The 69,444-nt window shown below is 53.8% G+C and overlaps 1 protein-coding gene and 1 long non-coding RNA gene across 4 annotated transcripts; both read left to right on the plus strand.

The window, feature by feature from the left end:
• Positions 1 to 5,855: 5,855 nt before the first annotated feature.
• KCNH2 (potassium voltage-gated channel subfamily H member 2) lies at positions 5,856 to 38,554 on the plus strand. Of its 3 annotated transcripts, XM_004594428.2 has the most exons (15): positions 5,865 to 6,362; positions 9,020 to 9,250; positions 24,818 to 24,982; positions 25,927 to 26,388; positions 26,939 to 27,150; positions 31,704 to 32,132; positions 32,637 to 33,024; positions 33,356 to 33,555; positions 34,035 to 34,287; positions 35,296 to 35,489; positions 35,689 to 35,788; positions 36,295 to 36,567; positions 36,658 to 36,844; positions 37,074 to 37,251; positions 38,253 to 38,554. In XM_004594428.2, the coding sequence occupies exons 1-15, from the start codon at positions 6,287 to 6,289 to the stop codon at positions 38,400 to 38,402; spliced, it is 3,498 nt and encodes a 1,165-aa protein (XP_004594485.2). In that variant the 5' UTR covers positions 5,865 to 6,286; the 3' UTR covers positions 38,403 to 38,554. The 3 variants fall into 3 exon arrangements, with proteins under 3 accessions (XP_058537389.1, XP_004594485.2, XP_004594486.2); XM_058681406.1 differs by lacking the exons at positions 37,074 to 37,251; positions 38,253 to 38,554 and having other exon boundaries at positions 5,856 to 6,362; positions 36,482 to 36,567; positions 36,658 to 36,795; XM_004594429.2 differs by lacking the exons at positions 5,865 to 6,362; positions 9,020 to 9,250; positions 24,818 to 24,982; positions 25,927 to 26,388; positions 26,939 to 27,150 and adding an exon at positions 28,538 to 28,940.
• Positions 38,555 to 55,196: 16,642 nt separating this feature from the next.
• Positions 55,197 to 61,428, plus strand: LOC131483395 (uncharacterized). Its single transcript, XR_009247635.1, has 3 exons — positions 55,197 to 55,216; positions 59,837 to 60,147; positions 61,329 to 61,428. It is a non-coding gene; the product is annotated as an uncharacterized LOC131483395 (long non-coding RNA).
• Positions 61,429 to 69,444: the final 8,016 nt, after the last annotated feature.

Here is a 69,444-nt window from a genome sequence, read left to right on the forward strand (position 1 = left end):
CAGCTTCCCTGGTGGGGTAGCTCAACACATGGCATGTGCCTTAATATTTTTTTTAGTACTCCCAAATAAACTCTTACAATTTTCAAAACACTGCACTTGTTCTACAAACTCTGAGGGCATTCTGAAACAACAAAAACAAACCTATTTCTCAGTACACTGATAGGCACCTATTATGTGCTTAGTCAATTTATTTTGAAAGGCATACATGTGGATTTAGCCATAAGATAAGTGTCCTAACCTCTTTTTAACCAGATTCTTTCTTCCTGCCAGCTTCTCCTATATGATCGCTCTAGATCTTCTATCGTGCTCTAAGCTTGGAAGTGTCACTTGAAGCAGCCACTTACGCCTGAGGGCCAAATCCTAAATCAAAGGCACAGATGACTCTTCAGTTCTCAGGCAGGGGAAGCTTAAACTGGTTTCCTCTCTCACTTGGTTGTCAGTTTGGGTTGGCGGGAGCACCCACACCTAACTCCTATATTGGAATATTGATTTATGCAGCTGTTCCTCCCTCTCTGCCTGGAAAATCCCTTACCACACAGGAAGGCCCCCCTATTCCCCCTGGGAAACCTCAGCACACTCAGAGTGTGTCCTCCCTTTGAACTCGCCTGCGTGTGTCATCAGCGGTACTAGATGGTGTTCATGATTGTGTGCCCATTTGTTCTCTCTCTCCAGTTAGCTCATGAACTCTGGTGGGTGGAGGCCATGCCATGTTTATTCCCAGCGGACCCTGCAGTGACAAGTGCACAGCAGGTGGGCTGGGACACTGATCTGTCTTAGGGTTCCCTTGTCTGTCCTTAAGAGTCTCCCACTTTACTTATTTTTAGTCTGAAATAAGTATGTAGGGTGGGCCATGGTGCTATTTGTGGAGTAACCATTGGCCCCAAAGGCAGCTGGAATGAGAGATCAGAGGCAGCAGGTGGAGACTGAGGGGGAAATGGAGGAACTGCATGTGGGTGGGGACTGTGGTGGCGCAGAATTAAAAAACACCTGAAGTGGAAAGGATGTCAGAGGCCAGCTTGTATGATCTCATTTTCAAGGTAAAAAATTATATTTAATGATATTCTACATATCACTAAACACTCACAATATTGTACATTAATACATAATAAATGTCTGGTCCCTCTATTGATTCTGATGTGGTTCAAAACTTTGACATCTCTCTCATACTGTTATTTGTCTTCATGTGACAGGTTATGTTTTCTAATGTGGTCACACAAATATATCCTACTACACATGTGCTTTTCTTCAAATATGGTCATTCACTGACAGATGGGGTCTATATCTTTTTAGGAGGGAGGAGAGAGAGAGAGAGAGAGAGAGAGAGAGAGAGAGAGAGAGAGAGAGAGAGAGAGAAATTCCCATACACCAATTCATTCCCCAAATGCCTGCATGAGGTGTGACTGGGCCAGGCTGAAGCTGGGGTCAGGAACTCCATCCAGATTCCCCACATGGGAGGGGGGCAGAAATGAAATTACTTGAGCTATCACCTTTGCCTCCCAGGGTCCACATTAACAGGAAGCTGGAGTCAGAAGTTAGAGCTTGGTCTTGAACCCCAATTATATCTTAAGTCTTAGCCGCTAGGCTAAATGCATGGCTCTTAAATTTTTTTATGAGACAGAGAGAGAACAGGATAGCAAGGTTGAGTTACTAGAATGGATACAGCTGCTCCCTCCCGGCCCTCTCTTGGGGCACTCACCCTTGGAACTCAGCCATCCCAGTGTGGGGAAACCAGGCATCCACAAAGAAAAGCTTCATGGAGAGGTCTGGTCCAGCCCTAGTGGAGGTTGCAGTTAACGGCATCAAATGTGAGTGAATGAGCTTTCCTAATGTGCAGTGAGGCATAGAGAAGCAGGCCGGAGTGAACCTGCCTGAATTTCAGGCTTGTGAACAAAATAGATGACATCATTGATTTAAGCCATTGGGTTTGAGAATGGCTGTTATCCAGCAGGAGTTGACTAGACCACTTCCTATGGGCTTCAGCTTCTCCTAAGTACTCATACATGTTTCATTATTTCAAGAAGCTGTTGTAAGACTCCCATCATATGCTAAGACCTGGATGCAATTTCTACACTGATGCCGAGTACATTCCAGCGGTCACCACTCTTCCTGCAGTGTGTCTCCCTTGTGGACTCCCCAGCCTTCTGAGAATGGCACCAGCCTGCTGCCCCACTTCCCCAGATCAAACCTCCACTCTCTAGTCTGTGTGTATACCTTTGCTCATGGTGCCCCTTTTGCTTGCAGTGCCTCTGCCTTGTCCCATCTTGACCTTCAAGGACCTGTTCTGAACTCTCCTGCTCTAGCAAGGCCCTCTTGGGCTCATCCTGGTGAAATGAACCAACACCTCCTTATAATCCCACAGTGTAGTTTCTGCCCACCCACAACCTCTTTCCATTCTTGCCAGGCTGTGAATCCCTTGGAGGAGGGATCCTGGTTTTTCTCCCAGCACCCCCAAGCATTTGGCACATGGAGCAGTCCATAAAAGGTTCCCAGGAAACATCTGTAGACACGACTCATAATAGAGCTAGCATTAGGCTAGAGTTAGGGTTTCTGGGCCCAGTGCAATGGCTCAATTGGCTAACTGTCCCCTTGCAAGCACTGGGATCTCATATGGGTACTGGTTTGTTTCCTGACTGCTCCACTTCCCATCCAGCTCCCTGCTTATGGACTGGGAAAGAAATAGACTGGCCCAAAGCCTTGGGACTCTGCACCCAAGTGGGAGACCTGCAAGAAGCTCCTGGCTCTTGGCTTTGGATCGGCTCAGCTCCAGCCACTTGGGGAGTGAACCAGCAGGTGGAGATCTTTCTCTCTGTGTCGCCTTCTCTTTGCATGTCCAATAAAAATAAATCGATCTTCAGCAGTTAGGGCTCCAGAGCCCTGGTCTCCAGTACCTTGCTCATGTCCTCTGGCCCCACCAAGGCAGGGATCATGTCTCACTGGTGATGAGGGAAGGCCGTGAAGCAGGTCAGTAGCAGATAGAACGGCTGCATGTTGAGTTACAGATGGCAGTGGGTGAAGGGAAGCCTGGCTGTCAATTTGAGATGAGTCTGTCTCTTCTTCCAGTAAGCCCTGGGCACCCATCTGGAAGGGAACCCCTCCCTCCCCTGTATTCTCACGGCCCTCTCCAGCTCACGGTGGAGGTCATTTCTGTTCCGATGTCCCAGCTGCATGGAAAAGCAAAGCCCCACGGCACAGTCTGAGCATCTCCGTAGGCCCCTGGGGCCACTCCAGAAGTCCTTCCCAGCAGTTCTTCCACAAGCTGTCTCCCCTGTGCCATCTGGTTGCAACTGCTACCCGGTTCCCTGTGAGTGTCACCTGCTGTCCTGGGCTCCCTTTGGGCTGTCTGGCTGGCCTGCTCTTTGGAACCTACCAGCAGGGGCAGGTTACGTATGCTCTGGCTCAGACCCCCCTTGGGCTGGGCAGAAGCAGAAGTGGGGTGGGGAAGAAGCATGTTTTTTGTAGATTCTTCTCCCTAAATGATCTCTTTCTGGGAGTTATGTGTTTCCTCTGCCCTCAGTCACTGGCAGGGTTGAGGACAACTCTTCTGAGGAATTGTCCCTGAAAATGGCTCCTGTATCCGGAGATGAAGTTGATCGATTCCTTTGGGATGCTCAATGATTTTCCGTCAGAATCGAGGTTGGGGATTTTTCTTTTTGTCCCAGATTTGGGGGTGGCAGAGATGGGATATTGGTGGCTGGGGAAGGAGGCTTGTCTCTTCAGCGCATCTGCTGTCCCTCTTGGTGCCTGGCACCTGCAGCCCCAGGATGGAGGCCAGCAGAAAGCTTGTCCCGTGTCTCTCAATCCTTGACTGTTGGGCTGGGGACTGCCTTCTTGCCTTCTCTGGACCCCCCCCCCCAGGAAGTCTGAGATCTGGACTTGGCTTTGACTTCTGAGTGTGTGCGTGTGTGTATGCACAGAGCTCTCCCCTTCCTCAGCTCAAAGACTCTGCGCCTTCTCTTTCTCCAGGGGACAACTCCTTCCTTCCAGTAAGCCCTGGGCACTTCCCAGCCAACTGGAAGGAGGGACAGGACCACAGTTTGGTAGTGGCATGGAAGAACCATGGGCCAGGGTTCTTCCTGGACCAGGAGAGCTCTGGCCAGCCAGGGTCTGACGCTCCCCCCCTTGGTCCTGCAGAGAAATTCTTGCCTGTTCTCTTTAACCCCAGCCTGGAGGGGAAAGTTATTGCGAGTGTACATGAATCCCCCTGGTCTTAGGGCAGCAACCCAGCAGCCAGGGGGTGGCTGTGAGGAGGGAGTGGGCCTGTTGTAAACCCAGATCTGTGTCTCTAAGGAGGGGAAGCCCTGGTCCCGAGGGCCCTGGGCAACCTGGGGCCAAGGAAGGGAGCTGCTGGACTGGTGAGGGCCTGAGGGATGATTGTTCAGGCAGGAGCCGCTGGACTTTTTTAGCATCAGCTGGTGGAGCTCCTTCTCTCCCACCGGCTGCCTCCCTGAGTCACTGCCCACCCACCAGCAAATAAAAGAGTATCATCTGCTGTCCAGCGGCCCCGTCTGGCCTCTGGGTGTGCAACCCCTCGCTCCCCAGTGGAAGGTGAGAATCTGGGGAGGGTGGATCCCCCTCAACCCCCCCTTTTTTCCCCCTCTGCGTGTCCTGCTCCTTCCAGACTCCTTCCTTCCCTGCCTTTGTTCCTCCCCTCCCCCACTTCCCATGATGGCTGTCCTGGTGACAAGCCCCAGTCCCTGGCTCTGGGGACAGAGGCAGCTGCAAGCCCTCAGGAGCCCCCACATGGCCCCATCCATCTAGACAGGCCTCTGATCCGAGCTGCAGGGGAGGGAACCCAGGCCGGGCTAAGCTGCTCAGCTGTCAACACTCACTTCCTTCTGTACCCTGCGCCTTCCACGGCCCTGCCAGGCTCGCTCACACCCCCTGAGACCCTCACTCAGACCCAGGCAGGCGGTGGGCAGACACCCTGCCTGCCCTTGAGCATCCTCAGGCCTCCTTGCCTAAATAAGGGAGCTGCAGCTGGAGCGAGCCAGCTGGCCGGGGGGAGGGGCCTGCGGCTAGGCCAGGGTTTTCCGAGGGGCTGGGCCGAGGCCTCCGCCACCGCCGCCGCCGCCGCGCCGCAGGGCCCCGCGCCCTCGGATTGGGCCGGCGAGACTGACCGCGCGCTGCAAGGGGAGGGCGGGCTTCTCGCACTCGGGGATACCCTGGTTGGAACCTCGCGCTCCGAGGCCTCTCTTTGATCCCGGCAGCTAGGAGGCTGTCAGAATGTCCCTGGCTGTGCGCGCCCCCCACAGAGAGCCCCAGTAGCTCCACAAAGCACTATGTGTGTGTGTGTGTGTGTGTTGGGGGGGCGTGCCCCTACTGTCACCCACCCTTTTCTCAAATCTCTGCTGGCCTGGGGCCTCCCGATTGCCTTCTGTTCTCTTCCCAGGTCCCCCCACCCCGACCTTGGCTCATCTTCTTGGGGCCTAGGCCTCGCCCCGGGCACCCAACGCGGGGACTGAGCTCATGGCGAGTGTTCCAAGCCGGTGCTTGGCATGGCGAGGAACCAAGGCACGAGGGGCTGTCCCTCTCTCTTCAAATCGGGTATCTCAGCCCCGAGTCTGCAGTGGGGGCGGAATCCGCATCCCCTGGTCTCTGGGTCCCTCCAAGCCCACCGTGGCACCTGTCCTCACGGTTCCCCTACTTCAGGGTCCCTTCCCCCTCTCCGGGGCGATCCAGTCCCGGGGGCTCCCGGGCAGAGCGAGGGGCTGGGGTTGGGGGAGCTCTGGAGCGGCTCAGCCAATGGGAAGGGCGGGCGCGCGCGAGGATCGGGGGGTGGCGGAGAGGGCGGCGCTGCGGGCGCGCGGCTGGCGGGAGGGGGACCGGGAGGCGGGGGCCGGAGCCGGAGGGGCGCGCGCCGCATTAACCCCTCCGCGGCCGGGCCGAGCCGCAGGCGCTGCCCGAGCCGCGGGCGCCGGAGCGGCTGTCGGCGCGGCGGCGGGCAGGCGGGCGGGCCCCGGGAGCCGGGCGCTCGGACGGGCACAGAGCGCAGCGCGTGGACGCGGCGGAGCCGGGGCCCGCGGCTCGGTTGTGGCCGACAGACAGGTGTGCGGGCGGCCCGAGCTCAGGCGGCTCCAGGCCGGGCCTGCGGTCCGGAGCCGGGAGCCAGGAGCCGGGCACCGAGCGGAGACCCCGCGCCCGCAGTCCAGCCCCGGCCCCGCCCGTGTTCAGCTTGGCCCTGTTGGGGTGCGGAGACCACGGCCGGGCCGGGTCACCCGAAGACTAGTGCTGGGCCGGGCCGGGCTGGGGTGGGTGGGGGCCCGCCCGGCCCGCCCATGGGCTCAGGATGCCGGTGCGGAGGGGCCACGTCGCGCCGCAGAACACCTTCCTGGACACCATCATTCGCAAGTTTGAGGGCCAGAGTGAGTGGGGGAGGGGGCATAGCAGGGAGGGGGCTCCGAGGGTGGGCCGAGCTCTTTGCGAGTGTGGTTGGGGGGGGCGTGCCTGGGCCGTGTGCACTGCTCAGTGCGAGTCGGTGGGGGCTGGTGGGCCCCGGGGACTGGTCAGGGGCTGCCAGGGCAAGGTTTGGTGCTGGTTGCTTGTGGTGGGGGGGCGGTGGGGGCTGGGGGCCGGGGCATCTGGTATTGGGGCCGGGAGTGGGAGGCTCGGCTCCGATTTTGGGGATGGGGAGGGGGTGGGTTGGGAATGTGCAGCTCTGGGTGCTTGGATGTGGCTGGGGCTGTTTGTGTGTGTTTGAGAAGGTCTGGGACCCCCAGCTGAAGGAGTCTAAGAGTACAGTGAGGTTCTGATCCCCACCTGATTGCATGGGAGTGACGGAAAGCCAAGGATGGGGGGGGGTGTCAGTGCCTAATCTCCTGAGCATGTGTGAGTGTGTATGTGTGTGTGTGTGTGGCATATATTTGACCCTCAACCCATATGTCACTCCTGATTGTCACCCTGTCTGGACAGTGGGGAGGTGTCTTTGATGAGGTTACAAGACTGTGGGGCCCTGAGCTGGGAGAGTGGCCTGTGGTTGAGGGAGACAGGTGCACCCATGTGGAGACTACAGCACCCCTCCTGCTGGCCCTGCAGGAGAGGCGTCCAGAAGTGCCCCAGGCTAGGTGAACCTTCTGGGTATTTATGAACCTGCCCCCCCCCCAGCCCCGTGGCATGTGCCACGGTGGCCGTGACTGCCAAAGGCCATGGGAGTGGAGAAAGGGTGACATTCCTTGCCCATGACCCTGTGAGCACAGGACAATGTGTGCTTGTAGCTGTGGTGGTGGGAGGGCTGGGTCACAGCGCTGTGTGAGGAACAGGATGATCCAGACCGGGTGGAGACACAGACAGACCTGGGAGTGGGCAGACCCCAGGCGGGGGTGGGGGGGTGCTTTCCTTCCTGAAGGCTGTGTAGGCACAGGGAAGAACCAGGGCTGGGGTTCAGGGGGTCTGCCTTCTCATACCACCCACGCCAGTGGCTGCCCTGTGACCTTGGTGAGCTCTCCTCTCTGCGTCTCAGTTTACATATCTGAAGGAAGAGGAGGGCCCCAGAGCCCTTTAAGGTCCCTTCTGCTTTGGGGTCTCAGGGAAGGGGGTGTTGGGGGTGGGGTGGGGCCGGGCTTGCATTCCAGAAAACTTGCTCCTTTCTCCCTGGGCTGGGAGTGGGGACCAGGGCTAGTTTTTCCATCTCTGAATCTGGGGTGTATGGCTGGTATTCTGGACCGCCTAAGGCTGAGTCAGAGATGGAGGCAGAATTAGGGGCTCTTTCTGGGACGGGAAGCCAACTCTCAGGGTTGATGATTACATGGGAATTTGTGGGGGAGGCTTCGGAACAGACCCCAAATGACCACATCCCCAAAGGTAACTTTCTTGAGGCCAGGGGAATGGAGGAGGAGGCTAAACCGGGATGGTGGATCCTCTCTTGGGATGTCCCTGCTGCAGCAGCCTGGTCCCTGTCCATGGGACTGCCCACGGCTGCAGCCTATGGCAACTGAGGAGCTCCAACTGCCATCGGAAGCCCCAGCATTAGAGGCCAGAGTGGCCGGAAACTTGTGTTTATAGAAAGCTCTTCTCCCTGGCGCATCTTGTCTGGCAGAGCTGAGGCTGTTGCCCGTCTGGTGCTCACCTGCCAACCTGGCTCTGGGGGCAGGCGAGCGAGCAGTGGCTGAGCCAAATCCAACCAAAGTGGGTCCTTGTCCTGGATGAGGCACACGGAGGAAGGCTTCCCATCCCATGCAGAGGCCCCTCTGCCGGCCTGTTTTCTCCTGAGAGGGCCAGTGACCCAGTCTCCAGGTATTTTCAGGGTGGGAGTTCCAGATTCCAGGCCTGACTCCCTGTGACCTTGGGTTTCTGTGACCCTCAGCTATTATTCCTCTGCCTGGCTAAGTTCAGAAGCTGGTTCTGGCATGTGTAAGCTTCGGGACATATGCACGGTGAACTTTAGTTTCAGTTTGTTCATCTATGACATGAGGAAAATGTCACCTATCTCATGGGGCTGTCAGTGTATCAAGTGAGTGAAAGCAGGTGCTCATTCTGTCCCTCATCCTCTTGGCCGGCTTCATTGCCCTGCCCCTGACTGCCCCTGGAGCAGGTGCCCAAGTCCCAGCAGGCTCCGAGAACATACAGGGGGTGGGGAGTGATTTCCTAGGTCGGTTCGGGGCGGCGGATGTGGGGGCCTAAGGAATGACCCAGGAAGTGCCCGGGTCTAGAGAGAGGGGTCAATGTAAAGGGAAGGCTAGCCGCCATCTCTGCCCTCCCTCTCCAGGCCCAGTGTTTATCCCTCCTCCGCGGCTGCTGACACGCGTTGCCTACACCCGCCCGGGCTGGCCTGGGCCTGGGCGTGGAGGGGGACGACGGGCTGCTGGCAGCCTGCCGGGGTGGGGGAAGGTGGGGGAATCGAGGGGGCCAGGCACCTGTGTCGGGCACACTGCATTCGCCCCCTACTGGGGACCCCGTGTGCTCCCCGCAGCCAGGGAGTTCCAGGACGGATGGAGTTGGTGAAGAGGGAACTCGGGAAAGGGCAGGGAGCGCCCGGTGGCTCGGGCCCGGGTTCACGTGCCGGTTCGTCCCCGCCCCCCCTCAGGCCGCAAGTTCATCATCGCGAACGCTCGGGTGGAGAACTGCGCTGTCATCTACTGCAACGACGGCTTCTGCGAGCTGTGCGGCTACTCGCGAGCCGAGGTGATGCAGAGGCCCTGCACCTGCGACTTCCTGCACGGGCCGCGCACGCAGCGCCGCGCCGCCGCGCAGATCGCGCAGGCCCTGCTGGGCGCCGAGGAGCGCAAAGTGGAGATCGCCTTTTACCGGAAGGATGGTAGGCGGGGTCGGGGCGGGGCCACGCCGGGGGCGGGGCCTCGGGAGGCAGGTGGGGCTGGGAGCAGGGGGCTCGGGCTCGGGTCGGGGCAGGTGGAGAACCGTAGGTTCAGGGGTGGCAGGAACCCAGTCGGAAAGTTGCCGTTTGCCGAGGGAGAGGCGCGATCTGGGTCTCTACCTCATTCACTTTTGGTGGAGTAGTTTCAGGGTAGCTCATGGGGTGCTTGAGCCAATGGTTCTTTCCTCCCTGGGTAGGTGTGTGCACGTAGAGCTGGTAGGCTGAAGTTTGATCAGGCTGGAGGGACCAGGTTGGGGGATGGGCTCTGACCTCCGGACAGAGGACTTTATCTACCCTAGGGCGAGTCCCTGGCGGAGTCTGGCTCGCCGACTGGAACTGCACCTGCGAGGGGTATATTCCTCTCCGCACAATCTCTGTTCCCTTTGTCTCGTCTATTGGGACTCCCCCCGCCCCCATATCCTACGCCAGGTGTCTCTGCTCAGCCACCGCCTCCCAGCCCAGCTGCTCTGGGCTTCCGGAGAGCGGATAAACACAACGTGGGCGGGGTTGCTTCCACACCCCGCCTGCCCTGTTGGGGTGGGTCCTGCTCCGCGAGAGCCTAGAATCCCGGCCCTGAGACTGTCCCTACAGGCAACACACGGTTGGAGAGGAGGCTGGGACTGTCCCAAACCTGCTACCCCCTAGTGTGGGTCCAGCGAGCATTTGCCCAGCTTCCCGTGAGCCACGCATGGAGATGAAGCCTCTGCAGGACAGATGAGGATCCTGCCCTCAGGGAGCATGGTGGCTTCATACTAGCTTCCTGCTGGACAAGACCAGCGGCGAGTCCCCAGGGATCCCTGCCATATTTGCTCGGGGGTGGCTGAGGCCACCCTGTAAAGGCTCCCACCCTCCCTAGAGCTGCTGCCCTTGCATCCCTGGACAGTGCTAGGGGCATGTTAGCTGTGGCCCCGACACTGAGGGTCTGCTGAGACCACCCCGTAAAGGCTCCTGCCCTCCCTAGGCCTGCTGCTGCAAGTGTGCTGCCTATGGCATCCCTGGACAGTGCAAGGGGGTATGGTCGCTGTGGCCGAGGCTGAGGGTCTTCTGAGGCCACCCTGTAAAGGCTCCTGCCCTCCCTAGGCTTGTTGCCCTGGCATCCCTGGACAGTGCTAGGGGCGTGGTCACTGTGGCCCTGAGGCTGAGGGTCTGCTCTAACACATCAGGACTACGCCTGGCAGGGGCTGTGTGACCAGATGCAGAAGGTAGCAGGCAGTTTCCAGGTACTGGATGCTGGGCTGAATGTTTTGCTCACCTTATCTCCTGCATCTTCACAGCACTCTGAGGTGGACACTATTTTTGTCTCCCTTTTTAAGGAGGAGGAGACTGAAGTTCAGAGAAATTAAGCAACTTCGCCCAAGGTGCACAGTTAGCAAGTGGCAGAGCTAGGAATGGAAATCGTGCATGTCACTCCTGCTTTATTCTCCTGTCATATTGAACATGTCGTCTGAGAGTTGTAGACAGGTCTATCTGTGTGTTCTTTAGGGCGAAATTTTATTTTAATTTAGAGATCTATTTATTTGAATGGAGAGTTGAGAGAGAGAGAGAGAGAGAGAGAGAGAGAGAGAGAGAGAGACTGAGAGATATCTTCCATCTGCTGGTTCATTCCCTAACTGGCTGCAGTGGTGGGGCTGAGGAGTTGCAACCAGGTTTCCCATGTCCGAGTCCTGTTGAAGGTCCGAGTCCTTAAGCCATCTTCTGCTGCCTTCCAAGGCACATTGGTAGGGAGCTGGACAGGAAGTAGACAGCTGAGACTTGAACCAGTGCCCATATGGGATGATGATATTGCAGGTGCTGACTTAACCCATGACACCACAACACCAACCCTTGAAGTCTTTATTTTAAAATCTTGCAAACCCCTGGCACAGTGTAAAGAATGAACCCGTGAATCGTGGGTTCAAGTTTTAATGCTGGAAGTGGTACAGGAATGGGTGGTTGACTTCCCTGAGCCAAGTCTCCTGAGGTAGTGTGCTTCCCTTGGGAGCCGCACTGGACGCTGGCCTTTTCAGCAAGTGCTCACAGCTCACAGCAGGCTCTTCCTTGGCCAGCTTGGTGCGTGCAGGCCTGCTGTGACCAGGCAGCACGAGGGCCTGAGTGCTGCTGTCTGTGGCTGCAGTGTGCGAGTGTCCTCCCTGGTAAAGCAAGCCCATCCCTCCAGGCACAGCCTGATTCCTTTGGGAGTCGTTGGCGACAGACTGCTTCTGCAGAGCTGCTATCTAGCCCCCTTGAGTTACAGTTGGAGAAACTGGGTGACTGCGGTCTGGTTACTAGCAAACCAGTGGAGGGAGTGGGACTAGAACCTAGGTCCTTGACCCAAGTTCAAGTTCTTTCCTCTGTCCAGGTGAGTCTTTCAAATGGGGCTGTGACCCAGAAAACCCTATGCCAGCCACGTCTACCTACTGCCTTTACTTTCCCCTAGTTTCCATGGAGTCAGGTATCTCCTGTTGGCCAGCAAGCTGGCCCTGGCCCTAGGTGACCAGGGGCCCATTTGTCCTGGCACTTAGGCTTGGGCTGATGCTGGCAAACTTTTCCTGCTGCCCCCCAACCCACCCCAACATGAGTCAAAGACGGCAGCTTCTACCTTGCTTTGTTTTGAAACGTTCAGTCCCTTATATGCCCTATGGTCTGACCTGGGCAGTGTGCACATGCTTGTAGAGGGGCCAAGCAGGGAGGCAGAGAGGGGAGGAATGTGGGTGCCACCTCTTGTTTTTGTCTAGGCCTTCCTCAGGTTCTTTGCTTGGGCCAACCCCCTGAGAGTGGGTCTCTGGACTGCCGCCCCAGGGAGATGGGGGGCTGGGCAGGAGAAGTCAGGGCTTTTTGCTGGCAGGCACGGCAGAAGACAGCTGTGCTGTGTCGGGGCCTCTAGCCCGGCTCTGTGCAGTCTCAGGGCCTGGAGCCAGACAGCCCTGTTACTTAGCTAGTTGCTGGGACTGCTGGGAGCTGGAGTGGCTAGACCGGGAGAGTGTGGCTGGAGAGCCACATGCTATGTTGGAGTTCACCAGCTTGTGCTGTTGGCCCTGAAGTAGACCCAGGATTCAGATGAAGCCAGGAGGACGACCCCTGTGGGGAGGGGCCAACAGGAGGTGGCGTCCCGGGAGAGCTCCTCCTACAGCTGGTTCAGGCTTGGTACATACCCTTGCTGCCAGAGCTGGAGGGGTTGCTGCCCCTCTTCTAGTGGCAAGTCGGTGCCCACCTGGCTGAGCAGTGGACACATTACTCAGTTGGCTGTCTCTGTGGGAGACGGGACTGGAGGGGGCTTTTGTGGTGCCCGTGGCCCAGCCCTTTCCACAGGAGCTGTGGGAGCTGTGAGTCCCGGCCCAGAATTGGGGCACCATGGAGGTGCCCTCTCACCATGCCTTGATTGCTTTGTTCTGTGCTCCCTACTTGTCTGCCCCTGCCCCACCCCCGAGGCTCTTCTGCCTCCCCACATCTCGGCTTCCCTGCCTGTATGGCTCTCCTTGTGCCTATGAGCTCCTTCTCTCCACGTTGGTGTCTCTTCAGGACCCCGGGGCCTTCCTCCTGCCTCGCTTGCTGTCCGGCTCCCCATGCATCTGACAGTCCTGGCCGGAGTCCCTGGGAGCTGTGTGTGGGTGGGGAGGGGGGGTGTCTCTGGAGGAGTCTGTTGGCTTCTCCACTCCAGCTGCAGGCCAGTTGTCATGGTAATGGGGTCAGAGGGTCCTACAGCAACAGCTGATGCTGTCTGGGTGAGGGTGGGGAGAGGGGCAGGGGTGCAGACCTGTGGTTCAGGCAGGCCTGCCGCCTTAAGTGTTGGGTTGCCTGGCCTTGACCCTAGCCTCCCAGGTGCTCAGCATGGCCACCAGCAGCCTCACTGCTGGAGCCTCCTTGCAGTACACCTGCAGCCGTCTCTCAGGGCCCTCCTCCTCACCTTCCCCAGCTCTCTTTGGGCCCTTAAGTCAGAGGAGTGTTCTATTGCTGTGTGTCCTTCCTGCATCAAGACTGCTCCTCTTGGACCTGCCCCTTCCCTTCTCTCAGGTTCCCTCTCTGTCTGAGTTGGTGATAAATGAAACTTTTCTTCAAGTGGACACCTTGAGGCTGGGAAGGCAGAGGGGCGGAGGGAGGGCAGGGATTGGTGCCTAGGGGTGCTTTGTGTCCTTGATATGGGAACAGACTTGAGTGGGCCCAGTGTAGGGACGGAAAGAGTTTTGCTCCACAGGGAATTCAGAGCTTGGGCCAGCCCCAGGAGGGCTGGGGGCAGGGGTGGTGTCTCAAGGCCGTAAGGCTGGCCTCAGGGTAGCAGACTCTCCCAGCCAGCAGAATCCCTCTTGAGGCTTCAGGTCCCCAGCTGTATCCCAGGCATTGAGGGGGCATTCCTAATCTGGGGCAGGGTGCCCTGGTTTGCATGGGGATGGGGATGGGGTCTTCCTGCCCCAGTCCCACCCCAGGAAGAAGGCCAGCCTCAGCCACCCGGGTCTGGAGAGTGTCGGAGGGCGGCTCCTCCACAGCGCGTCCTCTGCAGCCCCCGGAGAGGAGCTATGTAAATATTTGCGCAGTGCTGTCTGGGATGGGAGCGGAGTTTGACGGTGGCCTTGGGCCCTGGGGAAGGGGGGTCTGGGGCGGCAGCAGGACTGGTGCTTGGGTGTGAGGTGGGGTAAGCCCATACCTCTTTTTCTCTGTAGAGGTGGCTTCCTGGATGGTGTGAGCTAAGCTGTTCTAAGAAAACCTCGATATTTCCCCAGGATGCTGAAGTGCTGCTCTCCCGAGCAGTCCACCGCGCTGTCATCCTTTTTCTTTCACAATGAGCTCGCTGCTGCTGCCCTCTCCCTGGTGTGGGGATGGCATTTAGCATTCAGCATGAAGGAGCTTAACAGGCCTGGCTGGAAAGCTGTGAGGGCTGGGGCCAGCAGAGCTGTTGGGGGAGGGGAGAGGGCTCTGTGAGCTGTTGGCCTCTGCAGTCTCCTCTTGGTCCTCAGACCAGAGATCCTTATGGTCTGCACACTGTGAGCTATGCTTGACCTCAAACAGGCCGCTCTCTGTTTGGCTGTGTCTCCCATCCACCGGGCTACAAATGCCTAAAGGGTTGCAGTGTCTTCCCCTGGGCCTGGTGCCTCTTTGGACACAATATGGATAAACCTGTCCATGTCCCTCTTCCCCTGTTAGGCCACAAGGTGCACTAGGGCTGAGGGCAGCCTGTCTGCTTGTTGTGTTGTCTGTGGGACATCTGTGCCTTGCATGTGGGAGCTTGCGGTGCCTTTGCTGAGTGGCTGAGTGCTGGGGGCAGTGTGTTGTGTTGCAGAAGCTCTCTGCTGGAAGTCAGGTGACTTGGGACCAATTTCTACTGGATGACAGACTTGTGAGGTAGCCTTGAGAAAGTCGCTTCCCATCTCTGGTCCTTGGTCTGCCACTCTGTGCACAGCTGGGGTCGGGGACAGAGGGTTACAAAGGACAATGAGGAGGCTGTCAGAAAGGTTGGACTGGACCAGGGAATAATTAATGGCCTCCGTGAGAGGGCTGTGGGAGGGTGGGGGAGAGTGTGGGGCACAGGGAAGGTTGCTGGAGGAGGGGTCATAGTCTCCCCCACATCGGTGAACTGAGGAGGCCTGATTTGGGGAGCGAAGTCTTAGAGCCGCCCAAAACAGCTAGCTGGGTGGGAGCTGCGGAGCGCAGTTGCCCCTGTCAGTGTAGCTGGCTCACGCGCAGCTGTGCCTGCACTGCACAGCCTGCCAGTGCAGGGGTTGCCTGCTTCCTCACAGGCGGCCTCGTGGCGCTCTGAAGGTGGGATTCCCCTGTCATTTTGCAGGAGGGAGCGTCTTGTTTAGGAACTGCCTTAGTGGAAAATCTCCAGCCCCACGGTCTTCCTTCCACCCCCGGTGCCCCATGCAGTGTGGCTGTCCTGCCCCACAGTGCCCTTTTGCGATGCAAAGGGCTCGGGGTTCAGGAAACTTGGGTGTTAGCTTGGATCTGAGAGGCTCCATTCCTCATTTGCTAAGTGGGCTCATGTTACGTGTCACCCATGTGCTCTCAGGATGGGACACCTGGCACCAACCAAGCTGCAGAGCCAGGGCTTGCTCTGCTGGCCTTGGGTCCTGGACTGAGCTGTTGTCACTGTGGGGAGTGAGCCCTGAGTCCCTGCTGTGCACCCTGCCCAGCACTTCCCACCCCTAGACTTTGCTGACCCCATCTCCTTTTCCCTCCTAAAGAACTGAAACCACAGTACTCCTGTTAGTGTTTTTTTCCTTTCTCTTGCATTTTATTTTATTTTTTCCTTTTCCCTTTTATCGCACTCCCCAGAGGCAACCATTCAGATATACTCACTGTGAATGTGTTGCTTGCATATGTTCTTGCAAATGTGTATTTTGTCTGGATGTATGCGTGTAGATCTAATTTATGCAAATCAAACTGTGCTGTATATTGTATTCTGGTGTTCACTTTTCTTACACAGGAATATGCCTTTGGCTCTCTCCGGGCGGCTAGCTTCACGTGCTCGGGTGTGGCTACCACACTTCCCTGCCCACTCCTCCGGGGAGGGACCCCAGATTGTCAGCAGTGAACATCCTCATGCATGGTCCCTCTGTGGGATGAATGTCTGGGAGGGGAACTGTAGGGGAATGGAATACTGGGACACCCAACAGTCCTGCTGGGCTGTGTAGCCAAGTGGCTGTGCCCAACTTCGCCCTCGTAAGTGGAGCAGGAGATCCCTGCAGCCTGGTATTGCTGCCATGTTTGACGTGATCTGCCTTTCTAATTTTTGCCAATCTGTGGGAGAAAGCAGTATCTTGGTGCTTTTGTTTGCATGTCTTTGATTTCTGTTGAGTATATTTTAGGCTGGAGGGCCCTCTGGACCTACTTAGAAAAGTAGAAGTGAATTGCCTGCTTATGGTCATTGCTTATTATTATTTTTTTAAGATTTATTTACGGGGCCCAGCGCAGAGGCTTAACAGCTAAAGTCCTCACCTTGATCTCACCGGGATCCCATATGGGTGCCGATTCTAAACTCGGCAGCTCCGCTTCCCATCCAACTCCCTGCCTGTGGCCTGGGAAAGCAGTCGAGGACGGCCCAGTGCCTTGGGACCTTGCACCCATGTGGGAGACCTGGAAGAAGTTTCTGGCTCCCGGATTCAGGTCGGCACAGCTCCGGCAGTTGTGGTCACTTGGGGAGTGAGTCATCAGACGGAAGATCTTCCTTTCTTTCCTCCTCTCTGTATATCTGAGTTAGTGATAAAAATAAAATAAATCTTAAAAAAGATTTATTTACTTTTATTGGAAAAGCAGATTTACAGAGAGAAGGAGAGACACAGAGAAAGATCCTCCATCTGCTGGTTCACTCCCCAAGTGGCTGCAACAGCCAGAGCTGAGCTGATCCAAAGTCAGGAGCCAGGAGCTTCTTGCAGGTCTCCCACTTGGGTGCGAGGTCCCAAGGCTTTGGTTATCTTCCTCTGCTTTTCCACCCCCAAAGCAGGGAGCTGAATGGGAAGTGGAGCATCCGGGACACAAACTGGCATCCAGATGGGATCCTGGTGCATGCAAGGCAAGGATTTAGCCACTAAGGTACTGTGCTAGGCCCCATTGCTTTTTTTTTTTTTTAAGATTTATTTTTTATTATTATTATTTTTTTATTGGGGAGGCAGATTTATAGAGATAGACAGGGAGAAAGATCTTCCATCTTCTGGTTCACTCCCCAACCGGCTGCAACAGTCAGAGCTGAGCTGACCTGAAGCCAAGACCCAGGAGCTTCTTCCGGGTTTCCCACATGGGTTCAGAGTCCCAAGGCTTTGGGCCATTCTCTATTGGTTTCCCAGGCACATAATCAGGGAGCTGGATGGAAAGTGGAGCACTGGGGCACGAACTGGTGCCTATATGAGATCCTAGCACTTGTGAGGGGAAGATTAACCAATTGAATCACCACACCAGACTCCCATTGCTATTTTTTAAAAAAGATTTATTTTTATTGGAAAGTTAGATATATAGAGAAGAGGAGAGACAGAGAGGAAGATCTTCCATCTGATGATTCACTCCCCAAGTGCCTGCAACTGCCAGAGCTGTGCCTACCTGAAGCCAGGAGCCCGGAGCCTCTTCTGGGTCTCCCACGCAGGTGCAGTGTCCCAAGGCTTTGGGCCATCCTCGACTGCTTTCCCAGACCACAGGCAGGGAGTTGGAAGGGAAGCGGGGCTGCTGGGATTAGATCCTGTGCCCATATGGGATCCTGGTGCTTGCAAGTCAAGGTCTTCAGCTGCTAGGCTACTGTGCTGGGCCCCCATTGCTAATTTTTTTAAAGAAAGTTTTTATTTATTTTATTTTATTTCAGAGACATAGAAACACAAACACAGCCACACAAACACACCCACACAAACACCCCCCCCACACATACCTCATCTGGTAGTTCATACCCTAAAGGCTCGCTGCAGCTGGACCTGGGACCAGGAACTTAACCTGGATCTTGCAGGTGGATGGTAAGGCCCCAGATATTTGAGTCTGTTGCTTCTCTGGGTGCACATTAGCAGGAAGCTGGAATTGGGTGTCGAGCCGGGACTTGAACCCAGTCACTCTGACCCCAAGTGGAGTCTTGGCTGCTGTGCCAAATGCCCACTGATGTTGCTCATTGTTCCATTGAGGTTGTGGCTTTTGTTCTTACTGATTTTCAAGAGTTTCTTATGTGTTCCAGAAATGCAAATGCATACATTGATCCTTCAGTATATACTCCAGATGTGAATTCCTTCTGGAATCGAAATATTGCAAACATCTTGCATTCAGTCTCTGCTCAGTTTATCCAAAAAAGACAATTTCAATAGCAAAGAATTCATGATTTTTTCCCCCTTGTTTGTGTTTTTGAATTCCTGGTGAAGAAAGTCGTCATGAACCTGAGCCTGCAGAGGTCCACTGTGACTCTGTAAGCTGCGGCTGTTGTCCTCCTGAGCTGACCTCGCGTGTGGGGTCCAGGAGGGATCCAGTGTTATTTTTTCCGTGTAATGCGCCAGCTTTCCCCAGACGTCTCATAAACACTCTGTTCTTTTCCATTGATTTGTGGGGCCACCTTTATCATAGGTTAATCTCCCACAGAGCTGTGGGTCCCTCTTACAGCCCTCTATTTTGTCCCAAATATTTGCCTGTTTTTGCATGAAGACCACATTAAAAAACAAACAAACAAAAAAACCCATGACATTTAGGACATCTTAGTATCTGATAAGGCAAATCCTCTGTCTTTGTTTCCTTTTTTTAAAGGTTGACAAGACTTTTTGTGGATCTCTGTTCTTTTTATATATTATAGAGAAAGTTTATTGAGCGCCTGAACAGAAAAAAAAAACACTGAAATCTTAATTGGGTTTAGATGGGTTTTATAGATTCATTTGGAGAGCACTGATATCTTTATATTAGTCCCAGTCAAAAATCTAGACTGTCTCTCCATTTACCAGATAATTTCTCTGCCCTTTATTAGTTTAAAGTTTGTTTTTGTCTCACCATAGGGCATCTTGTACATTCTTGGTTAGTGCCTGGGTGCTTTCTGTTCCTTGTTGCTATTGTTAAAGGGAGTTTGTTTTTGACTGTTTTCTCTTTGCCCTCTGACTGGTGTAGAGAAATGGTGTAGATTTTCGTGGTCTGATCTTGTATCTGGCAACCTTGCCGAACTGTCTTATTAGTTCTAATTGTTTATCGTTGATTTTGTTGGTCCTCTGGGGGAGATGACACCATCATCTGTAAATAATGGCCATTTTCTGTCTCTGGGTCCTGGTCGTGTGTTTTGATGCTCAAGTATTCCGTCTGACTTTTCCGCGGATTTTTGTTGGTGTTTGCATTTGTTGGTTGGTACTTCCCAGTGTCCGCTTGGTGGGCAAGTTGGGAAATCACTAACTTTCGGCTTAAATGATCAAGAAGCTGTGGCTGGTTTGGTGACCCATGACAGAACTCACACTGGGAGTGGTTTATCAAGGCCCCTCCAGGCTCTCTGGCCTATGTCGGGAGCCAGGATGGGGGACAGTTCTAGAAGCTTGCAGAGCACCAGTGGAATCAGGGACCCCCATATTGTCCCCTGACAGACAGTGGCAGCTTTGGGTGCTCCACCACCCCGTGGCAGGCTGTGTGGAGGATCAGCATGGAGCAGGGCTGAGGGATTGGATGCTCAGAAATCTCACTCCTGCTGCAGTTGCACCCCTGTTAGGCGGGCATCTTGGCATTGGTCCCTGGGTCCAGTGGTGCCTGTGGACTGGATTCACTAGTGCTCTACCTGCTGTTCTGACTTGGGCTGGAGATGAGGCAATTCTGTCCTGTGCTTGTAGGCTGTGTCCATGCATTTGGAAAGGAGCCCAGAGGGTGGGACCATGGCTTGTCTATACTCGCAGGCCACTAAGAGTCCTTCTGTAGTTCCTTAAAACACCTGGCTTTCCTACCCCGCCACGGGAAGCTGTCTGCTCTGGCCTCACTGCTGTGACTCGACTGGAGAGAGGCAGCTCATGCAGAAGCCTGGCACGGCGCCCTCGTGCAAAGGGAGATTCAGCTGGAGACGTCAAGGACACGTCTGACAGGGGGCTTTTGGGGTGGCGTGGAGCAGGAGAGAGCAGGAGGTGCAGTGGGAGGTACTGACCAGACCGATGGTGGCTTGCTTGGGGCTGTGAGTGTAGCCGTGGAAGTCAGCTCTCCCCATGGTGTGACATGGTTTCACCTTCCCAGGACTCTTTAAGAGGAGGGCAGGGTTGTGACTTGCAGTCTGTCCCCTGCTGAGAGGGCCTGGAGCAGAGCTGGGCTCTCTAGGCTGAGCTGGCCTCCTGGGACCATTGCCGTGCCAGGTGGATGGCATGAGCACGCTGTGTGCCATGTGTGGGTCACGACAGGGGGCTAGAGGCCCTGAACCCTAGATATGGCCCTGGACAGAGGTGGCCAGCATGAGTCCTCTGCAGAGGCTTGTGTGGAAGCTGCGATGCCCCCCTGCCCCAACCCTGCCCTGCACTGAGTGTCCCCGGGGCTCTGCCATGCTCTGCCCTCAGAGTCAGGCGTGTAGAATTGCGCTCTCTCTTTTACATCATTCACTAGCTGGCCTCGCAACCTTTTTCACTCTGCCCCCTCCCCCTACCCAGGCCCGCAACTGTCTCTGGTTTTCCCTGGGCCCCCGGCTGCCCATGAGAGTGGTGTTAGTGACACGGTGGCCCCCCGCCAGAAGCGGCTGCTGCTGCATCTTCCTGTCGCCGCCACCAGGCTAAATATAACCTGACACTGCACAGCCCTGGGCTGCTGCTGACAGCCTCCCTGCCTGGGGGCGGACAGGGCCGCCTGCAGCCCCAACCTCCTGCCCTCAGCGTGACTTTGGGCCTGTCCTAGGCACAGTTTCTCCCGCTCAGAGCAAGGCAGGCAAGCCATCAGGGTGAGGGTGATTGCTTCCCGAGGTCACCTTCCCCACAGGGACTTGCCCCTCTGCCTCGTTCCAGCTCTGGATGCTTCCACAAGGCCATCTGTCATCTCACCTGGCACCCAGGGAAGGACTCACTTGTTTTTCCTGCAGGACCGCCAGGAAGTCTGAAGCTCAGAGAGGTGATGACCTGCCCACAGCTGCACATACAGCAAGCAAGAGGGAGAGCAGGAGGCCAGCTTTCCTGGACTGGGCTTGCTCACTTGACTGGTTTAGTCGCTCTTCCTCTGTCTTGACCCTCACACTGACCCCACTGGGGTTGGTGAAGGTGGGCACCCAGAAAAACTTGCCCAAGGCTAGTTGGGCTCCTCGGTGGGCCTCCTCTTCCCAGTTGGTGCTGCCCAGCCCCTGCCCTGCTAAAGCCACGTGCGGTTCCTGCTTGGGGTCTGGCCAACCAGTAGGTGGAGCCCCTTGCCCTGGGGTGGGTATAGGAGGCTGGACAAGGACAGTGTCTCCCTACCCCGCCCCCCCCCCCCCCCCCCCGGCAAACTTCTGAAAGCCAGCCAGAATGTGTGTGCTGACCATAACAGAGACCTTCCATGGGTTCAGGATTGGTTGTCCCTGATACACCTGAGCTGTGTCCAGTCCCACTTCTGCCTGCTTGGAGACTGACTGTGAGGGACATGGCACAGGGCAGGTGTTGGGGCCAAAGTCGTGGATGGCATAAGGAGCTGGGGATCCTGGTGGGGGGCAGGGAATGGATGCTAATCAATGGCTGCCTCCCAGGGCATCCAAAGCCCCAGGTGGCAGCCTAGGCTCGTTTGTAAGTCATCTCTCCCCAAGCAGCATCTCGGCAGCCAGGGGAGTGGACAGCACACGGATCTGGCAAGGGCTGCATCAAGGCACTGAGCCATCCATGGACATCTCTCTTCCTTCTTGAACTGGGGGAGACTCCCTTTGAGTCAGTCATTTAGTCATATGTCTATCAAGGTGATTTTGTCTCTGCAACCTGGTGGGGTGAGCATGGTCACCCGGTACTGCAGCTGGACACCCCGGGGCTCAGGGAGGGTCTGTGTCCCTCGGCTGCGCACAGGCCGCCTGCCTCGGCTGCCCGCCCTCTTCCCAGGGGAGACAGGGAATCCCACAGCCTACTGCCCCGCCTCCCCCTCCTGCTCTCCTGCTGCTGGCTGCCCGGGAATGTAGGCCGTGCCTGCCACAGAGTGGCTCTTAGGGGAACTGCAGGCTTGGTCTCGCCTGGCTAGGCGGCTGGACCTTTCTTGAAGCTGGTTTCTGTCCTGGGGAGGTGGGGAGGGTGTGGGGATCTAGAGGGCATGATGGCCTGGGCTCTGGGGCTGGGGGAGAGCCACCTGGGCAGGTGGGTGGGCAACGGTTTTGGGTTTCATGTGTGCCGTTGCCAGCCCAGGGTGCAGCTCTGCTCCTTTGCTCTGAGCAGTTCTCTGCTGGGAAGTTGAGGGAGGGCCGCAGTCTCATTGTCCCCCAGGAGCACCTTTTGATTCTGTGCCCATGCGCAGCTTGGGACGTGTGCCCCCTCCCCGACTCCCGGCCTGACTGACTGTCCTGCAGTTTCTGGGACCGTCACTCTCACAACCCCAGCCAGTGACCGGATGGGGTCTGGTTTGGCAGGTGCTCTGGCCCCTTGTCCCAGCTCAAGAGGCAGCATTGGGGAAGGCTGGACATTGAAGAGCCCGGCCCATTGGGGAGGTGACATTTTTCTGCCTTCTGCATCCCCCTCAGCCATTTCTCTCCCCAGTCCTCAGGCAGGGCTCCAGTTCACATTTTTGGGATAACCAGGCCTTTGACAGGAGTTATTTGAAAGGAAAAATGTCTTGAATGTTGACAAAGGGAGGAGGGCCCCGGGTTGTGTGTGTGAGTGCCTCCTGGGCCCCATGGCCTCTCCTGGAGCCTTCGTGGCCCAGGACAGCATTAGAGATGCCAGTCTCCCAGTGAGGCTGGGCAGGCCCCAGGGTGTAGCTCCTGCCTGGCTCACAAAAGAGCTTGGTTGGGAAGTGGGGGTGGGGTGCTGGGGTCTCAGGGTCAGAATTTCTGGGGTCTTGTGTTGGGGGCAGAGTCCTCATGCACCCTAGAGGGCTAGGGTGCAGACTCCAGGTTTCCCTGAGACTTGCTTCCTGGTGGGGACCTTGGGCTGCAGGAGGGTGGGTGCTGGGGTGTCCAGGGCTAAGGTTTCCTGCTCTCTGGCCCCTCCGCAGGCCGGGGAAGGCTAGGCCCTGTTCAGGCTGCTGCTGGCCATCACCATATTAGGGCATAAACTCCAGGCAGGCTGTCTAGGTGCCAAACGGCCTCCAGCTGGGCCCAGCCCCCTGCAGCTCCCAACACCACAGCTGTGTGTCAGAGGCCGGAGGTCAGGGGACAAGAGCAGCTGCTGGAGGGGGACCCAGACAGAGCCCTGGGAGCACAGGGCCCCCTGGGCAAAGCCGCGAGGGCCTGGGATTCGGTGAGTGGAAGGGGCGGGGTGGGCGGAGAGTTCCTGGCCAGCCCCTCCCCGGGTACAGCCCTCACCTTCTTCCACACCATCAGCGCCATTTGCTCTGGGCTCACAAGCCCATCCCCAGCAGGTGCCAGGAGTCAGGCCATCCCCACCTGGGCTGTGGCTGAAGCTGCTTCCTTGTCCCTCACAGTGTTCAGCTCCTTGAGTCTGGCCAGCCAGGCATCCAGCACAGGTCCCTTGTCACAGGGTGCTGGCCCTCCTTTGACTCAAATCACCACTGCGACCACCCCTGCTGTGACCTGAGTCAGGAGAGGGGGTGAGAGTAGGCCTGGCAAGGAAGGGGGAGAAGCTGCAGGATGCTTCTTGGGAGGGTAAACAGGACAGACAGGTGTGGCTGAGCTGCCAGGGACCAAGTGGGACCACATAGTAGCTCACCAGGTAGGGTCACCTATCCACCCATGTTCACCTTTCCACTTCAGCTCTGCCCCTGCCACGGCCACTTGCTAGGCAGTGCCCCCTGCCCCAGTTATTCCAGGGGTCACGGACACCGGGAGGCAGAGCAGACAGGTGACAGAGGGGAGTGGAGACAAGGAGGGAAGCCTTTCCAGTCAGGAGACTAGGAGCAGGGAGCACACAGAGGAGCAGCAGAGGGATGTGAATGTGCTCTCTTGTTTATCAGGGAGGACTTCTTGTAGGCGGAGTGTGGGGTGTGTGTGGGTGATCTGGACTAGGCCTTGGGTGCAGCCGAGAGCGCACTCTAGAGGAAGCTTGTTCAAAAGTCACCTTGTGAGGTGTGCTGGGGACTTGGGGAGCCCAGGTGGGCCAGGGGCACTTGGCATGGTGAACTGACACCACCTGTGACCAGAGAGACTGGGAGGAGAAATTTAAAAAAACAAAACAACAAAACAAACAATCAAACAACAAAAAAATCACCAAGGACAGGGAGAGAAAAACAAGGACAAGAGAGGGAGAGGAAAGATCTAGAAGCAGTGCTTCTGAGACTGCAAGGTGAAGGATTGGTTTCTGTATCGATAAGACATCGCAGCCCAGGACCTTGATGAAATACAAGCTCCTGTGGCTGGACCTCGTGGCACTGCTGCCTTGGTGTAAAGGTTTGGAACTCTTGTTCTCCACGGCTGCCCTTATCTTGTTGTGGACCGACACAACGGCAAGGGCTAATCTGAAGAGGACAGATGGAGGCAGATCACAATCACCAACTGTCCACAGCATCCAGCAGGCACCAGGCAGCATTTACAACCCTTGAGAAAACAAAACAAAGAACCCTTATTGTTGTTCCCATTTTATAGAGAGGAAGCACAAGGCACAGCTTCAGGAAAATGTACAGATGATGAAGAAGCAAAGCTGGGATTCTGGGCCGCAAGTCTGTGGGCTGGATATGCCCCATGTGAGGGAAACGCCAAGACACGTGGAGAGGAAGGGGAAGTGAGATGGAGCAGGGGAGACTGAGGAGCCAGTGGGGGAGGGAGACACACAGAGGCAAAGAGGGCAGCGAGAGGGCGGGAGCTCCGTGCAGCAAGCTGGGCAGGTGGAGCCAGGGAGCAGCCACATGCTGGCACCCATGTGGCCAGGGTGGAGGGTAGGGCTGCAAGACAATGGAGAGGGTGCCAGGAAGGGTGTGGGCAGAGGTGGTTAGGCCCTTTTGCTCTTGGGGGTCCACCCTGTTTTGTTTTCTGCTGTACCTGTGGAGACGGCCCTGGTGCCACAGCAGCAGCTGGTCCCTCTTTCCCCACAGGAAGCTGCTTCCTCTGTCTGGTGGATGTGGTGCCCGTGAAGAATGAGGATGGGGCTGTCATCATGTTCATCCTCAACTTCGAGGTGGTGATGGAGAAGGACATGGTGGGGTCCCCGGCTCGTGACACCAATCACCGGGGTCCCCCAACCAGCTGGTTGGCCCCTGGTAAGTGGAGTCATGCTCCTGGGCTGGCCCAGGAATGGGTCTGATGTACTTGGGGGCTGGGGCTGTCCGAGGCAGTGTTCCACAGAAAGGGAGGTGGCTGGAGATGGGTGTGTGGGTGTTGGGGGATGCAGGAACACCAATGACAGGCTTGGGGCTGCCTGGCCCAGGATGGATACCCAGTGGACAGCAGCGGAGTCCAGAGTCACAGGCTCTTGGACCAGGATAGTCTCCTGTTTCTTCACCTTGCTTGCGTGGTTCCCCACTGCCCTGTTTGGTGTGGTCCTGTCTCCATCCTGGCTGACCTTCTCATGCACAAAAGTCGGCTCTGGATGGCTTCTCAGGCTTCCTTCCCTGTGTGGTCTTTGCGTGTTGAAAAGAGGCTTTTGGGGGTCTGCTCACCCATGCTGGAGGCCCCGGGGACCTCAGCTCCTTCCCTAGGGGACACAGGCTCAGGTGGCTTCACCTCTCAGCAGGGTGACCCCTGTGACTTTATCCTTCATTCAGTGCTTGGTTTCTCAAGCTTGGGATGGACCATGTTGGTGACACAGCCCCGCTTCCCCTGCAGGTGCCATCCCCACCATGGGCCAAGGCACCACCCCTCTGCCCCCTCACTCAGGTGCAGGCAACACCACCGATTGTGTGACCTCCTGCAAGTTATGTAACCTTTTTTTTTGGCCTAAATTGGCAAAAACGGGCGCTGGCGCTCAGCACTGCAGTTAGGAGACTCCAGGAGGATTTATGTGTAGGCTGCCGCGAAGGGGCTGTTTTTGATGATCAGAGGCTTTTGGCTGTTGGCTGAGAATTGAATTGTGCGTCTTAGAAGGGCACTGGCTATCAAACAGCGCCAGCCGTCAGGGTCTCCCAATTCCCCTGCTGGCAGCTCGGTGGCTAGGGTTGCAGCTGGGCCTCCGTCCCCAGGACCACCTGCCTCTGCTCTCCCACAGGCCGTGCCAAGACCTTCCGCCTGAAGCTGCCCGCACTGTTAGCGCTGACGGCCCGCGAGTCGTCATCGTCGTCGGCGCGGTCGGGTGGTGCGGGCGGCGGCACAGGTGCCCCGGGGGCCGTCGTGGTGGATGTGGACCTGACACCCGCGGCGCCCAGCAGCGAGTCGTTGGCCCTGGATGAGGTGACGGCCATGGACAACCACGTGGCGGGGCTCGGACCAGCGGCGGAGGAGCGGCGCGCGCTGGTGGGCTCTGGCTCACCGCCGCCCGTCAGCGCACCGGGCCCACAGCGGTCGCCCCGCGCACACAGCCTCAACCCCGATGCCTCGGGTTCCAGCTGCAGCCTGGCCCGGACACGCTCCCGGGAGAGCTGCGCCAGCGTGCGCCGCGCCTCCTCGGCCGATGACATCGAGGCTATGCGCGCCGGGGCACTGCCCCCGCCACCTCGCCATGCCAGCACCGGTGAGGGCAGCGGCCGCCGCAGCCCCGTGCGCTCCCACTCCCATCCCAGCCCCAGCCCACCCCACGCCTACCCCCCGTGGCAGGCCTTCAAGTTTCCTCCTTCCCGCCAGTCCCTCGTGCCTCGGAGATGGAAATCCCATTAAGCACTTATTTAATCTCATTAAGTGGCCTTTCACTCTATTAAATGTCCATTCATCCCATTACATTCTTACACTCCCAGAGCTCTTGCTGGCCCTCAGAGTTGGCTCTCCCAGGACGTCCTACAGGGGGATGGTTGTGGGAGAGGCCCAGGACTCCCTATACCACCTGGCTGGTGGGACAGACCAGCTCCCTGGGGGCTCTCTGTGTCCCAGCCAGCTTCTTTGAAATGGGGGGTTATGTGGTTTCCTGCCTCCATGACTCTCCCTCCAGCTCCTGACCCTCCTCTGCTGCCCTCCTGTGTCCCAGAGCCAGAACCTCCCAGGGCCTGGCCTTCCAGGAGCTCTCCCTCTCTGTCTTCCTCTGTGGTCTGAGTGCCCTGCCTGACCCCCCATTTGCCTTTCCACCCCAGGGGCTATGCACCCCCTGCGCAGTGGCCTGCTTAACTCCACCTCAGACTCGGACCTCGTGCGCTACCGCACCATTAGCAAGATTCCGCAGATCACCCTCAACTTCGTGGACCTCAAGGGAGATCCCTTCCTGGCCTCGCCTACCAGTGACCGGGAGATCATAGCCCCCAAGATAAAGGAGCGGACCCACAATGTCACTGAGAAGGTCACCCAGGTAGGGATTCAACTCTCACTTCACTTTGTAGGAGCTTGTATGGGAAGAGGTAGGGGCAGGCTGTGGGTAAAGTGGGAACGGAACAGCACCTTGTTGCAGATTTGGGATGGGAGGGGAGGGGAAGAACCGGGAGGTGGCTTTGGGACCAGCAGGTGTGGTGTCTGGCTTGAGGGGGCATGGAGAGGATAGGGCACTTGAGGCTGGGGGTGGAAGAGTGCAGGGGAGGGTGGGAGAAGTCAGCCTCAGGGGACAAGGTCTGCTAACAGGATGAGTGGGAGAAAGGTACTGGGTGTCAGGCCAGCAGGAAGCAATGCAGATTCTGAGGTCATGGAGGCCAAGGTCAAGAGATTGCTGATTCTTTCAGGCCACCGTGAGGATGAATGTGAGGCTGGGGGACTGGCATCTTAGGATGTCCCGGTGGCCCAGAGCTGTTACCTGTATTCTCCTCCCCCCACAGAGAGGGGTGACTTCTTTTGTGTGTAGTTAGGGGGCAACCGTGGTGGGCTGACGCCTGGTCCAGAGAAGATCTGGAGCCTTTGGGGGCACTAACCCAAACCAGCCAGTGGCAGGACCAGACTGGTCTTTTGTCCCCTCCTAGCAGCTGTGTGGTCTGCATTCCTCCCCTTCTGCACTCCTCTGCCTACCTCAGCTGCCTCGCATGCTGGCCTCAGTGTGTGTGTGTGCACGCGCGTGCTCAGGACTGCAGGTGCCTGCACCGAGTGCCGGGTTCCATATAGTGGGGGACCTGTCCCCAGCTGCTGCTTCTAGCTTCTCCCGCGGTGGCAGCTGCCAAGGGTGGCCTCTGTGAGGTTGCTGCCCATCTTGCTTGGCTAGCCTTCCTGGCCTTGCTCCAGATGCCTTCTGACTCACTGGGTCCCTGCCAGGTCTCCAAACCCCTTGGCCTTGACTCTGGAACATTCCCCCTCACCCCAGGTCCTTATCTCCCCCTCTTGTCCCTGCCTGTTCTCTCAGTCCCTACCTGAGCCCCCTGTGTGTTGGCTCTGTGCGGGAGCCCTCCATGTCTGCCTGCCATGTTGTTGTGGGTCTGTGTGTGTGCGTCTCTGTCGGCGTGCACGGGTGTGTTTGCCAGTCCCTGGTCAGTCTCTCCACCTCTGGGCGGCTGTGACTCTGGCTGGCTAGGCACTGGACCGGCGGGGCGGGGGTGTTGGGGAGACCATTAATCTGCCGTGACAGTCCCGGCTGCCCTGCCGGGGCAGAGGGGGAGGGGCACGGGCTGCGGGAGCGGCTGCAGCAGGAGCCTGGAGCGGGCCGCGGGGGAGGGGGCCCCTAGCCTGGCACGGGGCGGAGGGGCGGGCACGGGCTGGGCGGGGGAGCCCAGTGTGCCGGGGTGGGGGTGGGGGGGGAAGGAGGAGGGGCCGGCCGGCCAGAGCAGCCGAGGTTCCGACCGCAGCTGCCGGGCTGGCGGCAGGCAGGCAGAGCGCGGCAGCACCCTGGCCGCGGGGGCCCATACCAGGGGACCATGGGCAGCCTGAGCCAGGCAGGCTGCTGCCTACGCTCCATACCGGGGTGACCCCAGCTCTGGGGCCTGGCCCCAACCACCTTGGCTTCATGCCAGAGGCTGCCCTGCTCGCCTGGGCTGGGACTGCCTCTGGGGTGCAGGTGAGCCGTTGGCCGGGCCCTCGGGCCCTGGGACAGGCAGGCTTGGGGGAGCCAGGTCCTTCATGGCGGCTCCAGCAGGGAAGGCAAGCGGGACAGGGGCCCTGCGGCCCAGGGCCAAGAAAAGCCGGGTGAGGCGGGCTGTACGCATCTCCAGCCTGGTGGCCCAGGAGGTAGGTGACCCCCAGCCCCTCCTCCCCTCGGAGAGTGGGGACCCCCGCAGGCAGCTTCTGCCGGAGGGCGTGCAGCTTCCAGCTAGGAAGGAGGGTTTCCGTGAAGCAGGACAGCTTGGGATTTCCCAGCTGCCGGCAGTCCTGGGTGCCTGCTGGCTCTCCTCCCCGCCCAGTTTCCCTGGCTAGGCTTCCTGTTGTCTGGGGGATCCCCTTCTGGGGTTCACACCATTCCAGCTGTGTATGTAAAGGGAAGAACAAGACGACAGGGAAGCTATGGGTGCTCAGAGAGGATGGCGTGGAGTTGGAGGGAGGAGAGCATGCCAGCAGGCGGTGGCTGGGAGAGGAATGGTGGGCAGCAGCCAGGCCTGGCACAGAGCACGGGGGCTCCTTGCTGTCTGTGCTGAGCGTGGATCTGCAGCAGGTGAGGGGGGCTGGAGCTGCTTTCAGCAGTTCTGGAGGCTGGAGTTGAGGGTGCAGGTGGTTAAGGGGGCCATGGGTGGTTGGTGAGGGGCTGCTGAGTGGAGGAACCTGGCTTGCCTCTTCAGAGGTGGCCTGGGTTCTGCTGGCTGGGTCATTGTCTCAGCTCCCCAAGCTGATTACTTATTACCTTGTGGGAACCACCTCTCTGCCCTTAGCGTCTCTCTCCTATGGAGCCAAGAGACGGCTCAGGACTCTGGCTAGTGGTGGAGGTGATTCCAGGTATGCCTGAATGCTCCACCCTTGCCACTACCTTCCCTACACCTAAGCTGTCTCTGGGCTCATAGGCGCGTCCCTGCTGGGGGACAGGTGCAGGTGGGATTCTACCCACCCACAGGTGAGGACCCAGGTTTTGGCTTCAGTAAATTAACTTCAGCAGTCTATAGGACAGTAGGTTGAGCAGGGCTGTGTACCTGGCCCTGAGACTGTGTGGTGGGCTGTATGGGTAATAGAGCTGCCAGCAGCCCCCATGAAGCAGGCCTTGAATCACAGGCATGCTCCATGCGTGCGTGTCTGTCCTGGGGTGGTGCAGGCCAAGCTTTGGGCAGAGTCAGGGCAGGGTCACTGCTGCCAGGGCCCAACCTTGTAGGCATAAGGAGAACCATCTGGAGGTGGGGGGCAGCTGTGTACCCTGCTGCTTGTCTGCAGGGTTCCAGCCAATTCCTTTTTCTCAGTCTCCACTTGAGCCTCTAGAAACCATCATCCCATGCACACCTGCTGATGGCCTTAAGGAACGATCTGCTTAGGCTGAAGACAGGAAAGAAATGGGGTCCAAGGTGGGCCACATGCCCCTTCCCCTGCCCTCAGACCCCATTTACTTCCTCTGATGCCATCTAATACCTCTGGAGTTGGTGTGCCCACTTAGTGTGGCCAAGCCCCTGACTTTACTCATGCCACTTCTGATTTCTTCTAATGGTGTGTTGTCAAAGTGATGCCCTCTGTGAAGGTGCACTGGGGGCTCCAGCCTGTATCTGAGCCGGGATCTCTGGGACTTCATGCAGCCCAGAGGCCCGAGACTGTGCTTCTTCTGGGTTGGCTGGGCAAGGTCTTGGGTTGGGATGCCTGGCAGGGGGCAGGCTGGGAGAGCTTGGGCAGGTTGTCCTGGGATGAATGAGATGGCAAGAGAGAGGACAAGAGGAGTGGCCAGTGGAACCCATCGGGAGACAGAGGAGGTCATGGACAGTGTGAGAGAGCCGCTCTGAGCCCTTCCTAGGAAGAGTGACGTGGCTACTGCACCTGCTCTGGGCAGTGGGCCTGCACCTGCATGGCTGTGGCAGAGGCTGGAAACCCCTGTGCAGGGCCAGCCTGTGTGCATATCCTCAGCCTGCATGCATACAGTTGGGCACCATTTCCTTTGGGCTGGGCTGCTTGTTATGTCCCTTTGTGAGTGTGTGGGAGGGTAAGGGCTGTGGGTTGTGTGTGCCTGAGTGGCGAGGGAGCTGGCAGAGTGGGGGTGGGTGGGTGAGAGGAAGTGTGTTAGTCTCATTTGCCTCTAGAGACGTCAAGGGTGCCTGCAACTGGGTGGCTGACATCCTTGGGCCGGTGGCATAAAGTGGGACCCATAGGAAACTGGAGTGGCAAGTTTTGGTTTATGGGATTATGGCTCTTGGGGCCATTGCCCAGGCTACTAACTTTAGTCCTTGGGACATTTTCTGGACTGAGACTGAGGTGTGTGCATGTGTGTGTTGGTCCAGAGTGTGGGCAAGATGACATGGTGTGCTACAGTCCGAAGGTTTCGGTCTGCACTGCTGGTGGGGAGCAATTGTCACTGCACAGTCCTCTGGAGTCAGGTGTGCTGGATGTGGTCAGAACTCCCTCTAGCAGCCCCATGCTGCATCATATTCTGGCCACTGCAGTGCCCAAGTCTGGGGCAGGGGACGGGGTCAGTTGCTATGGGAGAAGAGCTAGAGCTAATCTCATTGGTTGGTTCACTCCCTGGATGCCTGGAGTCAGGCTACAGCCAGCAACTGGGAACTCAATCTGAATCTCCCATGTGGTGACTGGGGCCCAACTATGTCAGCTATGACATGGCCATACTGTCAGGACACTGGAATTGGGAGTAGAGCTGAGGCTAGAACCCAGGCACACTTAAATGGGATGTGAGCATTGCAAGCAGTGTCTTAACTGCTTAAGCTAATGCCCACCCCTGACGGATTCTCTTTTGGCCTCCTTTCTTCCTCTGCATGGCCTCAGCAGAGACGTCCCCTGCACCCCCTGGTCCCCATATCTCATCAAGGTCCTGCCATCTGTCCTCACCCTTCACCTGCCTCTTGCTGCCTTGTCTAGGTCCTGTCCTTGGGTGCTGACGTGCTGCCCGAGTACAAGCTACAGGCACCACGCATCCACCGCTGGACCATCCTGCACTACAGCCCCTTCAAGGCTGTGTGGGACTGGCTCATCCTGCTGCTGGTCATTTACACGGCTGTCTTCACACCCTACTCGGCTGCCTTCTTGCTAAAAGAGACAGAAGAGGGTCCCCCAGCTCCTGATTGTGGCTATGCCTGCCAGCCATTGGCTGTGGTGGATCTCATTGTGGACATCATGTTCATCGTGGATATCCTCATCAATTTCCGTACCACCTACGTCAACGCCAATGAGGAGGTTGTCAGCCATCCCGGCCGCATTGCCGTCCATTACTTTAAGGGCTGGTTTCTCATTGACATGGTGGCAGCCATCCCATTTGATCTGCTCATCTTCGGCTCGGGCTCTGAGGAGGTGGGGTTGGCTAGGAGGCAAAGAATGCTGGAGGGAGGCTGGGAGGGGGTGGGCTGAGGGAGGGGAGGTGGTGCGAAAGAGAGAGGGGTTGCAGAGGTGTGGCGTGCTTCAGCCACCCTGAGCTGACTGCTTGCCACGGGAGCTGCTTTATAAGGGCTGAGAGAAAGAGCAGAAGGGGCTCTTCTTTCTACTTCAGCTGCCTAAAGGGGACAGTTTTGGAACACCCACAGCACAGGAACATGGGCCTTCTGGAGCTCCTGTTTCCTCATTCTCACTGTGGGAACCATGCCTGCTGTGTCCCAAAGCCAGGGCCAAGATGGATGAGCCTTCTGTGTTGGGCCCAGTGGGTGAAACACGTCACGCAGAGTGTTTCAAATATTAGGAAGATTCCATGAGGAAGTGTCGGGATAAGGGGCGCAAATCTTACCTCTGGAGCTCCCTCCAAGGGCCACAGTGCCTCCACTGATGGTCTGCCCCTCTCCCCTCACCCTTCTCCCCCTCTAGCTGATAGGGCTCCTGAAGACAGCACGGCTGCTGCGGCTGGTGCGTGTGGCTCGGAAGCTGGACCGTTACTCGGAGTATGGGGCGGCCGTACTCTTCCTACTCATGTGTACCTTCGCACTCATTGCGCACTGGCTGGCCTGCATCTGGTACGCTATTGGCAACATGGAGCAGCCGCACATGGACTCACGCATCGGCTGGCTGCACAACCTGGGCGACCAGATTGGCAAGCCGTACAATAGCAGCGGCCTGGGCGGCCCCTCCATCAAGGACAAGTACGTCACAGCTCTCTACTTCACCTTCAGCAGCCTCACCAGCGTAGGCTTCGGCAACGTCTCCCCCAACACCAACTCCGAGAAGATCTTTTCCATCTGCGTCATGCTCATTGGCTGTGAGTGCACTCCTGGAGATGGGGCAGGCATTGGGGGATGGGTGGTGGGGACGAGCTCTCAATGGAGGACAGTGAGGCTGCTGGGCAGCCAAGTGAGCACCTTGCACCATTAATGCCTCTGGGGTCCACCTCCCAGACATGGTTTGGGGGCGAGGGCAGCCAGGCCCTGCTGAAAGACTGCCACACGTTAGAGTGTGTATACTTGGGCATCACAAGCGTGTGTGTTCAGACTGAGATGGGACCCAAGCTGGTGATGCTAGGGGACCAAACTGAGGGGTTCCCCTGGGCAGCTCCTGTGGATGCTGATGGCCCCACTCACCCATGCCCCCAGCCCTCATGTACGCGAGCATCTTCGGCAACGTGTCGGCCATCATCCAGCGGCTGTACTCGGGCACTGCCCGCTACCACACACAGATGCTGCGGGTGCGCGAGTTCATCCGCTTCCACCAGATCCCCAACCCGCTGCGCCAGCGCCTCGAGGAGTACTTCCAGCATGCCTGGTCCTACACCAATGGCATTGACATGAATGCGGTGAGGCCCCAGAGCCGGGTAAAGGCAGGCGAGGAGAGGCGGGGACCTTTGGTGCCTTGAGCTTGGTTCAGAGAGCCATATAGATCAGGCTGGTGCCTGGCCCCTGTGCTCAGGAGGAATTGATGCCCACAGAACTGCCACATTGGACACTGTTCCATTTAGAGCAGGTGTTCTAGCAGGTTGGCATTTGAAGGTCGTAACTCCTTCAAACAGGCAGAGGCAGAACTTCATCTCTACCTCCCATTTGAGAAAATGAAGGTCCAACCCCTGGGGGTACCTGGTTAGGGGTGGTGCCACTGGAGTGGGAACCCAGGCCCTTCCTGAGACACTGGTCCTCTTAGTGCTGGGTGGTAGGGCATCTGGGATCGCTAGGGCCAGGAGATGGAGAGGCTTGTCTGAGATGGAGGTGGAGGACAGGTGGGGTGGGATGCTGGTGGAGTTCCCGGGGAACATGTGCTGAGTTATCCTGTTGCCCCCAGGTGCTGAAGGGCTTCCCTGAGTGCCTGCAGGCTGACATCTGCCTGCACCTCAACCGCTCCCTGCTGCAGCACTGCAAGCCCTTCCGAGGGGCCACCAAAGGCTGCCTGCGGGCCCTGGCCATGAAGTTCAAGACCACGCATGCGCCACCAGGGGACACACTGGTGCATGCTGGGGACCTGCTGACAGCTCTCTACTTCATCTCCCGGGGCTCCATTGAGATCTTGCGGGGTGACGTCGTCGTGGCCATCCTGGGTATGGGTGGAGGCTGGTGCTGGCTTAGAGAGGCAGGGCTGAGCCCCATGAGCACATAGTCCTGAGGGCTGTGAACCTGGGACTACCGGCAAGGTCTCTGACACTCCAAGAAGGGCAGGCGAGAGCAGCTGGTATAGTCCTCGGGGGTAGGGGAAAGGTGTAATGAGGGTCCCCAGATTCTTCTTGCCTCCAGGATCTCCGCAGATATTTCCTGCTTCCTACACGTAGGATCTAGAGCGCCAAGGTGGGAGGGGAGGCTGTTTGTCTGACTTTGCTAAGCACCTTGTGGAGACCCGCAGCCTCATGTCCCAGAGCACACAGCCAAGGAAGTCCTGCCTTTCCTGCACACAGGGGCAGGGGTGCCAGGACCCTGGTGGCTTCTTGCCCTCTGTCGGTCCTTCCAGGACTCTGCAAGTCCCAGGGCAGGACATCAAACACATCTGATTGTGGCTCCCAATGGGATATTTGAAGTCTCCATCTCCCAGTTTAGTGGAAACCTATGCTCATCCCATAAACACTCCCCTTCCCCTACTAAAAGGGAACAACACCTTGGCCTTACTACCATGGTACATTCTGGCATTTTCTATTGTATGGTGTTCTGTGTGCTAAGCTAGACTATCCTATTTCTTTCTTTTATTATTATTTTTTTAAACAAACAGCTGGTCTTGAATCTTTACTGGGTTTTGAGCCATAGTCTACAGAACGCTGCTTGTGGGGGCGCAGTATCCGCCAGGAGGGCATTGGGATGGGGGCATTCAGGTGTGTGGAGTTAGTGTTATAACCCAAGGAAATCAGGGCAGGGAGCAGAGTCAGGGTACCCTGGCTTGTCCCCATTCCAGGCCTGGTGCCATTGAATGGGAGGAGGCACAGAAGTAGCTGGTTTCCTGAGTGAGAGCCTTCGCTCCCTGCTGGCAGTGGTGTTGGGTTGGACCCAGAGTTGGGACTGCTGGAGAGAAGGTGCTGCCACCTTGGATGCTGGCCTGAACTCGGCCCCTGTGTGGCCTGCAGGGAAGAATGACATCTTTGGAGAACCGCTGAACCTGTATGCACGGCCTGGCAAGTCCAACGGGGATGTGCGGGCCCTTACCTACTGTGACCTGCACAAGATCCACCGTGACGACCTGCTGGAGGTGCTGGACATGTACCCCGAGTTCTCAGACCACTTCTGGTCCAGCCTGGAGATCACCTTCAACCTGCGAGATGTGAGTGGCCCATCCAGGCTTGTCGCTGCCCTCCAGAGACCTGCCCTGCAGCCAGCCAGGCCGCCCGTCCCTTGGAAGTGTTGCCTTTGCCTGGAGCAGGCTGTGGCGGGCAGAGCCTCCTGCACCACGTACTAATGAGAGGGTTGAGGCCTGACCCGGAAGAGCTGGGAAAATCCCTCACGCCTGTACTCCGTTCCAGACCAACATGATCCCGGGCTCGCCTGGCAGTGCGGAGTGGGAGGGAGGCTTCCATCGGCAACGCAAGCGCAAGCTGTCCTTTCGCAGGCGCACAGACAGGGGTGAGGCGGGGGAGGGGGGTTGGGGAGAGGTGGGGGAGGGGTGCAGAGGACCTGTCCCTGAATGCCCGCTCCTCACTCCAGCAATACAAATGCTGCCCCTGCTTTCAGACCCATTTAAAGCCGTCACCTTCTCCAGGAAGACCTCTGCCATTCTCCAGGGCAAGGGTGTGCCTAGGCCATTTTGGTCCTGGCAGGTCAGGGGTCTCCTGGGTGCTGCCTTGAACAGAAAAGGGGTGAGAGACACAAACCCAGCCAGCTGGGGAGGCTAGTGGCCTGTGGAACATACCCAAGACCTTGACCAGGGTAGCCAGGGGACGGGGAGGTGGCCTGGGGAGCTCCCAGCCTGGTTGGCAGTAGGGAAAGATAGCACAAGTGACAATTGGGGCTAGCAAAGGCCTCTCCCCACAGCCCTGTCCCAGGCTCGCTCCCGTCCTCTCCCCTGCCCTCCCCTGATCCGCCCTCCCTTCCCCCTCCCGTCTCTGAGGCCCGTTCTCTGTTTCCCACAGACACGGAGCAGCCAGGGGAGGTGTCGGCCTTGGGGCCGGGCCGGGCGGGGGCAGGGCCCAGTAGCCGGGGCCGGCCGGGGGGGCCGTGGGGGGAGAGCCCGTCCAGTGGCCCCTCCAGCCCTGAGAGCAGTGAGGATGAGGGCCCGGGCCGCAGCTCCAGCCCCCTCCGCCTGGTGCCCTTCTCCAGCCCCAGGCCCCCCGGAGAGCCGCCGGGCGGGGAGCCGCTGACCGAGGACTGCGAGAAGAGCAGCGACACCTGTAACCCGCTGTCAGGTAAGGGGGCGGGGCCGGGGGAGGGGCCGGGCCGGGCGGGGGCGGGGCCTCGCTCCCAGGCTCATCTCTCCCCGCCCCCTCCGCCTCCAGGCGCCTTCTCGGGAGTGTCCAACATTTTCAGCTTCTGGGGGGACAGTCGGGGCCGTCAGTACCAGGAGCTGCCTCGCTGCCCGGCCCCTGCCCCCAGCCTCCTCAACATTCCTCTGTCCAGCCCCGGCCGGCGGCCCCGGGGCGACGTGGAGAGCAGGCTGGACGCCCTCCAGAGGCAGCTCAACAGGTGAGGACGGCCCTGAGAGCTGGGCTGGGATGAGGGTCCTCGGAGGCAGGTCAGTGAGCCGCTGGCCGCATTGTCCGCAGCAGGTGCCTTGAGCTTGGAGTTGAACCCCAGACTGTCACAGCCAGAGCGAATAGGGAGCCTGGGGTTCTGGGGTTGGGATGGGGATTTCAGAGTTCCCCAGCACCTCCGCCCCAGTCCACGGGTTTGTCATCTTTCCTCCTTGCTGCAGGCTGGAGGCCCGGCTCAGTACGGACATGGCCACCGTCCTGCAACTTCTCCAGAGGCAGATGACGCTGGTCCCGCCCGCCTACAGTGCTGTGACCACCCCGGGGCCTGGCCCTACCTCCACCTCCCCTCTGCTACCTGTTAGCCCCATCCCCACTCTCACCCTGGACTCGCTTTCTCAGGTGAGCTCCTGAATACCCCCACCCCTCACCGCAACCCTAGCTCCGCCTGCCTTTTCTGCTCTGACTCCTCTCTACCGGGAGGGCTGCCTTAGCAGGGAGTCCCCAATCCAAAGCCCCCAATCCAAAGCCGCAGCAGCTGGGCGCAGGGAGCCAGCCGCTATTGAGGGACCCCAGCCGGGGGTGAGGGTAGCAGACCAGTGTGTCTTGGGACAAGCCCCCAGGCTTCTGAGGAGGCTACATCTGTCCCTTCCACCTGTGTGTCTGGGGACCCGTGCTGGAGCAGGGTCTCAGCTCCCCTTCCCTTTGTCCTCCCCGGAGTGGCCACGTGTACGAGCTGGCTGCTGGCCTCCCTGAGGCACAGCTGTGCCTGGGCCACCCTGCAGCAGTTCCTGAGGGCTCCCCGAGGACGCCGTGTGGGCTCTGCTCCCTCCCCCCTTCGTTGGCATCACTCCCCCCTCCCATATGCTGACTGCTCCTGTTTGCAGACACCAGGGCCCACGTCAGCAAATGTGCCAGTCTCCCTTCACAGCCTCCCCCGCAGAGATCTCACCAGCAGGCTCGGCAGCACCCACAAACCCCTCCCGCCTGCCCTGGCACTCTCCCTGGCCGCCAGCCTGCCTCAGTGCCTGGGGCCCGGCTCCTTCTTGCTTGAGGGAAGGAAGCTTAGTCTCCCTTTGTCCCGGTTCAGGGACTGTGTACTCCAGGCTGGGCTTGTGTTCAAATGCCACAATCTCAGGGTGCCAGTGGGCAGAGGCAGGGAGAAGTTGAGGCCTCTGGCTAGCTTTGCCTGACCATGGTAGGCCCCCTGGGTCAGGTGGGAGCTCCCTAGCTGCTCCCAGCCCCCCTGTTTGGTGTGTGGCCTGTGGGAATGCACTTGCCTCCCTCTGCCCTCAATAGCCCTGGTCCTGCTCTGCCCTGGGCCCCTTCTCTAGGCCCTCCAGTGCCCCTCTTCCACCCCCCCCCCAGCCCCGGGCCTCCTCACACTCTTGTGTTCTTTACAGGTTTCCCAGTTTATGGCGTGCGAGGAGCTCCCTACAGGGGCCCCAGAGCTCCCCCAAGATGGCCCCACTCGTCGCCTTTCCCTACCGGGCCAGCTGGGGGCCCTCACCTCCCAGCCCCTGCACAGACACGGCTCAGACCCAGGCAGTTAGTGGGGCTGCCCAGTGTGGACACGTGGACAGGTGGCTCACCCAGGGCCCAGAGCCCCACCTGGGCCCTTCCCCTCGGAGGCCCCGCCCAGGAGGCCCTGGCCGGGAAGAAGGGGAGAGGATGGTGAAGGAACAGCTCCCCTGGGCCCCACTGGGAGGGGCAGGGGCAGGGCCGGGCAGTGGACAGGGGGTCTGTGGTCCCCAACACTGCCCTGGGGGCATTAGCTGGTCTAACTGCCCGGAGGCACCCGGCCCTGGGCCTTAGGCACCTCAAGGACTTTTCTGCTATTTACTGCTCTTATTAAGGATAATAATTAAGGATCATATGAATAATTAATGAAGATGCTGATGACTATGAATAATAAATAATTATCCCAAGGAGACTCCAGTGGGTTGCTCTTTCCCTCCATCCCACACTGTGCTGTGTCTTGGGTTTAAGGTCCAGAAGCCTGGGTCTGCCCCAGTGGCCAGGGGCAGGGGAAGGGTTCCCTGGTGACAGACACAGATTCCTGTCAAGGCTTCCCACTTTCCCTGCCATCCTGGACTCTGCATAGCGAAGAGTCATCTGCCCTGCACCCTTTGGTCCCAAATGGGGTTCCAGGTTGAGTTGCTTTGTTGGGTGACACAATGGCTCCCCAAGCTGACTCCCACAGACTGTGGACACAAACACATCTGTCTACCTTGTGTAGCTCATGAGCTCAGCTCCACATTGACCTTAACTTAGGATTAGGTTTAACCCAAGCACAGACTTTCACCCTCACCCCTGACTTGGCCTCATCTTGACCCTAAATCAATGGACCCCATATGGACCTGTCTCCGGGGATACTGGCTTCCCCAGAGCTGCCCTTTGGGTCACCTGTGATCCTTGGTCACAAGAGAAACAGACTAACAAAGTGGGTGTGTCAGGGGCACTCCATCCCATTGCTGGGGGAAGACACTGGCACAGACCCCAGTGCGCATGAAGGCGTGTGTGTGTGTGTGTGTGTGTGTGTGTGGCGGGGCTGCAGGACCTGTGAGCGCACACATACCCCATGGCAGCAGAAGGGACGGGAGATGGTGGTAGCTACGCCTGGGTGGGTCTGCTCCTAGTAGGGCTGCTGCCAAGGGCTTCCAGAGCCCTCAGAACAGTTTCTTACTGAGGCCTCACCATGGTTGGCCCTTGGGGATGGGCTTGTTAACTCTGCTTGAAAGACAAATGTGGTTGTTCAGCAGAATGTCTGGGAGCTTCTTCCAGTGCCTGTGGCAAGTCACAAAGGATGAGAGACGTTTCCCTGTCCATCCTGTGCTGGGCTGGGCAGCAATGGGGAGGCGGGTGAGCCCCAGGGGTCAGGGGTGGGTGAGGCTGACAGGTGGGGTAGGCAGGAAGAGCAGCTTGCTGTGCCAGGGTCTGTCACACGTGTGTGCATGTGTCTGCTCATAGTGTGGGAGTTCACCACAGTACTTGGTGGATCAATGTGTATGTGAGCATGTGTGAGAGGTCAGTGAGGTGTGCTTAGATTTGGTGTCAGTGGCATGAGGCTGTGCTCATGACTGGAGGTGAGCCTGCGCCTGTGAGCTCAGACCTGGACAGTGGTTGATGGCGAGAGGTGAGGTGGCATAGACTGCAACAGACACTGCAGTAGACACTGGCATTGTGGTACAGTGGGTTAAGCCACTGCTTGTGATGCTGGCGTCCAATATCCAAGTGTCAATTTGAGTCTCAGTTGCTCCACTTTTAATCCAGCTCTTTGCTAATGCTCCTGGGAAAGCAGTGATAGATAGCCCAAGTATTCGGGCCCCTGTCACCCACATGGGAAACTAGACTGAAGTTGTGCCCTTGGCTTGAATTTGGCTACCATCTGGGAAGTAAATCAGTGGGTGGACCTCTCTCTGTCAATTTGCTTTTTAAATCAATCAACCAACAATCTTCATAAAGAAGAGACCACCCATGGGCCCAGCATTGTAGCCTAGCAACTAAATCCTTACCTTGTATGCGCCAGGATCCCATATGGGTGCCGGTTCAAATCCTGGTGACCCCAGTTTCCATCCAGCTCTCTGCTGTGGTCTGGGAAAGCAGTCGAGGACGGCCCAAAGCCTTGGGACCCTGCATATGCGTGGGAGCCCCAGAGGAAGCTCCTGGCTCCTAGCTTCGGATTAGCTCGACTCTAGCTGTTGTGGCCACTTGGGGAGTGAATCAATGGACACATCTTCCTCTCTGTCTCTTCTCCGCTGTTGTATATCTGACTTTCCAATTAAAAAGGAAAGGAAGAAAGAAAAGAAAGAAAGTAAGCAAGCACTCACACAGCTTGAGGCACTGTGAGCTGTGCTAAGCCCCTGCTGCCCGGAACGATCTCATACTTGTTCCAACCTGTTGTTTTCGTTTGGGCATCTTCATCCCAAGAGCTCAGTCTCATTCATGCCATTCAGTGTCCAGGTGCAGGGGAAGGGCTGGGTGCAGGGTAGAAGGGAGAGGGGGAGGAAATGACATTGTCTGCCATCCTGACACTGTTTGTTTCTTTGGGGCACTATGCCAGTACTTCAGTCATCTGTCTGCCACCAGGGGAAGGCACTGCCTGGGTGGGTTTTGGTGCTTCCAGGGAGTGTGTGTGTGTGTGTGTGTGTGTGTGTACATATTCTCCAGGTGAGACAGGGCCCCAGGGAGGGGACCTTTTAACACTTGTTCTCCATTGAAATTGGACGTCTCATGGGACATTCAATTTGCACAGATACACCTGTGCCAGGTGTCTCTCTGGATCTGATGCCCTGGGCCAGGTCCCTTCAAGGGCCATTGCTGAGGTAGGGTGGGTGGGGACCAGCAATCACAGTGACTCTATTGACTGGTTGGTGGCTCCCTGCCAGGTGACAGCTGGGTACTTTGCTTTTATGTCAGTAAGCTCTGCCACAGTGGAGGTGGGCATTATTGATCTAAATGAAGAGAACTGTGTTCAGGATGGCTCTGTGACTGCCCTGTGGTTAAAGCCCTTGCAGGTAACAAGTGTGTGTATGTGTGTTTTCATTTTATGTGAAAGGCAGGGTTGCGCAGAGAGATATCTTCCATCTACTGATTCCCTCCCCAGTGCCTGCAACAATCCAAAACCAGGAGTCAAGAACTCAAACTGGCTGTCAGGAAGGATGTTAGCAGGAAGCTGGGTTGGAAAGTGGAGGAGCTGGGGCTTGAACAAGGCACTCTAGAATCAGAGCTTCCTAAGTGGTTTCTTACCCTACTCTGCAAGTGCCTGTGCTGGCCTGTGTATTTGACTTCTATGCTTTCTTCTTGCCCTGGCTGCTCGTGACCCCACCAACAGGATCCTGACTTGGTCCTACTCCCATCATCCAAGCTCTCCTGTCATTGATGGCAGAGCTGGGCAAGCTGGGGTGGTGTGGTCCCTCCCTCCTACAGAGCTATCTATCTGCTGGGGGACCCTCAACTAGAGCTGGAGGTTGGAGCTGGAGGGAGCTGTGGCAGGTGAAAAAAAAGGAGGGGTTTCAGGAGTTTATCAGTGCTGGGAAGAATCCGGAGCTGGAGGCCAGGGATCAGGGGCAGACATCTAAAGGGCAGCCTGTACTGCCTCCCCACCTCCACCTCTGCACTCAAAGCTTCGGGAGCCCAGAGAGGCTTCCTGGTGCAGCTCAGCCTTGTGACTCATCCATGCCCATCTGTGCAGGTGTAGGTTTGCTCCTAGCATCTGTGCTTAGCTGGGCTTTCATCCTTGCTTAGCCAGGTGGCGGTGGCGCTCACATTTCATTGACAAATAAAAGCGAATGAAATGAGTACTCCCTTCTCGCAAGCTGTATCCCAGTTGCTTGCAACCAGAGTTCGAGAGGCTGAGCAACTTGCTCAGCTCCCACAGCGTTTGAGAGTGGAGTGGGAATGTGAACACGGGTTGTCTGAGCCACAGGCCTGTCTGCTTACATCTTAGGGACACCGTGTCCTTGCTATAGGGACAGTGACTAGACAAATATCTGATCTTTCTAGAATCTTCTGTGTAGACTTTTGTACCTTCTGCTCCTCTTCCTGGACATCTTGATTGACTAACTCCTGCAAGTCAGCCTTCAGATAGTGCTTGGAGGAGCCCCTTCCTGAACTGCCACAGCCCCCTTCCTCTCTTCCCATGGGCTGCTGTATCCATGGGAGCGCATCCACTCCTCTGCCCATTGTGGGTTGCTCAGAAGCAGGGACTGTGTCCTTTTCTCTGTCTCCCCAGCACCAAGCTCAGTGGCTGTCACAGAGAGGGACTTCCTAAGCAACCACATCTGGGTTTGGGTAGTGGTTAGGAGGGAAACTTTTGACATCAAAAGGGCCCATGGACTTCTGTCTGTAGATGGAGGAGACCCAGTGCTGGGGGCTGTATCTGCTTCTGCAGCCAGGCTTGCCAATTGAAGGCTGTGGTGGAGGGGGGGGTCTAGATGTCTGCTGCTTTCTGAGTTTCTCTGATGATAATCAGATCCTAGGTTTGGCACCCCAGAGCGGGGACCCTGAGGGTTCCTGCTGGCCATGCTTTTTGGAGCTCAGTGCATTCTGATAGCTCTTTGCTCATAGTTACAATTAAGGACCTGGTCTGGTACCCTGGGAGGCTTGAATTCTCTGGTGAGCTGGGGCACAGCAGGACATCTATGGTGAGGTCACCACCTCTCATGTGCCATGGCACCAGCTTGGCCACCCCTCCAGGTGCAGTCCCATGGTCTGCTTGTTTATCCAGGGGTTCTTCTGCCAACTACCTGCACCTGTTGTATGAGCAGCTGGACTATCGCATACCCCTGGGTCATGAAGGGACAGATGACTGTCTCCTCCTTGCTTGTAGGACAAAGCCCTCTATAGAGGCTCATCTTCCTGTCCAGAGTCATCTGCCCTTTCCCCACTCTGCCTCGCCCATTTCTGGCTGGTAGTTGAGCATGCTTTTCCTTCTCCTGGCAATGCAAGCCAGGCATTGCAAGCAATGCAAGCTCTCGCCTTCTTGGCTGCAGAGACCCCTCCATTCTTCACGCCCTAACTCACATGTCACCCTCTCCTGCGACTTCTCCAGCGTGTTCTGTTGGGTTAGGTCTCCTGTGGCTCTCAGAACTTTGTGATGGTCCTTACCATGTTCAGCTGCTTCTTGTCTGTCTGACAAGCAGAAGGGCTGGACCTTGCTTATCGCTTGTCTGTGTGTCTCTGGCCAGCTTTGCAGCTAGCACAGGGGGGCCCAGTCTTTGGGGTGGCCACCCGGAAGCCCTGAAGCTCTGCACTGTGGGGATTTTGCACTGTTTCTTGGTTATAGCTGACCGGGCTGGGCTGGAGCTCACTTTCCTTTGGGGTTTGGCCCTTTGCCTGCAGCTGCCTCATCCCACTGATGCTCCCAGGGAGCAGAGGTCCTATCCTGTCACTGGCTTTCCTTATTTAATATTAAGGATTTATGTTTTTGAATGAGTTATGGGGAGAGAAGGAGAGACAAAGAGAAATCCTTCATCTGTTGCTCTGTTCCCCCAAATGACTACAATGGCCAGAGCTGGGCTGGTCCGAAGCCAAAAGCCAGAAACTTCTTCCAGGTCTCCAATGTGGGTACAGGATCCAAGGCTTTGGGCCATCCTCTGCTGCTTTCCCAGGCCATGAACAGGGAGCTGGATTACAAGTGGAGGAGCCAAGACACGAACCAGTGCCCATATGGGATGCAGGCACCACAGGCATAGGGTTAGTCTGATATGCTACTGCCCCAGATGTGCATTCCTTGCCCCTTAAAAAATGTTCCTAAGTATACTTTAGCACAGCTGAGATACACTGCCCCTCTGGCTGTTGGGAGAGAATCGTGTCAGATGGGGTGGAGACAATCCAGAGGTTTGAATCAAAAGCTTAGGCCCATTTGTCTCATAAAGTTATTTTGTAAAATGAAGGAGCCCTTCTGTGGTGGCTCCAGTATGGAGGCTCCATCCTCCCCCTGTGCTTTGAGAAAGTTTTGTGCTGCAGTTGGGGAGACTCAGCAGGCACTGGTTTGCAGTTTTCGAGTGCCTGCTTGGAGGGCCTCGGCTCATTGCCCTCTGTGGCTGCTCCTTTGCCCTTCAACATTGAGGCTAAGAGAAGTAGCACTGGGGGCTTTGCAGTTTCATCTTCAGGTCTGCCGAACCCACCTTCCTCCACTGGAACTGGACAACCTTTTTAAAATTAAGATTAAAAAAATTATTTATTTTTTATTGTGAAGTCATATATATATATGAGCAGAGACAGAGAGGAAGATCTTCCGTCGGATGATTCACTCCCCAAGTGACCGCAACGCCCAGTGCTGCACCAGTCCAAAGCCAGGAGCCAGGAACTTCTTCCAGGTCTCCCATGCGGGTGCAGGGTTCCTAGGCTTTGGGCCATCCTCGAGTGTTTTCCCAGGCCACAAGCAGGGAGCTGGATGGGAAGCAGAGTCACTGGATGAGAACTGGTGCTCATAAGAGATCCTGGTGTGTGCAAGGTGAGGACTTTAGCTGCTAGGCCACGCCGCTGGGCCCTCAATTTAAACATATAATTACAAATTCATTTTCTTTTTGATGATGCTTACATAGTTGAGAAGGATGCATGGCCATGTGGATCATCAGTTAGGGTGGGGACAGTCAAGGAATGGGGGAAACTGGATGAGACAACTGCCTCTAATCTCCTTTTTTCTTTCTGTATCTGGGGAAAGCGGGGATAGAAGGGGAGAGGGCTGCTCCCAGCAACCTAGCCACACCAGAATTCAGGAATGAGAGATGGTCACCCAGTGTTTTCTCAGGGTCTCTGATGTCGAGCATGTTCCAAGGATATTGCTTACGTGGTTTCTGAGATGCTGTTGTTACATTGCCCCAAGGTTGAAGAACTCCTTCCTAGGTCCATTGGCTGACATAGTCAACCTTAGAGTCTCAATTTGCCCAGATACTTGTCTGGGAGAGTTGTCCAATTTGTTCTGCCCTCCATGGTACTAGATGTCCTCTGCAGGCCTCAGTGAGCTGGTTGTCATGTCTCCCGTAAGCATCTGGGCTTGCCGTTTGCTGCATAGGTCCCAGCAACCATAGAGACTTAGTTCTGATGCATACACTACATGGTCAGACCACAGATCCTGTGATCTTCACTGTGGTTGGAGTTCTGAGTCCAGTGATCTAGCTGGAGGAGTCCCTAAAGAAACCTTGCCAGAGGTGACTCCAACCTGACTCCTATGTGTGCCAACCAGTGTGGGGTCTGGCTCAGCCTCTCACCTACATTAGCTTACACACACTGGTGGTTGTAGGTCATTTCTATCCCCAGTCCCATCTTAAAGGCAAACCAATGGATGCTGGGGCACAGCCTAACTTCGCACACCACATACTTTCCCTCACACACACACCAGTGGGAGCTACAGCCTAGTTGGAGCAAATCCTAACAACCCTCATTAGGTATGCCCCCACCCTCCAATTTGGTTTCTGTGCATGCTGGTATGTGCAGCAAACTTGTCCAGTCTGTTTTGCATTTCATTTGGCTCTCACATACACCAATGGGTCTTGTAGCCTAGCTCAGCCCAACTAACTCCATTATCCAGCCCACACTCACACTGGCAGGTGCCACCGTTTATACAGCTAGGCCCACCCCCAGCCCTGGTTCTCATGCTCACCAGTGGGAGCTTCAACCCATCAGAGCAAGGCCCATAGTTTCCCTACTAGGTGCACTCCGAGCCCTGTATCTTGCACTTTCCAGGTGGTTCTGCAGTCTAACTTGACAGGTCTTGCCCCCATTCCCAGCTTTTCCCAGCTGATGATAGAGCAAGGCCTCATCAGCCTGCACTTACTTTGGCTCATATATGTCCCAGTGGATATGGTTACTTAGCCCAACCCAGCTCACATGCAGGCCAATCGGTGTTGTAGTTCTACCCAGTCCAGTCTGATTCCAGTCCCAATTCTCATGCTCACCAGTGGGAGCAGTGGCCCAGCAGGGAAGCCTCCACAGCTCCCCTGCTTGGCTCACTCCCCATTCCAGGTCTTACGTGTGCTGGGGGGAGTTGAGGCCCAGATTGGTATGGCTTGCCTCACTTTGGCATTCACCAGTGGGTGCTGTATCCTAGTTTGGCTCAGCCTGCTGGTGCTGAACAATTTTATGGGACCAGAAACTGGATCGACTTTGCCTTTTGGCAGGTCCTATCGGGAAAGGCATTTCCTCATAGGAGTCTGGTGATCTGACAACACATGGCTCCTAAGACATATTGGGTGTCTATCTCTGTCAAATGCTTTGAAGTGTTGGGGCCTGTGTCATGGTGTAGCAGTTTAAATGGCTACCTGCAATGCTGGCATCCCGTATGAATGCTGGTTTGAGTCCTGACTGCTCCACATCCTGACCAGCTCCTTGCTGATGCGCTGCACCGCTGGAAAAGCAGTGGAAGATGGTCCAAGTATTTGGGCCCCTGTCACTCACGAGGGGCTCCCGGCTTTGGTGTGGCGTGGACTTGGTTATTGTGGCCGTTTGAGGAGTGAACCAGTGGATGGAAGATCTCTCTATCTCTCCCCCTTTTTTCTGTAACTCTGCCTTTCAAATAAATAAATCTTTTCTTATTTTTTTAAATTATTTTTATTGGAAAGTCAGATATACAGAGAGGAGGAGAGACAGAGAGGAAGATCTTCTGTCCATTGATGTGCCTGCAATGGCCAGAGCTGAGCCAATCTGAAGCCAGGAGCCAGGAGCTTCCTCCCACGTGGGTGCAGGGTGCCAAGGTTTTGGGCCGTCCTCGACTGCTTTACTGCTCTACAAGCAGGGAGCTGGATGGGAAGCGGGGCTGCTGGGATTAGAACCGGTGGCCATATGGGATCCCGGCACATTCAAGGTGAGGACTTTAGCTGCTAGGCTACCACACCGGGTCATCAAATAAATAAATGTTTAAAAAGTATTGATACAGGGGCAGATGCTTGGCACAAAGGTTTAGATGGCATGAGGATGGCTGTGTTCTCTACTGAGCCCCTGGGCTTTTGTCCTGGCTGTGCTCCTGATGTTGTGCTCTGCTCGTGTTGCCATGTGCATTCTGGGTCCTCACCAGCCATGTGGAGACCTGGGTTGGTTTTCCTGCGTCAGCCTGGCCCAGCGCTGGTGGTTCCATGCATTTGGGGAATGGAGTCAGTGGATGGGAGCTCCCTATCTCGATCTGTTTCTGAACCAAGTAGCTGGAAAATGTTTAAAAAGTTGACTCAAACTTGAAGCATAGGGCTTTCTAAAATGACCATTTGGGACATTTTAAGGGAATTATTCATCATGAAAGAATGATTAGGGTGAACATTAATGATGATTTGACGGAAGATTCAAGAATGATTATTTTCCTGGAAGGCATTTACACTCCTGATATGGAGCTGTCAAATCTCAGTTGATCTTCATTATCTATTTTCTGTAGGATTTTTAAATAACGTGATTCTTGATAATTTTTTCTAAACATCCAAGTTGAGCTCCATTTTTTTGTGGGATTAACATTTGCCTTAGGAAAAGAAGAATGCATTTTGAGATGCTTGCTTACAGAATCAACATCATTATTGCACTGTCCCACATTTCACAAGTGAGCCGGAAGTCTGCAAGAGTCATCATTAAGAAGTCAGGATGGAAGCATTTAGCCGGGCTATCTTACCATTATTTTAAAATTAGCAACAGTGTAAGGTCTGACTACATAAGACGTAGCAGCTGACTGGAAAGAGAAGCAGCCATCTGAGAACAGCTTGGGTCGCGTTCTCACCGCAGCACACCTGCATATGACAGCTCCGACTCCCCTCCTACTCTACCAAGTCACTGTGGAGCCCGCCGACTGGGGGTGCCAGGAGGCTCCCCTGATATAGAACAGCCTCATGGTGGGAAACAGTTCAGATGGAGTGGAGCGCTCAGTGGACGACTGACGACCAATGGCTTCATTTAAGGTCAGGCTGCCTTGGGCACCCTGGCATCGTGACAGCCTTCTGTGGGCCTCCGAGGGGCTATGATGGACAGTTCTCCTTGGGGATGGAGGAAGTGAGGCAGGGTAATGAAGATTCAGGCTGTTCTCCACATCCTGTCCTTGGATGCTGAGAGGTTAGGTGAGGCCTACGCCAGGCAGGATGCCAACGCCACCCCCTGTTTCTGGAGATGCCTGAGGGATGAGGCTCCTGTGCTGGCTGCCCTCCGCCCCCGCTCCTGTGCCTTGCATCTCTGCAGGCACGCGCCAGACGCTGGCTTCTTCTGTACCACTGTGGCTCAGCCTGCACACTCCCCGTCTCTTCCATGCTCCCAGGGTACCACTAACCAGAGGCTGTTGCCTGCAGCAGATGATTAGTGAAGGTGTTGGAGGCCACTGTGAGTGCTGGGAAAGTGACTTGGCTGCGCAGCCCCAACAAATAGCCTGCAAGATGATCTCAGACCATCCAGCTTTCAGTTTTGCTATTGCTGCTCCAGAGGCTTGTCTGATGCCTCCAGAGATGGATGGGAGGAGTGCCCGCAGGGAGCTTGTTTTTGATTTTGACAGTGGTCTGTCTGCCACAGTAACCACTGATTCACCATGAGGTGATCGGCTGCAGAGCTAAAGAGGATGTAAGTGGGGCCAGAAGCCAATAAGCTGAGTGGGAGGTGAAGAGCGTCCCTGGAGAGTTGAGCAGGGAGGGTGTGGGTCTGAGGTCCAGGCCTGGTTTAAGGCTGTGGATCTGTGTGGGCAATCTCGGAGCCCTGGCGAGGTAGGGCTTGGTTTGGGGCCGAGCCCTACAGATCAAGGCTGACAAAGCTGAGGTTTTAGGAAAATCCCTTGTGGAGCCAATTAGCCTCCCTCGTGTAGAGCCCTCTTGCAACCTCAGGTACTTGGTGGTGGAGGACTGGGAGGTGGCAGGGACTGCAAGTGCCATTGCCAATTACAGGCTGAATTCACATGGGACCCAGCGTGAGGAGAGGTCAGTGGTGCAGTGCTCCTCCTGGCCATGGACCCCTCCCACTGCCCTGCTTAACTGTCACGTGAATCTATCTTCATGGCTCAAAAAGAACAAAATACAGATGAACTATCAGCATCTTTGGTCAACAGACATAAACACTTAGCAAGCTGATGGGAGGCCTGGTGTGATAGTCTAGTGGCTAAATCTTCTCCTTGCAACCACTGGGATTCCATATGGGCGTGGGTTCCTGTCCCAGCTGTTCCACTTCCCATCTGACTCTCTGCTTGTGGCCTGGGAAGGCAGGGAAGGATGGGATCCTGCCATGGGACCCTGCACCCACGTGGGAGACCTGGAAGAAGCTCCAGGCTTCGGGTAGGCTCGACTCCAGCTGTTGCAGTCATCTGGGGAGTGAACCCGCAGATGGAAGATCTTTCTCTCTGTCTCTCTCCTTCTCTCTGTCAATCTACCTTTCCAATAAAAATAAATAAATCTTAAAAAAGAATAGACAAAGTACGCTGGTGGGCCAGATCCTTCCCTCTCCCCATTGTCTTCATGGCCAGCTGCTACATCTGGGCTTCTGACCTGGGGTTCGTTCCCTGGCAGCCAGGGTCTGTGCTGGGGAGACTTTCTTCCCACTGGCACCCTCTCAGCAGAGCAACCAGCGCTGTGTGGGTGGCTCTCACTGCCTCACCGCCTCACCCCTGCAGACTCCCCTCTCTGGCCTGCACAGCTCCACCCAGGGCATGGTAGTTTTCCATTCAATATTCTTCCCCAAGGGAGGTTGTACGAGAGCACAGTTGGTCCCTGGATTGCTGGCGATCCTTGGTGGCTGAGAGCAAAGCCTGAAGTTTCCCAATGTCACGGCGGCCGGGGCTGCAGCTCTTCAGTCCCAGCCCCCTGCAGGCCAGGAACTGGGTGGAATGTGGCTGTGCCCTTGAGCAGCTTGTGGCTTAGTTATAAACGTGAAAAAAAGTGCGAGAAGGATTACAGCCCCAGTTGAGACACCCTGCTCTCAAGCCCGCCTGGTGGTGGCCTTGGCCACGGTGCCTCTGCAAGGACCTTTGCCTGTGTCCTCCGTGGCCCTCTGTCACGTGATGGTCTCTGCACACAAGTGCCAGAGCAGTTGTTGGTCACAAAAGCTGTGATATAACCTAACATGAGAAGGAGGCTGTCCTCCATGGAGACCCACGGTGCACTCCCTGCGGTGCACACAGACACAACCTTCCAGTCCCGTTTTGCAGAGTTGTGTCCTTGGGGGTTCCATGGAGATGGCATGGGGAGGTCCCCGGTCAGAAAGGGCCGCCATCTGGCTTGGGTCTCCTCTGGCAACCAGGTCACCCTTCATCCGAGTCTTCCCAATTTGTCCCCGTGACGCTAGGGCGCCACCTGGTGTCTAGCGAAGTGTCTCGTATCTGCCTCTGGCCTCTGCACCCTGTTAAACCTGTCATTTGGCCAGAGGACGTGGCCAGTCTGGGACAGTTCCAATCCTTGGGGTCTTTTCTTCTCCTAAGAAAGCTGGCTGCCATTTAGGCAAGATGTGGAGTTGAGATGAAACAGCAGCTGGGGCATTAAGTTAACTCAACTTAGAAGCAATTTCCATTCACGGCTGGCTGTGTGTTTCCCAGTCACTGGAGCCTCTGGTCTCACCTGTGGCCCTTGTCCAGCTGGCAGGCCCTGAGGACGCTTGAAAGGACTGAACCTTCAGTTCTTCCTGTAAAGCCAGCAAGGGCAAAGGGTTTCGGGACTGGAAGGATGCCTAGTGTTCTCCCAGTAACTTTGATACTGTATTCTCTTTGCTCTGAAGGAGAGCTTGCCAAGGGAGTTTTAGTGACCCCACCAGTGACCCTAATGTCCACAGAGTGGTTTTCATCTTCAGAAATCTATAAAAACTTTTACATTTACTTTCGTTTGAAAGTACTTTCAAAGCAGCAGGGGAGAGAGAGAGAGAGAGAGAGAGAGAGAGAGAGAGAGAGAGAGAATCTACCATCCCCTAGTTCTCTCCCCAAACACCTACAATAGCTAGGGTTGGGCCAGAACTCAATCCTGGTTTCCTGTGTAGGTGGCGGGACCCCATTAATTCAGTCATCTTCTGATGCCTCCGAGAGTACACACTGGCAGAAACCTAGTATGCAAGTGGAAAAATAAAAGCTTGGAATTATATACCAATATGGAATGTAGGTGCCTCAAGTGGCTTATTAGCTGCTGAACCAAACACATTTTTCAGAATTTTTTGAGGAACAAAACAGACCCAGATAGGAGAGGAATTCACCAATTAAACTTGGAGACTGGCAAGGTCTCATTTATCATCTGGGTTCTCGGACAGGACTAGTCTGATGCAAATTGAATCCCAGCCATACAGCAATGCCCAACTGCAACTGGCATGGTTGGGACTTGAGATGGAGTCACCAGAAATTGTCATTCTGGAGGTCTGATCAGAGGCTTCTTGGAGAAGTGGACACAAGAACATTCGAGGCTGAGATGGCAGGAACAGCAGGTGTCCAGTAACTGCACCTGTGGGACAGCGTGGTGCCAGGGTGGACTCCAGTGAGACTGACTGGCACAGAGATGATAGATAGATAGGGAGATCTTCTATTTGTTGGTTTACTCCAGAGATGTTCTCAACTGCCAGGGAAGGATGAGGCCAAAGCCAGGAGGCGGGAACTCCATCCGGATCTGCCATGTGGGTAGCAGGGACCCAAGAGCTTGGGCCATCCTGCCATGCAGGGTACGCACTAGCAGCAAGCTGGAGCAGAAGCAGAGGTGGGACTGGAACACAGTCACTCAGATAGAGGATACATGAGTCCCGACTGGTGAGTGAACTTCTCTGCCAAATGCCTGCCCATGATTCCAAGTAGATTGGATAAGCTCAGTTTAAAGATTCAACATTAAGAATCAGGCACTGATGTTTGCCTCAGTGTTTAAGCCACTAAATCACAGTGCCTGGGTTTGAATTCCATCTCCACTTCAGTTCCAGCTCCCTGCGAGTGCTCACTCTGCAAGGCAGCGGGTGATGGCTCAAGCACTTGGGTCCTCGCCACCCACAGGCTAGACCTGGGTTGAGTTCCTGGCTCCTGGCTTTGGCCTGGCTAGTCCTGACCATTTTGGGCATTAAGGAGTCGACTAGAGAATAGGAAGAGACCTGTCTATTTCTGTCTCTGAAATAAACAAAACAAGTAAACAGAATTAGAAAATTATGAAACAGACCTGATACAAGCAAACTATTTTTTGGGGGGTCACAAACTGTACTGGTTGGTGTTGTGGGGAAGGTGGCATATTTCACCTTTGGCAAAATAAAATAGAAATGTGTGCTAGTCATATCTTGTTAACACAATCGCAAATTCCTTGAAGCTGGGGGCTGAGACTGAAGTTGAAATGAAGCAAAAGACCAGCAGAGAGCTGGCTTCTGGAGTGAGTCTTTTCCAGTGTCGTCCCTGGGTGTGGGCAGTGGAGCTGGAGGTCTTAATTTTGCCCATTTTTGTCCTCGTCACTTGTCATAGAGCTCAGTGGAAGCTGGCAGGTTGGTTGCAAATGCTGTGTCTGGGACAAGTGAATGAGCTCAATAGGAGATAGACAACAGCAGGTGAGGATGGGAAGGTTGTTGGAAAGCTCAGTCCATTACAGAGACAGGCAAGCTGAGCCCCTGGGACATGCAGATAAGCAGAGATAAGCCAAGATCAGAATGTAGGCTTTGGGCTCTGGCCCACTAAGGGCCCAACTTACAGGCCTCATAGCCCTTGGGTCACATCTTTGTGAACCCTTGGCTGTTGTCTGGGTATGAAGAGCCTGCGCCAGCTCACCTCACACAGCCGTGCTGGGAGCTCTTCCTCTGGGCTCTCCAGGCCTTCCCTACAGAAGGCATGGGTTCCTTGGTGGAATCTGTCTCAATCAGCATCCAATTGGGCAATCAGGCTCTCTGCCCAGCTCTGCGACCTATCGACCCTCTCCTTCCTCAGCTATGTCCTCTCCTCACCAGTGGTCCAGGGGTGCCCGGAGGGGTGGTGCCAAGGATCATTGTGGCTCAGAAGGGCCAGAGCCACCACATCTCATCCTGCTCTCACATCCAGACAAGCATGCCTCACCTCTAGTCCGTGGCTCCTAACAGGGGTGGGTTTTTTCCCCCAGGACATGTTCAGCAGTGTTTATCTGGACACACTGTGGCCATCACAGCAGGAGTGTGTGCAGGGGCAGTGCCAGGCTGTTCCTGGTGGGAAGATGCCCGGGACGCTGCAGAGCATCCTCCTGCACCAGCCGGCTTCCTCCCCCATTGACTCATCTAGTGGAGATGTTAACAGCTCTGCGGCAGAGAAACTCTGCTTGGCTCTGTGCTTTATAATTTATTGGGAAGAGGCATTTCATGGCTTCCTCCAACACCACAGTGAGCCGAGTCTCTGTGAGGCGTAATTTAATTCTTTGCTGCGCTGTTTTCTTGCTGAAAGTGGAAACAGTGGTTTTTATTATCTGTGTGGAGCGAAAGATTTTTTTTTTTTTTAAAGCCGAGTCTAGTTGAGTTGAATATCTTAGGAGAAAGACAAGATATTCCTGCAGCAAAGCGATTGTTCCTCTTATTTAGAAATACCATGGTGGACTTGTACGGTTGACTTTTTAACTTTATCTTTTTTTTAAGATTTATTTTATTTTATTGCAAAGTCAGATATATATATAGAAGAGGGGAGACAGAGAGGAAGATCTTCCGTCCACTGATTCACTCCTCAAGCGGCCATAATGGCTGGAGCTGAGCCAATCTGAAGCCAGGAACCAGAGCATCTTCTGGGTCTCCCACGTCGGTGCAGGGTCCCAAGGCTTTGGGACCCTGGCTTTGGGAGCTGGATGGGAAGCCGGGCGGCTGGGATTAAAACTGGCTCCCATATGGGATCCTGGCACATTTAAAACAAGGACTTTAGCCACTAGGTCATGGCACCAGGCCCTAATTTTATCTTTTAATGGTAACATTTTTGTATGAAATGCAGACACACACACACACACACACACACACACACACACACACACAGTGTTTCTGTCTCCTGATTTACTTGCCAAACACCGGCAATAGCCAGGCCTGGGCAAGGTCAAAGTCGGGAGGTCTCTCAGGTAGGTGTCAGGAACCCAAGCACTTAAGCCACCTTCTACTGTTTTCTCAGATTCATTAGCAGGACGCTGAGTTTCAAGTGGAAATGCTCGGATATGGGATGCTGGGGACCTAAGCCAGGGGCTGCGTTTGGTTATCCCAGGGATGGTACTCAGTGAGTGGCTTGGGTGAGTGAGGGCAGAGGGAGACTTGTGAGGCTTCAGGGCCTCCCTGGGAGATGGGAAGGAGGGGTCCAGGGGTGACAAAGAGGACTGTCCAGATATTCACAGCCTGGGAAGACACACTCGTAGTAAGAAGTTTTTTTTTTTTTTTCCTGAAAATGTCAAGTGGGTTTTTAGGAAGACTGATGCTTGGCATTTAGTGCTGCCTTCTCACTTTGCTCTGAGTTACTCGGTTGCCCTCCAAGCCTTCGGGAAGGACCCACACCATCCTTTGCTGTGTGTGTGAAGGGGCATTTTGTAACAACGCAGGAAAGACACAGCTGCAATTTGAGCAGAGGCAGGGCAGGGAGACATGGCTAGGAGCCAGGCCACATCACAGGGTCCTGGCAGCAGCATGCTGCCATCAGGGAGAGAGGCAGGACACTCCCTTGGCCTTCAAATATCTAGAGCAGGTGACTTTTCAGAGGTGTGGGGGAGGACAGCACAGCCTGTAGACAGCAGACGTGCAAATCACTCCCCCCGACTGGCTGCTGGGTACCTGCCCACCCTCCCAGCCGTGATGTTTTTCTCCTTTCAAAGGGGGAGCCCTGAAGCCTGAGCTAAGCCCGGAGCTTCCTGGATGGAGGACTGTGCTCGCCAGTGCCCTTTGTTTGGTATCGGCAGGCTGGAAGGGTTAGGATCAGAGGTCACTTGCCAGGGAGCAGCGGAGCCCTTCCAGCTGCTACTTCTGCCGACCTGAATAGTAGGAAAGACAGCCGAGTCACAAGGTCAAACAATACCAGGTCTCTAGCAATTGCAGACATTGCGTACCAGGTCAGGAAGCCATGGGAAGAGGGCTGTGTGTGGGACCAAGCCGGGGTGTGTCCCTAACTCAGGACCCAGCCCTCTGCCTGGAGAGGAGGAAGAGAAATGTGGTGTCTCTCTGGGGTTGTGGGCTAACCACAAACCACAGAGATTCATGGTATCTTGGGAACTAATTCCAGAGTCCTTCCTGGCCATTCTGTCCTTTTGTCCTCAGCTCCCGTCAATCCCGTACCCATCCTCTCTTGTATAAGCTTCCTATTGCCTCCACATCTGCTGTAACTGCCTACATATGGTGTCTTGGGGTGACAGGAGGTGTGCAGTCATAAAAGCAGATGTTAACTCTAGATGCAGCTGTCAAGGACCACGTCAGTGCAGGGAATTTTGGAAACCTCGGTTGTGGATGTGGAAGGAGGTCTGGGAGAGCAGAGGGAAGTGCTGGTGCTGGGAGGTCAGCTGCTCTCTGTGTTCCTGGGAGCCAGCGTCAGCGCCCTCACTAACTGACAGCTGCTGGAGGAGCCGCCCACCATGAATCCTCCTGGTGGCCACCGTGAAGCCGCTAGTGCTGTCGCCTGCTGTGGCTGTCGCAGAAGCAGAGGGCTACTCTCCTCTTGATCTGCTCTCCACCCTTGTCACTAATCCCTCTTGGTCAGACTGAGGCAGTGATGAGTGTCTGAGATGTATCAGCCGTCCAGCTCTCACCGTCTAGAGGGAAATATGGGCAGGCAGGGCCCGAGGGTCGGTGTAGGCAGGCAAGGTTGTGCCTGAGGGTCGGTGTGGCAGGCAGGGCTGGGCCCGAGGGTCGGTGTAGGCAGGCAGGGCCCGAGAGTCGGTGTGGGCAGGCAGGGCTGGCCCCCCGGGTCGGTGTGGGCAGGCAGGGCTGGGCCTGAGGGTCGGTGAGGGCAGGGCAGGGCTGGGCCAGAGGGCTGGTGTGGGCAGGGCTGGGTTGGAGGGTCGGTGTGAGCAGGCACGGGTGGGCCAGAGGGCGGGTGTGGGCAGGGCTGGGTTGGAGGGTCGGTGTGAGCAGGCACGGGTGGGCCAGAGGGCCGGTGTAGGCAGGGCTGGGCCTGAGGGCCGGTGGACAAGCAGTGGCTTTCTAGGTGTCTCACTGCCTATATTTTTCTTTTCTGAATTAAAATAGTTTTTCTTATGAAAATTTCAGATGTATGGAAAACCACTAAACACAACGTGACAGTCCTTATGTGTCTGAGGTCTGACTTCAACAATATCAGCTCATATACAATCTTGCTTTTTTCTTCAGCCTCCACTCACCGACTGCCAATTATTTTGGTACAAGCTCAAGATACCAAGCACTTTCCGCTATAAATGCTTAGGTCTTTCTAAAAGATGAGAGTTAAAAAATATGTAACCACAGTAGCTTTACCACATCTAAAATATATTCTTTGATAACATCAAATATCTAGCTTGTGACCAAACTGCTATAGAAAAAAAAATCTTTATTTGAACCAGAAATCAAGACAAATGGGTAGGTATCACTTCTAAGTGTGTTTTAATCTATAGAGTCCTCCTCCGTATGTTTTCCTTGCTTTTTCCCCCTTAAGTATTTATTTAATTTATTTATTTGAAAGGCAAAATTATGGGGAAAAACAGAGAGAGGGGAGAGAGAGAGTGAGTGTTGGATCAGCAGAGTGAGCTAGGTCAAAATTCATTTTGAGTTTCCCGTTTGGGCAACAGGGACATGACTGAGCCAACACCTTGCGCATCTCTGAGTGCACATTAGAACTAAGCTGAGACTGGGAACAGAGCTGGGCCTCTGACCCAGGTCGTCTGATGTGGGATGTGGACATCCTTCACGATGCTTTAATCACCTGATGTCTTCCTTAGGTTTCACTTTTGGATGAAAGTATTTCTTATTCGGTGGTGTGCTGTCTTCACAGGAGATAGGAATAAGTGGTTGCCTCTCTGTGATGTTAGCATCTACTAGCGACCATCACTTAAGTCTACTAATTTATTAGGGGTTGCAAAATGGTGATATTCTAACTTTGGCTTTCTTTTTCATTTATTAGCTCGAATTTTTTTATAGCGATAAATTTTCAGCAGCTCTTTGGCTACCCAAAGGTGCAGTTCAAATCTAAAGGCTGTGTAACATTTGCTTCTTTCCCTTTGTCTGCTTTTCAAAATATGGCTTCTTGACATCAAAAGTGACCCAAAAATGAGTCAAAAGTAAAGAATGAGTTTCCTCTAGCAGCATTCTAAACTCCTGGAATAAAAAAAAAATGATGTGCTGCAATCCTGTGTAATTGTTATCCTTAATGATGTTTCATGTTTCCATCTTTGACCAGCTGCAGCTTCCACTCAGTCTGGTTCCTGAGTTATTTTGATTTGACTCTAATCTTTTTATTATTGTTATTATTATCATTTTATGATACAGTTCCATAGGCCCTGGGATTTCCCTTGCCCCCTTCCCAAGTTCCTTCCTTCTGCCCCCCACTGAGTTTCCCTATATTATTACTATACTATAGTTCTTCATAAACAGACACATGTTCATCACCGTGGGCATGGATAATGGCAGAGTCCAGCCTCCTATAGTTAACAACTTCTTTGGGAGTCCATCTTTGATCTGGAAGTAGAGATGCATACTGCATTGTATCCTTACATCTAGATATATGATAGTCTCCATTACGGTTACTATACAGTCCCTTAAATGAAAAGCCACAATACAAAATCAACAACAGGAAGTAAAATAGAAATTTACAATGCCATGAAGCTAAATAACATACTACTGGATATGATAGTCTCCATTACACAGTTAGTGTACACCCCCGTAAATGAAAAGCCACAAAACAAAATCAACAGCAGGGAGAAAAGAACTTAAAAATGCCATGAAGTTAAATAACATGCTACTGTCTACGGCCATACCACCCTGAACATGCCCGATCTCATCTAAATAACATGCTACTGAATGACTGATGTGTCACTGAAGAAATGAAAAAGAAAATCAAGAGCCTTGTTGAAGAAAATGATGCTACTGTATGATCAGTGAAGAACTTAATGAAGAAGAAAGTGTTTTGAAGAGATGAAACTAAATAAAAAATCAAAATCCGCTTATCTTTGTTGGTGAGATAAGTCTCCTGTAGGCAACAAATAGATGGGTTTTGTTTTTTAAATTCGGTTTACTAATCTATGACATTTGTTTGATGATTTTAATCTGTTTACATTCAGGGTTAATATGAATGGGTGATTATTTGGTCCTGCTAATCTTTTTTCAAAACAGCTTTATTGAGGTATAAAGGTACACAAAATATTGTACGTATTTCCTGTGTATTGTCCAATGGGTTTGTATCTAGGCACACACTGATGATATTAATGACCACAGTCTTGGTAATCGATCCAACCCTCCTCAAAGTCCTTGTTGCATCCTGCTGTGTGTCAAACAATCCGTGACATGAACTCCTGTGTTTTATGAACTGGCAGGATGTTCCAGACCCAGTCACTTTACACATTCCTTGTCCTGGTCTTGCAAACAGCCCTTTCTCTAAGCCCTGATTCTTTCGAATGGGAAATGTATTTATAGACAGGGATTGTCATTCCTACCAGATTGGTCTGGGCCTTTCAGCAGCCTCAGCTGGGAACTGTGTGTTACTTTTTCTAGATAAAGCGTCATGTGTTCATGCTGCTATTGCTAAGTCAAGTTCAGAATGTCTGAGTGTTAATTTAGCCCTATTGATCTTACAGCTTTCTTTTCTCCTCACACTGAAAATCCTGTTCATTTGCTTTATCCCACACAAACACACACACGACTGTCTCAGAGGAACAGTCTGAGGCACAGCTAACAATCTAATTACTGGAAACAGTCTGTGATGTTTTTCAAGTTATTTTTGTCCTTAGAATCTATCCCACGAGGGATGTATAGTCAAATTATCGTGTTTAAGTTATTTGGAATAATTTCTTCTTGGGTGGTTATGTTACATAATTATGGCTTGTTTGTGTAATTTCCCTTTTCATTTTTAGGGCTTCTTAAAAAGTTTAATTTTGAAGTTGATTCTGAAAAGCAAGGTACTTCAAAGAAATCTGGCTTCCCTCCTCAACCTTCCATCTGCCCGGTGTGCTTCCTCCCCCACAAATAACCATCCAAGTGTTTTTGTTTGTCTTTCCAATGTTTTAAAATAAGCAGCTATGTATAAGCACACACGCAGTTTCCCTAAAGCATTGCATACACATTTTTATGCCTTGATTTTTTCCCGTGTAATATCTGGAGAGCAGTTCACATGAGAACAGAGATAGCCTTCGTTTCTTTGCATAGGCCACCCTGCACTCTCTGGTGTGGACACAAATAGACTTCGTTCCCATTGTTTGCCATGTGGTTCCGGTCTTTTGTTGTTACTGCAACACTGTGCTGCAATAAAAGCATTCTGTATATATCTTTCCATATTTTTGCTAATAAGTTCCCAGCTTTATTGGGTCAAAGGTAAAGCATATGTCATTTTGTAAGACATTGCTCCATTTCCCACCAGCACATGGGAGTCCTTCTTCTGACCTTGCCAGCAGAGCAGGCTTTTGGAGCTTTGCCCAATGTGATGGATGAGAAATGATACCTCACTGCCTTTTGTATATGTCTGTCGTAGGTTGAATTTCCTGGGAGCAGAGACTCTGAGACAGACCTGAAGTAGTGAAAGGACGTAGGATCGGGAACAGAGACAAGCCAAGGTATCGTACAGTCTCAATAGAAGACCCAGCAGAACTGCGGTGACCTCTGGGACAGGGACCCTGTTAGAGATCCTGGCCTGGAATCACGGTCAGGCTGTCCTGCTGGACATGTTAATCCACTCCTGGATGTGAGCTGCCCTGGAAGGGAATGTGACCTTGAGTGAAGCCCTTTTCTGCTGAGGCAAAACCACTTGCAGGCTGACAGCCGAGGGCCCTCCTCTGGCAGTGGGTGAGAGAATTGAGTCTGATTTCTGAGGAGCAAGCTGAGCGGGTTAGCCCAGTTTATGCATAACATTTACCCTTAGGATTTAAAAAACATTTATTTATATTTATTAGAAATATAGGTTTTTACAGAGAGAGAGGGAATATATAGAGAGACAGAGGTCTTCCATCTGTTGGTTCACTCTGCAAATGGCCACGATGGCCAGAGCTTAGCTGGTCTGAAGCCAGGAGCCAGGAGAGTCTTCTGGGTCTCCTACGTGGGTGCAACATCCCAAGTATTTGAACCATTCTCTGTTGCCATTCACACAGATCCGTGCATTCCCCAAATGCCGGCCCCAGTCTAGGTCTGCCAAACGAGTGGGAGGGACTTAGTACTTAGCTCTCATCTACTATTTCCCAGACATGTTAGCGAAAAGCTGGAAAGAAAGTAGAGCATGGGAAGGACTCCACCCAGGGGCTTTGATGTGGGATACGGGCATCCCAAGTCACAGCTTAACCTGTACACGTGCCCAACTGTCTGTCTAGTTAGCTTCCCTGATATGAGTTGAGATAGGCATGTAAATATTATTGTTTTGGGGGAAAAAAAACTTTCCTGTAGATTTCTATTGTCATTTCCACATTTCTGCTTTGCAAACGTCAAGTCACTGCAGGCGTGGTAGTCATCAGTGCTGTTCATAAGGGTCACAGACTTCAGATCATCTAACTTCCTTAAGTAAGGTCTCAGTGAGCGTTCTTTGACCTGAATTCCACCTTGCTGAATATCAAGATGGTGACTCACGATTTCCATTTTAAAAAATCTTTCGATTATGTTTTAGAATGTTCTACTTGGTTGTTTGTAACCTTTATGAATCACTTTGTGTAAGTACATCCTTTGATATGTAGCATAGAATTAGGTTTTATCTATTTACATAATGTGAGTATCACTTCTAATAGCTGAGTTAAATGCAGGTCAAGGTATTGATATGATCTCTACATTTGATCTCAGATCTGTTACACTGGTTTATTTTAATGTTGTCATTTATATGTATATATAATTTTGATCAATTTTATTTGCTCTTTTGTGGTACTAGAAAGGTTGGGATTTTTGTTAATGAGTACCTTTATTATAATAGTTTTAGATGACATTTTTAGTTCCAAAGTTTTTAAATTTGAACAGTTGCTTTTCATTTTATTTAAAAGACCTAGCAGGGCAAACAGGGACTCTAAGATGGACTTTGTCAATCAGTAGATTCTTCAGCGACCTCATTGTGCTTGGAATGGCGAGATTGGCAGCAATTCATAACTGTTGGACTATCAAAACTACTTGAGGAGGCCCTGCGTGATAGCATAGTGGTTAAAGTCCTCGCCTTGAATGCTGGGATCACATATGGTCGCCGGTTCTAATCCCGGCAGCCCTGCTTCCTATCCAGCTCCCTGCTTGTGACCTGGGAAAGTAGTTGAGGATGGCCCAAAACCTTGGGACCCTGCACCCAAGTGGGAGACCTGGAAGAGCTCCTGGCTCCTGGCTTCGGATTGGCTCAGCTCCAGTCATTGCGGTCACTTGGGGAGTGAAACATCGGATGGAAGATCTTCCTCTCTGTCTCTGCTCTTCTTTGTATATCCGCCTTTCCAATAAAAATAAATAAATCTTAAAAAAAGAGAAAAAACCCACTTGAGCAAGACCCTTGGAGCATGCCCCACATCAGGGACCTGGGATAGGTGCGAAACTGGGTGGGCCTTCTGCCTTTATCTCCCTTTTACCCCAGATACAGGAAAAAAACAATGTGGAAATAATAGTCTTACTCACTTTGCTGTAGCCCTTGAACCTTTTTGTCCTAATTAACTATGTAAAGAATGTCAAAAATAAAGAAAAAAAAGACATAAACACACGTACACAGATCTCAAATGTCCCAAATAGCCAAACTGGGTTAAGTGGAAGCTAGGAGGCAGAAATTCAACCTGGCTCTTCCATGTGGGTGCCAGAGCCCCAAAGCTTTGAGCTGTTGTTTACTGCCTTGCAGGTTGTGCATCAGTAGGAAGTTGGATTGGAAGCAGAGTAGCTAACATTTGAATCAGGTACTCTGATACAGATGACTTAACTGCTGTACCAAGTACCCATCCTCTTAAGTGTCCTAGTTTGGGTTGTTTTCCATCTATTTGTCTAGTCCTCAAACGTCCACAACATCTGTGGCTGGGTGAATGAAAACACTATGCAGACCTTCATGTATTCATGGGTAGCAGGAAGACCAACATGTGTGCCTCCCAGGGTTTGCATCAGCAGGAAACTGTATGCAGCAGGAAGCAGAGTGAAGCTCAGACCAGGCATTCAGGTACGGCATGCAGCTGTCCCAGACAGTGTTCCAACTGCTGAGCTAAATGCATATTCTTTGGGTTCTGTTTCTTTCAGGTCTGCCAATAAGGCAATCAGCAATCTTGTTTTACTTGTTAGGTATGTCCCCATTCGCTCCTATTTTTGATGGTTGTAGTCAATCTTCAGTGTCAAAACTCAACCATCTCTTTCTGTATGGTCTCCCCAGGTCTTGGCCCCCAGCTTGCCAACAGCCCTTGTGCTGACGGCCGTCAGTCATTTCTACTGGTTGAAGTTTGTTCTTTGGTAGGCTCTTCAATAGACGCCCATGGGAGAAATACCACCTGAGTTCTCAAAAATTAAAAAAAGATGTATTTATTTTCAAAGTCTGAATGAAAGAGAGAGAGAAAGAAAGAGAGAGAGAGAGAGAGAGAGAGAGAATCTTCCATCCCCTGAGTTACTCCCCAGATGGCTGCAGCCAGGAACCAGGAGCGTCATCCTTCATCCGTGTCTTCCATGTGAGTGGTGGCAGGGACCCAAACTCTTGGGCCGTCTTCTGCTGCTCTTCCCAGGCCATTAGCAGGGAACGGAATGGAAAGTGGATCAAAGTGGGCTTGGTGTAGCAGGCAGTAGCCTTATCTGCCACACCTTAAAGCTGAACCTTCAAGTTCTCAAATTTTTACAGCATATCCATCCATGCCCTTGCCTTTCCCCCCAAGTCTAGCTCCTGTTGCTTGAATTCTTCTTGTTGCTTTTTTTCATACCTTTCTTCTGAAACGTTTTCCTTTTCCTGTTTCTTTCATGCAGTAAATTATTCATCATGTTTATTGGCACTTAGGCTTTTTCTGATTTAATCTTATTTTAAGAGATATTTATTTACTTACCCAACCTCAGCCACACAGGAGGTAGGAGAGGCTCTGAGGACGCAGGGTCCCCGAACCAGAATGGCCCATGTGTTCTTGCTTGGGCATGTGGAGACCTTGTCATTGGGGTTAGTTGTAGATGTTGATGGGGTTTTACCTTTGTCATTCTAGTTCTGTTCTTTTTTATGTGGAGATATAAAGACATGAAAAATGAGCAAATTGTGGGCCATTTATATCCTTGTCCTGTCCTGGCTATTTAACTGAAATCATTAGTAACATGTGCCTGGTGACGCTAATGACCACCGTCCCGTGTGCCAGCCATGGCCCATTCAGGGCAGTGTGTCTGAAGAACAGAGACTGAGCAAAAACCCCACAAATTTAGGGCTTGCATTGTCTCTTGTGACAGCTGTCATGAAGCAGCCACGGATTTAGGAGTTTAAATAAATGCCAGAAACGGCTCTTGTTACCATTTTGGAGGCCAGATGCCAAAGCCGTGAGCAGTCCACACTCCTCGGGTAGGTCTTAGAAAGGTTTCTTCCTTCTCCTGGTAGCCTCTGGTAGCCTCTGGTAGCCTTGGTGGGTGGCTGTGCGGCTGTGTGGCTGTATAAGTGTGTGGCTCCAGTATCAGTGAACCACACACAGTGTGTGTGTGTGTGCGCGTGTACACACATGTGCACTTGTCTTTGTGTCTAACTGTAAAGCTCCTTATAAAGGCACATGTTACTGGATTAGTGGCTAACCTAATCCACTATGACCCTGTGTTAACTTTTACATCTGTGAGAAACCTGATATCCAAATAAAGCAATAAGCACAGGTATCAGCTGGACATGGATTGGTTTAGAAGCACCTATATAACCAAATTTAGGGGTTTTAGGTTTCACAAATGTATGACAGGGTGGTTGCCTAGATAAAGAGAAGCAAAAATGTTCCAAAAAAGTCAGATTAAAAATATATTGTTAATTGGCATATATTTGAACATATTTATGGGGTACAGTAGGACAATTCAATACTTGCATAACGCATAAAGGTTAAATCACGGTGGTTAGCATTTTTATCTCTTCAAACAGTTATCATCTATATGTTTTGTGAAACTTGGATTGTTCTTTTCTAGTTATTTTGAAATACAGCATTCATTCTTGTAGACTGCAATTACTGCATGAGGCTGTGGAATTCTAGAACAAAAGGCTCACATCTAACTGTGTTGGTTCCTGCTGTCTAACCTTGATATCCCGTTTCTTCGACCTTCTTTAGTCTGTGTTGGTCCCTGCTGTCTAACTTCTGTGTTCTTTCTCCCCAACCTTCCCTAGTCTAACTGTGTAGGTCTCTGCTGTCTGACCTTGGTATTCCTTCTCTCTCTGACCTTCCCTAGTCTCTGGTGACCATGCTTCCCTCTGCCATGTGATCAATGGTTTTAGCTTCCACAAATGAGTGAGAAGATATAATATTTATTTTTCAGGTACACTAGTTTTATCTATATTTTTGCAAGCAATAGAATTTCTGTTCTTTATGGTGGCATGATATTTCATTGTGTATATCTACCACATTTTCTTTATCTGTTAGCCCACTGATGGATTAACCAATTCACCCTGGTTCATTCCATGCTTTGGATACTGTGACTAGTGTGGCAATAAAAGCAAGAATACAGGCATCTCCTTGACATAACCATTTTATTTCCTTAGGATATATTAGGGTACTTCAAAAGCTCATGGAAAATGCACCAGGACTGGGTGCAGGACAAGCAAGGTTGGGCTGCAACACCAGCCAGTTCACATTAGGACCAGCTCTGGAAACTGGCTGGACTGGGTTAGGCTGTAGCATCGCCAGCATGAGCTGAAATGAGGGACAGGCTGGGCCAAGCCATGCTGTAGTATCTGCTGATGGATGCTGAAGTGAGGTAGGCTATGGCTGACTGGGCCACAGCACCCACCAACACACATGAGACCCAGGAGGAACGTACAAGCCCAGTTGGGAGGCAGCAGCATGGACACCCCTGCTGGGCCACTGCTCCCACTGGTGAGCATGAGAATTAGGACTGGAGTCAGACCAGGCTGGGTAGAGCTACCACACCGATTGGCCTGCATGTGAGCTGGGTTACAGGGAACCCAGGTTGGGCTAAGCAACCAAAAGTCAAAGTAAGTGCAGGTTGATGAGACCTTGCTCTAACATCAGCTGGGAAAAGCTGGGAATGGGGGCAAGACCTGTCAAGTTAGACTTCAGAACCACCTGGAAAGTGCAAGACCCAGGGCTGGGAGTGCACCTAGTAGGGAAACTGTGGGCCCTGCTCTGATGGGTTGCAGTTCCCACTGGTGAGCATGAGAACCAGGGCTGGGGGTGGGCCTGGCTGTACAGGCTGTGACACCTGGTGGCACGATGGGGCTGGAGACAGAATTGACCCAGCAACCACAACCACCAGTGTTTATGCAGGCCAATGTGGGTGATGGACTGAGCCAGACCCCACACTGGTTGGCATGCATAGGAGTAAGGACTGGGTTCACCCCCCTAACTGAACTGCTGGACTCAGAAATCTAACCATGGGGAGAATCACAGGATTTTATGTCTAACCGTGAAGTGCCTGTGTCAGAATGCATATCCTTGGTTACTGAAGGTGGTGCAATGGATAGCATGCCCAGATGCACATGGGGGCCATAACCAGTTCATTGAGGCCTGCAGAGGATTCTAGTACCATGGAGGGCAGAAAAAAACTGGACAACTCTCCTAGCCAAGCTTTGACAGCAAGTATTTGGGTGAATGAAGATTCTGAGGTGGAAGGATTTCCTCAATGTTGGAGCAATGAAATCAACAGCATTTCAGAACTATCAAAACCACTTGAGCAATACCCTCAGCGCATGCTCCACATCAAGGACCCTGGGATTGTATCAGGTGGCCATCCCGCATCCACAGGTGCTGATGCAGTTAGGACACTGGGTGCAGCTTTTCCCCTTTTCTTCCTGTTTCCCCCAGATATACGAAGAAGAAAAAGAAGATTGGAAACGATGATCTTATCTACTTTCCTCTAATCCTCAACCCTCTCCACCTTAATTATTAGTCTGTGTGGGCCTGCATCCTTCTCAACCATGTAAATATCATAGAAAATGTGTGGTGGCACATCGTGCTAATTCTCTGCCCTGTTGCAGTGGAATTGCAAATGAGGTCTAGTTTGTGTTCTGGCTGCTCCATTTCTAATCCAGCTATCTGCTTTGGACCTAGAAAACATCAGAGAATGGCCCAAGCCCTTGGAACCCTGTGCCCACATGGGAGACCCAGAAGAGGCTCCTGGATCCCAGCTTTGGATTAGCGGAACTCTAGCCATTGCATGCATTTGGGGAGTGAACCATGGAGTGAAAGGCCTCTCTTTTGTTCTTTCTGAAAAAAATCTGCTTTTCAAATAAAGATAAATGACTCTCTTTAAAAAAGTATGAAAAAGCTTTGTTTGGATTAAGATCTCTCTCTTTTTTAACCAAAAGAAGCTTTAAAAAATAAGTTTATTTTTTAGAATATCAGCACCATGGAGAGTGACACAAGACTTAAACCCTGTGTGTGTGAATTTGAAAGGCAGAGCTAAGACATAGAGGTTGCTAGAGACAGAGAGCTCCCATTCACTGGTTCACTCCCCAAATGCCTGCAGCATCAGGGGCTGGACCATGCTGAAGGTGGGAGCCAAGGACTCCATCTGGGTCTGTTGCCTGATGACAGAAGCACAATTACTGCCCCTGGGATGCACGTTACCTAGAAGCTGGATCAGGAGCAGAGCTGGGGTGTGAACCTAGGCATTTGATGTGGGGTGCAGATGCCCCACGTGCTGTCTTAAGCCTTACTCTCCGTGTCGGTCCCAGGCTTATCTCTCAGTTCCACCTTCTATGCACTTTTTGAAATAACCTCATTATTAAGTAGCGGGATTGAGGGATCGCATTGTAGTGTGTGAGAAAGAGAGAACACATTGCCTAAAAGGAAGCCAGAGTGATTTGGGGACTGGGTTCATGCTTTTAACAACTTGCTCTCATGAGAGCAACCTTACTCCTTTCTCACTTCCAATTGGTTTGAGAGCCTCCTACTAGACTCACTCTTGACAGTCCCAGTTCCTCTCATACTGCTGCAGTGACGACCAAATCTCTGATGCGTAAGCCCTTGGGCAACAAACCAGAGTGAAATCATATTAGCAGGTATTTCGGGGATCTTCCCCAAACTCACAAAGAATGTTTACTACAAAAAATTGTGCATAAATTAAAAAAAAAAACTTTGCACCAAAATAAACTTACTTTTTTTTTAAGAAAAAGATTTATTTATTTTCATTCGAAGACAGATTTACAGAGAGGAGAGACAGTGAGAGAAGGTCCTCCATCCATTGATTCACTTCCCAAATGGCCACAACAGTCAGTCCTGAGCTGTTCAGTAGCTGGAAGCTGGGAGGTTCTTCCAGGTGCTCTAAGTGGGTGCAGGGTCCTCAGGACTTGAGCCATCCTCCACTGCTTTCTCAGGCCATAGCAGGGAGCAGGGTTGGAAGCAGAGTGGTTGGAACATGGACATGCATGGAACATAATGGCACCACAGGGTGGAAGATTAACATTGAGCCCAGGTACTGGCCCATAAACTTATTTTCTAACTTCATTTTTTTTAAAAAAAGACTTATATTATTATTTTATTGGAAAGGCACATATACAGAAAGATCTTCCATCTGCTGGTTTACTCCCCAAGTGACTGCAAGGCCGGAGCTGAGTTGATCCAAAGCTAGGAACCAGGAACTTCCTTCTGGGTCTCCCATGTGGGTGCAGGGATCCAGGCATTTGGGTCATCTTCCACTGTTTTTTCAAGTGCATTCGCAGGGAGCTGGAGCAGAAGTGGAGCAGCTGGAACTCAAACTGGTGTCCATATACATGTTGGCATCTTGCCGGCCCTGGCCTTTTTTCCTCTTTTCTTCCCATTTTCTTTTCCTTTATCCTTCTCTTTGCCTCCCCTTTCCTCCCTACTCTGTCCCTTCCCTCTGCTCTTCTTTTCTTCTTACAATATTTGCTTATTTGAAAGAGAGAGACAAAGAAATCTTCCATCTGCTGGTACACTCCCTGAATGGCCACATAGGACAGAGCTATTATTTCCATATTGTTTTCTTTATGTATCTGAGGTAAAGGGGGATTTTAAATGAGAAGCCCCACCCCATTTCCCACCCACCCTAGGTCCCTGATGTGGGGCATGCTCTGAGGGTCCTGTTCAAGTGGTTTTGATAGTTCAACAGCTATGAATTGCTGCCAATCTTGGCATTCCAAGCACAATGAAGTTACTGCAGAATCCACTGATTGACATAGTCCACCTTAGGGTCTCTGTTTGCCCAGTTTTTCACTGCCAACATATGGCTGAGAAAGCAGTCGAGGATGGCTGGATTGATTTGTTCTGTCCTCTGTTGTGGTGCTAGGTGTCCTCTGCAGGTTCCGATGGACTGCCACATCCTCCATGTGCACCTGGTTATGTTCTCCACTGCTCCATCTAAGCCTCTGAGGAGGCTCGGCTCTTTTGAGGTCTTATTTAAACATGTTTTGCTTGTACCATTGTCTTGATATGTTTTCTTCTAGTGGCTTTACATCTTCTGTTTAGGTCTTCAACCCATTTTGAGCTGATTTTCTGTAACCTGAGAGGCAGAGGTGCAGGAGATTTAGATTTAGCCCAGTCCTTCCTTTCCTCTGGGGTCAGGAAAGCTGTGCATGCTCCAGGCAGGAGAAGGAGCTTGGTGGCACATGCTCTCTGGCTTGGGGCCCTTGCTGAGACCCCACCATGCCCTTGACAGTCTCTTCTGGACTCAGCTCTGTGTAGGTCTCGAGCCAGGCTGCAGGCTGAGCTTGCTCCAGAGACAGCTTAGTCCTATGCCCTGCTTTGGCAGATCCATTTCTGACAAGCTCTCCATCCCAGGGAGTGAGGAGCAGAAAAGAAGGGCTGTTCTGTACTCCCTATTCTGATCGCTGAAACCCTGCAAATGAGTTTCTTTTAAAAAGCCTGTAACGCTCATGTAGGCTGAGAAGGAAACAAGGAGTCAAAATAGATGCCAAGAGCTATAAATTTTCTCTGTCTGTCTGGGGCCATTATTCCATCGCCTACAGGCACCCACTTGGCAGCTCTGAGTAAATCAGTCACATTCACTAGTCCAGGTGACTGGGCTGCTTATTTAATT

The sequence above is a fragment of the Ochotona princeps genome, chromosome 25 (assembly GCF_030435755.1).
Source record: "Ochotona princeps isolate mOchPri1 chromosome 25, mOchPri1.hap1, whole genome shotgun sequence".
In the NCBI taxonomy this organism is placed as follows: Eukaryota; Metazoa; Chordata; class Mammalia; order Lagomorpha; family Ochotonidae; genus Ochotona; species Ochotona princeps.

Coding starts and splice junctions, on each gene's coding strand:
- KCNH2 (XM_004594428.2), top strand. CDS start 6,287: ATGCCGGTGCGGAGGGGCCACGTCGCGCCGCAGAACACCTTCCTGGAC. Junction 9,251..24,817: donor CGCCTTTTACCGGAAGGATG/GTAGGCGGGGTC, acceptor CTTTCCCCACAG/GAAGCTGCTTCCTCTGTCTG. Junction 34,288..35,295: donor CGTCGTCGTGGCCATCCTGG/GTATGGGTGGAG, acceptor TGTGGCCTGCAG/GGAAGAATGACATCTTTGGA.